A 72,089-nucleotide genomic window follows, 5' to 3' on the forward strand; every position below is an offset into this window, starting at 1 on the left:
CGCGTCATCGATTGGATGCCGTAATAAAGGCCTGATTTCAGCCTGAAGAAGAGGGACTGACTGTGTTTCATTCATGTGACGGAAAAGCAGGGAGAACTTTTAAAACAGGAGGACTTCCCACGCTCTGACTGAATGTCAAGTCATTGAGTCAAGTCACAATTATTGCCTTTTTTCTGTCACTTATTTACTCACAGACACTTCTGTGTTATCTCCGCTGGACTGCACCAACTTAAACTAACTCTCAGAGAGTTCAACTTCACTCTGAGTCAGTTCAGTCCAATGGCATCTCATTCTTCAGCACTGAATGCAAAGTGCAATGTGAAAGTTCTTTCTGATTTCAACACCTCAGTCTTTATTTGATCGATTGAACTTTATATGTGTCTAAGGCTCCTGCTGCAGTTAAAGCCTTTGGGCCTGTAACAGCACAACTGTGAAAGTCCATTACACATAGATTTCCCCAAAAGTACTGCGGCCCACTGGGAAATGTCTGGACTCACCCGATTACCCAGCATGCCTTTGGTTAATCGTAGGAATATTTGGACCTGTGGTAAAACACCGTCACGTCTCATGAACCGCAGTGTATTTGCCAAACGCCGCCACTCAACAGTAAAGACTGAAGAAACAATGTCAAAAACCAATGTGCAAAACAAATCTTATCCTTCTTCATGATAATGGGAATGTCTCATTTGTAACAGTGTTGGGCAAGTTACTTTCAATTTGTAATACATTCTATATTACTAGTGACAGCCTTGTTACACTACTGGTGACGTTTGATGCAGAGACAATAGAAGTATGTCTCTACATTCTAAAGATCTTACACAAGAGTGACAACCCGAAGAAACTGCAATTTATCCTCACTATTTTATGAACCTACAAGTCACCAGTTTATTTTTAATTTGTTGGACAGAACATGTTCTTCACTAAAGTGCTTTATCAATAACAATCAAAAGTATTAATTCATTTTTTTAGGGTAATTATATTTTTTATGAAAAGGATCAGTTTTCTTATTTATTTATGAGGAACGACACAATCAACATAGTTACAATAAAGGTTTGCATGGAGCCTCTGGTGACTCTTATTGTTTAGTCTCTGTATACATTTACTGTGGCTCGGGTTGCTAGATTATTGACACATTTGAATAGTTTGAGAAGGCACAACTTGCCAAAGTTTTCAAAGTTATAGAAGTGAATAATATTGCAGTGATGGTATGGGATTGGTGTTCAGGGGCCCAGTCCCTTGATTCCTCTCTCAGCTCCGTCCCTGCACTACTCAGATTAAGACTATGAGCCTCAGTCTGACTCCACTTTCTGAAAGATTTAACAATATTTGGAAGGTTTTTAAAAATCTATTTCCTATTTTTCCACTAATAAACAGCTTTGCACAACGTCACCAAAGGTCCAAAAGAACCATGTGCAGCTGCGTTTGTTTTGTTGCCGTAGAAACGGAAGTGAAATTCAAGATCTGTAGATTCGCAGCAGTTTAATTAATGTAGATGTGGTTAACAATAATATTCTTTTGCCAATGATCATTTTGAAATCCTTATTCTATTATGACATGAGGGTGTTTCTTGTTTTCTGTTTTCTTTTTTTAGTAGCTTGTTTGGGGGTAATACAAGTGTTAATGGGGTGATTGGAGGGTCTTTCATCTCCCTCTGGTGTCTCTGGCCAGAAAACCACAATTGCAACTTCGCTGCCACCGGGTCAGCGTCACCAAATCACGAAGAAGAAGCTAACAGGCTAACAGGCAAAGCTAACTGCGGGCTAGCTCCACTTAAACAGTGTTTACAGCCAAGTTTGAGTGAAACAAATGATCTCCATTGTGTAATTGGATGAACAACATCCCTCTGTCCCTTTGTCTTTTCTGTCAGCGGAGAATTTACTCTCACGGACAATTAATGAGTAAAAATAACCCACATGCTATGACACCTGCAGTGGCGCTTATGGCCACTAGGGGCATGAGTTACTTAGTACTGCTTTAAAACACCATGTCATACTCAACTGCTCTGACTGTTAACTTGCGCAACTGAAGCTGTATGTGGTATTATATTGGAAAAACGTCAAATATATATAAAATATATATGGGAAAAATTGACAATATTTTTCGCCTGAATAATTGTGACTCTTCTCTCAACAGATAGGACTAAACCGTGACTGAAGCAGGTTTAAGACGCAGAGCAGAGACTAAGTGCTGTCCTTAATCCCAGCGTTCCCTTTGACAGCAGCAGGTCAGGCCTCTGTCCTCTCTTCTGCTTCACTGAGGCTGAACACTGGATCCACACACTCGTTAAAGTCACAACTTAGTCTCGCTCCTACAACACGTCTGGACATTTCAGTTTAAATTCCTACTACAACTATAAATACAAAAAGTTATAATAATAATAATAATAATGAAGCACCGAGGCCCAGGTGGTAACTGTTTAGGTTTTTTTTTAGAGATATAGAGGTTTTAAACCCAAAGCACAAAGCTCTTTAATAAAACTGTAGCTCTTCTTAACGCTGATGACTTTTCTTGACCAGTGATGTAGTGTGCATGGTCCAGGAGAGCTTCTCTGTGATGTGCACACCCAGGACCTTAGTGCTGGTCACCCTCTCCACAGCAGCACCGCTGATTGTTAGAGGAGCTGGACCTCTTCCTAAGTCCACAACAATCTCTTTTGTCTTCTCCACATTTAGAGAGAGATTGTTCTGTGTGCACCACATGGCCAGACTCCTCACTCACTCCTGCAGTCTGACTCGTCTCTGTTGCTGATGAAGCCCACCACTGCTGTGTCGTCTGCAAACTTGATGAAGAGGTTTGAGTGGTACTTTGGAGCTCAGTCATGGGTCAGCAGAGTGAACAGGAGGGGGCTCAGCACACAGCCTTGGGGAGCCCCCGTGTTCAGTGTGATGGTTCTGGAGGACATACAGCCTGTGGTCTCCCCGTCAGAAGGACCAGCAGCTACAGTGATGTGTTGATCCCCAGGTGGAGCAGTTTGTGTATTCGCTGCTGTGGGATTGTAGTGTTGAATGCTGAGCTAAAGTCTAAAAACACATGCTAACGTAGGAGTCCTTTGCTTCCAGGTGAGTGAGGGCTGTATGAAGCGCAGTGGAGATGGCATCTTCAGCTGAGCCATTGGACCGATAAGCAAACTGGTCTGGGTCCAGGGTGGGAGGGAGAACTGACTTGATGTGGTCCATGGCGAGCCGCTTTTCTGTATATCAAATATAACATTTGTTCCCTACTTTAAAGGATCTGTATCCTGCTATTTTAGCCACCCCAAAGTAAAGTATAGGCATTTATATGATATATTGTACCTCTACCATTATGGAGCACTCATTTTTGTGAGAAATATAAGTATTTTCTGGGGGTATTTTTCAAACCCGGAAGACAAGACACTTCGATTAAGTTAACTCCGCCCCCTCTCTATGAGCTAATCTGACCATACATTATTTATTAAAATAAATATAAATATCACAGCAATAAGTGAAGTTACTTCACAATACAGTTATAAGGAGTTGACATCTGCAACACAGCTTCATAAATGGCTAACACACACAAGCTAACACACATGCTAACGTACAAGCGAACACACACGCTAACACAAACGCTAACACGCGTCTTGATTGACTCACCGCTCTGTCCTGGCCGCTCCATCAGGTGTTTACATTATGGGACGGGCGTTGGTTATAAAAGTGAATCCACTTTGATTCTGGTGAAGGTTCACCAAACATCCATCAGAGACAGTCACAGAAAAACAATATTTTGGTGATAATCGCCGAATCCCGGAGAGAAATTCCAACTTCTGACGAGTGGCCTCTTCTTTGGGAAGGTTGAATAAAGTCCTGTCCTCTTGTTGCCAAACGCGACATTATCGTTAGGTAAGAAAGAACAGGCGTGTCCAGAGTCGGTTAGAAAGAGCTCCATCTTCACAGCTTTCAGTGAAAACATGACGTCTGTTCCGACGCTCAGGGGTGTGTTTGTTTTGTCCGCAGGGGCAGCGCGGACCTTTTTTTGACAGAAATAATGAAAAGCTGTTTTATAAATCAAAATCAGGCCGTAAGGCATTACATTACAGATGTCCAGCTCTTCCTGTTTGACACTATGATCAGAAGTCATTGGTTCACCAGGAGAGGGCGGAGCAGCTGCTCAGAGCAGGATTCAGGAGGATTACTGAGAACTGCAGGAATTAAGCCAAAAAACACTCTGGGGGGGAGATATAGCATAACAACATGGATAAAAGCTCCAAAAAGTCGTGTTTGCATGATGTAGCTCCTTAAAAACATTATTTCGGTACTTTTTAGCGCTATGACTAATATTTATTGAACAGTGATACAGTGAATGCCAGAACCCAGGGAATGAATGGAGAAAACAAAGCTAATAGGGCTAAATGAGACTTAGAAATAATAAACCAATCACAAACAATGAGGCACAAGATGGCCGCCACATCAACGAGCGCCAGAGGAGCCGTAACAAAGTCATTTTACTACATTACTGTACTTTACTCGAGTAGTATTAGTGTTGAACTTGTTTCTTTTACTCCGCTCCATTTGAAAGATAAATTGAACTCTTTCTGCTCCGCCACATTTCGATAAAGGCTCCCAGATCAAAAGTCCATTTGTCCAAAAGTCTAATAATGCACACTTAGAACAGCAGGTGGCGCTGTGCAGATGTGCTGTCAACGCCACAGACGCACGACAAGCAAGAAGGTTTGTCCCCGTGGTGTTTCCGTACCTTGGGGGAAATGTTTTTGAAGCTGCAAGGTTATTTTCCCTGTACATTTAGTTACTTTAGGCCAACTTAATACTTTCTATAGCAAATACTTTAGTCCTTTTCACTTCCTTTGACTGAGCATCTTTTCATTTTATTGGAGCAATGTTTGAACAGTATTTTGTTCTGAAATGATAAAGCCAAGTTCACCATCGATACAAAGGCTTCTTTTTTCTCCAGTTTGGCTTTATGCAAATCTAAAGCTTCTCGACTGGAAAGTTCACAACCAAATACGCCTCATCTGAAAGCTAAGACTGCGTTGGTACCGTGTAATGTTTTGCTGTATTTCTGTCACATTTTTAGCTTTACTTTTTGCTACCATGTTTTTGTTGCTTTTATTTGTAACTTGAATTTGTTTTTTGTTAGTTTTTTGTTGCGTTTTCATCCTCGTTCACGTCTCGTTTTCTTCCAAACTGGAGAAAATGTGCTCAGCTCTGGTGGAATTTAAGAAACTTTCTTTCCCAAAACATAAGTAGTGACAGGACATTAAAAGATCGACTTTTCATAATAATATTATTATTATTATTAATAATAATAACAATATTAATATTCATAATATTAATAATAATATCATTATCAATAATAATAATAATAATTTTATTATTATTATTATTAATAATATTAATAATATTAATAATACTACTAATAATAATAATAATATTAATATTAATAATAATAATAATAATAATAATAGTAACAGTAATATTAATATTAATAGTAATAGTAATAATAATAATAGGCCTTCTTTATTTCGTAATTAGACGAAAGGTTTTCCAACATTGTTTTTGCGCCTGGAGCATTTTTGGCACGAGCTCGCTTGTTTTTTGTTCTTGTGCGTGCCATCGGTGCACGTTCCAGCGCGTGCTCGCTGCAGCATCACGCCCCGCCCCTTTCCCCGCACGTGACAGAGAGACCCCGACAGATAAGAGGAGAGAGAGAGAGGGAGAGTTCAGTCCCGGAGCCGAGCGCAGCAGAGCAGGAGGTGAACCCGCTGGAGGCGCAGCTCTGCCCGGCCGCTGCATCAGGTAAGAGCCGCTGTGCTCCGCGCGCTCACCCTCACGACCGTGTCCTCTGCCAAGTCTCTGGGAAACATTTACAACACACGAGTCATGACATCACAGAGACGCCGTTTGTTTCCGCTCGTGCGTAATCGTAACCAAACGCAGCGCCGGTCCGTCCCGTGTCCCCTCTCTCCCCCTTTCCCCCTCTCCCCCGCTCTCTCCCCCTCTCTGCGGTGCCGTTATCATCGCGAGATCAGTCCCATTCACCTCCAGCTGCGGAGCGTTTACTCCAGAGGAGAGCGGGGAGAGAGCGAGGCTGGAGAGGCACCTGCAGAGGCGGCAGAGCGGAGGAGGAGGCGGTTATGTAACGGACGGATCCAGGAGGAGAGTCCAGGAGGAGGAGGAGGAGGAGGAGGAGGAGGAGGAGGAGGAGACTGCTGCATCCAAATCCCTACATAGAAGATTGTATTTTGTGTGTCAGGATAGGGCTGGACACTATTAAATGTTACCAGCCTGGTATCTGAAAAAAGTTTAGATAATAACCACCTCGTATCAGAAAACATCTTAATTTAATAAAACAAAAGAAAAATTGGGTTAAAACTGTCCTTTGATCGTTAAAGGAAGTTTCTTGGTTGTTTTACCTCAAGTAAATGATACAAATATGAAAGACATTGACTGGAAAGTAAATGTCCCTGCCTTTCTGTTAGAGTACATATACACAGAGTACATATACACAGAGTACATATATTTGTATGTTGTGAACGCAGCAAAAACAGACCTTGTTGCATTACCTATGTTTATATTGATCGATTGAAGATAGAAGTAGATTCTAAATGAGTGCATTTTATTTTGTGGGTGTTCCCCCAGCTCCGCTCAAGTGCATGGAGTTGTTTTGTTTGAACCATTGGGACCTGCAGGAGGGATTATGAGAGCTAGAAATGAAACTAAACTGACCAGAACAAAGTCAGGTTCCCCAGCTTCAACACCATTGATCTGGCTGTACATGTATGTAACATGACACATATTTTAATCATTCAGGTATGGGTATTGAAAACCAAGTATGGGTACAGTACTGGTATCGAATAAAGTCAGGACGAAGCGTTAAAGGGACAGTCTGTAAGATCCTCCGCGCAAACACAACATGGCACACGCGTGTTCGTACAGGCGGCGCCGCTTTGGCACCATGTGACTGTGGTGCTCGTGAGAGGGCGTGGCTTATGTTCAAAAGAGGTCGACTGAGGCTCTGAAAGCACTGCTTAACCTTCACATGACTTCACATCTGACATTGCCTTGTATCTTCCTTTAGAAAACATGTGTCATGGCAAAAACTAAAGTACTACAAAAGTTTGCTTGAATGTAATGAAACAAAATCACTCCAAATGGCTTCATTTTCAATCTGATGCTTCAATATACGTGTTGAAATCACAGGGCGTGATTATCTCTATTATGGAGGAGCTTTTCTCTCTTTCACAAGTAAAGGCCCCAGAGACGAGCACTGCGTCTGTAATAACAGCACAAATAAAGTATATGATATAGCCTTGTCCCACACTCTCTCTCATCCTAGTGTACATGTTTTAAGTGGACTTATCAGGGAGAACATGTAAACTCCACACAGAAAGGCCCCGTCCAGGTGGGAATCGAACCCGGGACCTTCTAGCTGTGCGAGTGCTAACCGCTGTGCCACCGGGCCGCCCTTTTTGTCACTCTTAGTCATGTGTTTGTTGGTGGCTTTTCCAGCACGATTTTGTCGCTCTGTTTTTGCGTTTCCATCCTGGTTTTTGTTGCTGTATCAAGGTTTTTTTCAAGAAGCTTAGATTGGCTTAAAGCCGACTGAGAATGTGCTCAGTGCAGGCGGGAGTCAAGAGATTCAGAAACTTTTCAACTGAATAGAATTAGACCGAGGCCATTCACTGGATTGATCCTGGACTTCTTCTTCTCTTTGACTCATTTCAATCTGAAGGCTGTTGTAGATGTTTTTATCAACGACAGCCTCCTGGAGCCTGGAGCTTTCGGACCTCGCCCCAGGCCACGCCTCCTGGAGCCTGGAGCTTTCGGACCTTGCCCCAGGCCACGGGACGTGGTTTTTGTTACAGCCATCGCAATATCCTGTCCCAGAGAGAGGAAACCGAACAGAAGCTTTGTGATTGAAATGCACACTGCGGAACATTCTGGGTCAGTGGTTCTCAAACTGGATTATACTTCAGCCACAGCTCCGCCTTTACGTGCGGGACACACGTGTGAGCCAATCAGGGAGTTTGTGACGCTGCATCTGCTGCTCAAGTGCTTTCCATAGTGTTTACAGAGACCGCATGCAAGGGACAGTGACCAATGAAGAGAGTGTGTGTGTGTGCACGTGAGTGTGTGTGCGCGTGTGTGTGTGTGGAGGGAGTGGGGATTACGAGCCCATTCATGGAACTCTCAGAGCGACTTCCCCTGCAACATCTGCCGCGGCCTCCAGGCTCTGTCCCGTGGCCTCCAGGCTCTGTCCCGCGGCCTCCAGGCTCTGTCCCGCGGCGCTCTGTCCCACGGCCTCCGGGCTCTGTCCCGCGGCCTCCGGGCTCTGTCCCGCGGCCTCCAGGCTCTGTCCCGCTCCAGGCTCTGTCCCGCGGCCTCCAGGCTCTGTCCCGCGGCGCTCTGTCCCGCGGGCCTCCAGGCTCTGTCCCGCGGCGCTCTGTCCCGCGGCCTCCAGGCTCTGTCCCGCGGCCTCCAGTGTGCCGTGCTCTTCTTCTTCTGGCTGTAACTCTTCAGTGGCTGAAGAATCATCTTTGCTCATCTTCTGCTGAAAGTGCCTTTGTCTCCACGCTGGGACGCCTGTATGAGACAGTCATGTGACCTGAGAGAGAAGACGCTGGACTTTGGGACAGTTTTTGTTTCATGTGGATCGGTCCAGCCGTTACACAGAGATTAACCATAAACCAAGTCCCGTTACCATGGTTACCACAATAGGATTGTTGAGTGGTTGGCTTTGACCTGTTGTTCTGAGGTTAGCATTATGAGGCTAACTTCATACAAGCCTTTATAGAAGTGTAGTGCAGGAGAAAGTATTATTTATCTCAAATGTAGTAAGTTGCTACTCAACATGTACAATAGGGTCCTCTCTAGGGCCGGGACCAAACAATTGCAGTTTTTTTGCAAACCGTGGCCAATTCAATTTTTGACCCCGTTAAAAATAATCCTCCCATTTTTCAGAGCATGCTGCGTTTGTGGCTTTAATTCCCCAAATGTGGATTAATCCCATCCACAAATAGCACCGTGGCAGAGGGGTTAGTCTGCTCCTTTAGAGGGGTTAGTCTGCTCCTTTTGTTCCTTTTTGGAGGTATTTTGTATAAATTCTAATCTGTATCAGTTTGTTTCCCCTTGTTTTGTTCGAGTGGTTCCTCTGTGTCTCCTCTTGTCCCGCTCAGTGACCGCACATAAGGACCCTCCATCTTCTACATGAGAATGATGAGGCGTTAACTTTGGCTCTCTCGCCTCGTCTGACCAGAGCAGGATTGCCCGATCCAAGCACCGAAATCGTAATCTCAGTTGGCGCAATGAATGATGGGATTGCTCAGAGGGGACGTGTGATTTGACAGCGCAGAGGCGTGTTTGAAGACGAGAGAGTGCAGATAACTAGTTTAAATCATGTGTTATATGTTTGTATGTTGAGTGAGAGGCTCGGGTGGAGCAGACACACATGAGTCGCTGTGTCGGACGATGGACATTTGGCTCATTTGAAGTTATTTGTGTGGAAACGCGGCTATCGCTAACGGCTACGAAGAGGACGTGTCAGACACAAGACGCAGAGACTCTGGCAGATCCTTGATGATTCCTTCAGTGGAGCAGGTGGTGGAGATCGATGGAGTTACTGCTGCACATACGTGTGCTCGTGCCGTGACGCCGGTGAACAGACTTTACCATGAGTCTGGAAGTGTAGGCCCACGTAACTGCAGTCAGCCTGGGGCCTGGGGAGACGGAATGAGGTTTTTATTACATTTTATTCTTTATGTATGTGTAAGCCACTTTTCTGTGCCCCTTTTAAGCTTTAAAGTTTTTATAGTTTATTATTTACGTTTTATGTTTCATGTTGCTCGGAAGAAAATTCCTGCTTTGTGAACCTGGTCAATGTCAATGAAACCAATTCTGTGGGATTATTAAGCAGGAAAAGCTTTCAGTTTCTACACATGTGGATAGTGAGGGAAATGTTTTACGTCAGTGCCCAGTACGGAGCCGAGTGCATTATCAGAACAAATTACCTGAAGTATGTGACCAACAGGGCACATGGAAGGTGCTATTGTACATGTTTTGCTGTGTATGTTTATTGTTTCCTTCGCTGCATGACTTTATACAACTTCAGGCATTTGCCATTTAGCCTTTCCTTCATACACATCTTCATAATCCCTCCTCCCTCAGACAATGCTGAGAGAAACATGTAGCCAAAGCATTGTGTAGTATAACAGTAAAGATGACTTACTTTCTGCTTTTCTAGAGTACACTTTATATATAGTGTGTCATTTTCAGGAAACAATTGTCCCCCAACCCAATAAGTCGAGATGTGATTTAGCTTGTACCACCTGCGATTGGAAATGAACACTAATGTGTCTGTGGAAGCACTGATACTCACCCTGCATATGTTTTGGATGATCTGTTAATGTCCCACAGTTTAGACGCCTGTTAAACAATCTTTATTCATGCATATTTTACATAAGCTTTACTGGGAGAGAGGGCATTTATCCCGATTGACCTTTGACCGGGAGCGCTGCGCGTGCGCATTACGAGTTCACTTATTGGGCACAATCCGACTTTTCGAATCAAAGCACAAATGACTGCACATGCTGTCCCTGCCCCGGAAACAACTGCCAGGCTCCCAAATACCAGTGTGTTAGCGACTTCTAATGGGACAGCAGCTGACATCACAGGCTGGATCAGGGGTGAGACAGAGGACTCACATCAGAGCTACAGCTAATGTTAGCGCCGATACATCGCTCACATAAAGTCATTAAAGGGGGGGTATTATTCAAGCTTTCCATCATGTTATTCTGTCACTCCCTCATTAAAAACATGCCTGAAGTGTTGCCTTGGCACATTCACGTATTTCTGAGTCATCTGTAAAAACTCTGATGGCGGCCATTTTAGGGATAGGTTTGCCTGAGTCCTCCTAGGAACGCCCCCACCTCCTGGAGACGCCTCCGAGCTTTGGTCACCAGTCGAGTAACCAACCACTGCTCCTCAGCAGAACCCCCTCCCCACTGATGCCACAGACAGCGTGTGGAGGGGGCGTGTCTAAAGGCTCAGAGGTTCTTAAAGAGTCAGAGGCCTATTTCAAGACATTCACTACAGCCATTTTGAGAGAGACATTTTATACAAGGCAGTTATTCTAATTTACTGCATTGACAGACCAACAGAAGGTTTGTCATCATTGTAGTGAGATATAGACTGGTGCTGTGGGACTGACAAAAGCAGAACACCCCCTCTTTAAAATCAGCTACAGATTAAACGGCTTTTAAAGTTGTGCAAAGTAAAGAGCCGTTGCACATCGTAGCATATAAAGTTAGCTTTTAGCTGCTAGCCACTAGTGCTAATCGGTTTAAGAGTTTAGGGGTAATTGTGTGTTTAGTTAAAGATCCGTACGACATCATTCAGTCCTCACCTTGGGCTCATCGGGGCTAACTGTTGCTAACAACGACGTAGCAGCCAAAGGTGAACTGGAAGCTATTTTTCTCCCATGATGGGTAAGGCCAGTTGCTCCCTGATTGGCCAGTCTCTGACATTATCAGCCAATGATAAGTGACGCTCCAACTATGACGTCACCTCCTCAAGACAACACTTAAAGGAACAGGCCAGTGTTTCCCATACTGTGGCGTGTTCTTACCTGAGCTTAGACGAGTTGATCCGTACCTGTCTGGTCTCTGTGCTCGTGGAAGAGCGTGGTCCCTTCTAACTTAGCTACAGGAATATGCTGGGAGAGGCCAAATGCTAACAACATCTTTGGTCGTTGTGCGTGACTGAGCGCACACACAAAGACCAGACAGGAACGCATCAAGTGGCCTTTCCCATTCCAGGAGAAAAACAATAGCGAACTGGAAATAGCAAACACACTCCTGCCCCCGCTGGCCAGGAGGTGCACCGCTCCCAAAGGACACTGGGATCAGACAGCAAACAACAATTGACACAGAACAACAGCGGGATCATATTTACAGATGTGATAAAGTGATCGCAGCGGATCTAAGTGTGGACACACCACAGTGCCACCTGTTGGCTACAGCATGAAGTAAACGTGTTTCCGCTTCATTTACAGTCAAGCTGATGGCTCTGACTTATCGAGCCTTTAAGACCACTGAAAAATCACATTTTGCATGGTTGGATCTGAACAAAGTTCCAAGTAGAACTTCAATATGCAACAAGAAGAAATGGGAGTGAGACAAAAGAAAGAGCAAGACTTTTAGCAACCATTGAACTGGAATAGTCTGATCAAAGTGTAGGACCACCTGCCTTTGGGCCAAATCTGTGCAAAAATGTGGCTCAGTGTCATTTTCCGTCAGGTATTTACACTGCCATGACACCCTGATGCCAAACGCAAACAAAAATTGGGCGTTGGTTGGGTTGTTGAGTTGCTCAGTGCTGGTGACATTTTAGGGGTTTTCCAATGGCTCCTTTGTTCCATAATAATCAGAATATTTTCAGAAATTCTAAAGGACTGTGTTACTGCGTCCCACCTCAGCAGCTCCACAACCCGACCAGGTTCAAAAATGATCATCATTTTTCCTCTGCCATCAGGACGTCATGACAGTGTGCCTCCCTGACAGAATGTTTTTGCACAGATTTGTCGTAAACTTTGATCAGCTACAAAAGGCCTATTTGAGTTGTTTCATAATCAGAAAACTTTATTAATCCAGTGAAGGGCAGCGACACAGACACTCACAGAACAAACATTTACATTGACATTTACAGAACAGGTCCAGCGAGACCGGAAAATAACACAAACTCTTAGTTTGAATTTAGGAAGCTTGTGGCAGGAGGGATAAATGAGTTTGAATAGGGATTTGTTTGAATCACAGACGGGTAAAAACCTGAGGGCATTAAACTAAAACATGACGATAACAAAGGCTTCTGATTTTCTACAAAAGAGATGTTTGTCTCTCCAATGTCTTCTTGTTGCATATTGGAGTCCTGCTTGGAAACCTGTGAAGACTCAACCACACAAAAATGTGATTTTTTTATTATGGTGCCATTTTCAAGTGGTCATCGGGATCAGGACTGTACCAGGTGGACAATGGACCCGGTTACAGATGAACCAATCATCTCAAAGTGCTATACATAGTTCATCTTTAACCCAACAAATCTTCTTCATTCAGTCCAGGAGATGCCATAGTGTTCCAAAACATTTCTCTTCACAGACGTGATATAATGTGTACACAAGTGCCTATTCCACTAGTTCTACTAATCATCTATTTTGTCTTTTTTGTTCATGACGTTTCTACTACGTCAATGTTGAATCCGTTGCCATTCTCAGAAGTGGGTCCTTATCTGTGACACATGCCCCCCCAGAGCCCCCCCCAGGGCCCCCTCTGTGTCCCCCTCCGTCCTGCTGCAGCCACTGATAAGAGCCCACTGTTTACAGGAAGGTCTCTGGTTCCATTCCTCTATTTCCAAGCACTTGGAGACGAGGTGCTGCAGGTGAATAGGAATAAAAGTTTAATTTTGTGACATTAGCTCCAAAGACTGGCTCAGGGGGATTTTGGATCTAGTTTAGTTTTTAAATAGGGATGCACCAATACCGATACCAGTATCGGGTATCGGGCCGATACCACATGCTTGTGCTCATACTCGTACTCATTCATGAGGTCCCGATACCAGAAACCGATACCACTTAACGTGCGGCCAGCGCAGCTACGAGGCGCAGCTACGAGGCGCAGCTACGAGGCGCAGCTACGAGGCGCACCTACGAGGCGCAGCTACGAGGCGCAGCTCTCACTGAGGAGAGAAGAAGCAACAAACTGGAGAATAGTTTAGTGTAAACACAATAATCCACATAGAGCTGACTTTATTACAGACTGCGCTCTCTAAACCAGAGTCTGAGCTGGATTTAACCAGAGCTTAATGTTGTTAGCGCTGCAGCGTCTGCAGTGTTTACAACATACAGGCTAACGATGCTAACTCGCTGCAGTGTTTACAACATACAGGCTAACGATGCTAACTCGCGGCTAACAGTTTTGGCCATTCTGACGCCGTTTTAAGCCCAGGGGTTTATTCATCTGAAAAACTAACCCAGCGACTAAAAAGTCCTCAGAAAATCCAAATGAAAGAGATACAGCATGTTTATATTGAGGGAAAATGAGCTGCAGCAGAACAATGAAAACGCTGTAGCTACTCGCTAAGTTACTACAAACACACGAGAAAATCTACAGGAGCTGAAGTAAAGATGAAAAGAGACCATTTAAGAAACATCTCAATACAATTGTTACATAAAAACACATAAATGAATAAAGCTCAGGCATTGGGAGCTTTAGGACATGGGCTTTTCTGTCTATGATGGACAGAGACATAAAAATTAAAAAATTATATTGAATGAAAATAATAATAAATAAATAAATGGCATCAGCACAATTCTAATATAACTGCTCTTAAATGTGTCGCCTACTTTACTTAAGGAAATGTACTTGAGTAAATTAACTAATTACAAACCAATCTGCTGTGAAAAAAGTAAGAATGTTGAAGAAAATGCCTTGTACTCGTATCGGTTTTCGGTATCGGCGAGTACTTACATCAAAGTACTCGTACTCGTATCGGTTTTAGAAAAAGTGGTATCGGTGCATCACTATTTCTAAATAAATTAGTTTCTAGTGAAAACATCAGTAAAATATTCAAAATGTGTTTTTAGCTCAATAAATGTGCAGATGTGTAGAGTGTGGAGTCTTATGGAAAGGTCAGATGTTGTTAACGAGTGGAATGAAAACGTTTAGTCTCTTTGTCTGCACATGCGCCTGTGGATATTTGTCTTTAGCCGCTGTGTACTCTCGATCGTACTACCACATACCTGTCCACCGTCTCGCCAAACCACTACTGCCACCTCAGGTCATACGTGTAACTGCAGCTTCTATATTAAGCTCGTGCATGACGGCACTTCAGACCTGAAGTAACACCTTTCTGAGTGACAGTGCAGGGTTTTAGAGGCAGTTGTGGTGAACAGGTCTGAGCTCACTCTACACATCAGGACATGGCTGGAACATGTAGGGGGAGGAAAATACATAGTTTTAACATTTTTGAACTCTGTATAGTCCCTTTAAGTACTATTAAAATCCATGCTTTGAATATACTTATTTATTATTTGAGCTCTGTGTATTGTTGGAATATGATGCATATTTTCTGTACCTTTACAGAGTTCTTTATTGTAAAAGAAATGCCCAGTGGGAGGGGCTTGTGGGTCAGTGTTACAGTGGAGGTAACATGTGCTTGGAGAATGTTTTGAGTTTGTGAGCTTCTCAACCAATGACTGGAGTTACTGCAGAACTCAGTGTGGACATTTGAAAACTCTGATCATGTTTGGTCATTTTTCTCTCACTCTAAATATTCTGCACTTTGGAAAAAGGCTCAATAAACACCTCTTGAGCACTGACCCGTTTTTGCATTGTCTCGGTCACAGCCTTCCGTGCTACACGTGGATACCAAACATGTCAGTCTTAGTGAATGATTAGTGTGGGAAAGACCAGGGAGCGACACAGACATGTTGGAGTCACTTCCTGGATGAATCTCAAACATGGTAGAGAGAGAGTTTGAGTTAAGATGGACCGCTGCAGAACGAAGCGTCTGGATGTGGGAGTTCTGTTGTGGCGCCCACTCGTTTAGCTCACAGCTGATTGGACGTAGCGGAGCCGTTACTATAGCGACCTGGAGGTATCCCAGGCCTCAGAAGTGTGTTTAATACCCTTCAGTCCCTCCTCCAATGCTCCGAGGTTTCTTTGGGTGTACTGCAGGATTTATTCATAGTACAAGTAGACAGGAGTACACAGGAGTACACAGGAGTACACAGGAGTACACAGGAGTACACTGGAGTAGTAGTTCTGTAGTAGGGATGAGTGCTGGAGGATCGCTATGGAAACAACACTGCCACGTCTTAAAATAGACTCGCAACAACAACATGGACAAACCCGGACTAAAAACAGCCGTCTGTCATATGTGAGTCAGTTTATTATGTGATGAATATGAGGCAGGTTTAATCATTCATACACAAGGCAATTCAAAGTATGTATTTAAATCAATCAATCAAACTTTATTTATAAAGCGCTTTTCATACTAAAGGCATCACAAAGTGCTTTACAGATTACAACATTTAAAACAATGCGCCTGGGACAACCTCCCATATATATACATTTTTTACATTAGGACTAAATAAATAGATTAGTCAGTTAAAGGCTAAGCTAAAAAGGTGGGTCTTGAGCCTGCTCTTAAAAACATTTTCGTTCTCTGCAGCCCTGAGCTCCTCCTCAGGTCTGAGCTCCTCCTCAGGTCTGAGCTCCTCCTCAGGTGGTTCCAGAGGCGAGGGCCGTAATATTGCAAAGACGCCTCACCATGAGTCTTTTTGTTGACTTTAGGAATAACTAGGAGACCCCTGCCGGAGGAGCGAAGGGGCCGTGAAGGTTCATAAGGTAAAAGCAGTTCTGAAAGATAAGAAGGACCAAGACCATTAAGATATTTAAAAAACATTAAAAGAACTTTAAAATCGACCCTGAAACACACGGGGCCAATGCAGCGATTCTCAAACCGGTGTAATGTGGTCCCGCCTCCTGGTCTTCGTCAGGACTCGAGCTGCTGTAAACCTGAGATCCTCTTTTTGGGAAGACCAGAAAGCAGGGCCTTACAGTAGTCGATACGACTGGTGATAAAAGCATGCATTAGCGTCTCCGTGTTGGCCCGAGAGAGAATGGGGCGACTCTGGCTATGTTCTTTAGATGGTAAAAACCGGTCTTTGTGATATTCTTAATGTGTGGAATAAACGCCAGCTTAAGAGTCAAAAATTACACCCAGGTTCTTCACCTGTGAGGAAGGATTCATAGACAGTGACTGTAGTTTGGGTAAAAGTCTCTCTCTCTGGGCCGATGATTAACATTTCAGTTTTGTCCTGGTTAAGCTGGAGAAAGTTTTCTGCCATCCAGAATTTGATTCTAAAATGCAGTTAAAAAGTGCATCTATCGGCCTGGTGTCATCAGGAGACATGGAGATGTATAACTGTGTATCATCAGCATAACTGTGAAAGTTGACTCCATGTCTCCTGATGACATCACCAAGAGGGAGAATTTACAGATTAAAAAGCACTGGGCCCAGAATCGAACCCTGCGGCACACCACATGTAATTCCATGCACCTTAGAGGAGCAGGTATCCACACTCACCATGAACGTCCTGTCTGTGAGGTAGGAAGTAAACCATTTGTGTGCAGCACCGGAGAGGCCCATGTGTTTTAAACGAGTTAAAAGAATAGTGTGGTCGACTGTATCAAAGGCAGCGCTCAGATCCAGAAGAACCAACACTGTGACCTTCTGTGAGTCGTAATTTAATCTAAAGTCATTTAAAATCTTTAAAAGGGCTTAAGAACATTTTGTGCAGTAATAAAATCATTAAGTTTTCCTAAGATTTTGCTTAAAAATGGTAAGTTGGAAACTGGTCTGAAATTGTTAAAATCTTTACAGTCCAAATTGCTCTTCTTCAACAGGGGCCTCACCACCGCCCCTTTGAACGCAGCAGGGAAGACCCCCGTCTGAAGAGAGCAATTCATCATGTTTAGAAGCTCGTCTCTAAAAGATCCATAAAATGTTTTAAAAAACGGCGTTGGGACCGGGTCCAAAAGACAAGTGGTGGGCCTCACTGAGGAGAAAGCTTTATCAAACATCTCAGCTTTAACCAGGACAAAACTGTCCAGTGTTTCCTCTGGAACAAATAGACCATCAGATGTATTTAGAGCCGTGTTACTTTGGGTAGATAAAATATTACATCTGATAGTGTCTATCTTTCCTCTGAAGTGTCTGCAAACGCCTCACAGAGGGCATCTGTGGGTTAAAAGGAGTTTTGTTTAAATTAGGGTTTAAAACATTTTCTATCGTTGAGAATAAGACTTGTGGGTTATTTTTATGATCGGTGATTATTGTGGAAAATAATTTGTTTATTGCATTTCTTATTGCTGTATTGTAGGTCTTTTGTTGGGCACGAAATATTTGATAATTTATGGTTATTTTGCTTTTCCTCCATCTCCTCTCGGCCTTCCTGCAATTTCTCTTAAGTTGTTTTAGCTCCTCGTTTCTCCAAGCGGGAAGGGGTTTAGGATTAATCTTTTTAAGTTTGAATGGTGCAACTGTATCGAGGGCAGTGAGTAGTTTACTGTTAAAGTTGTCAACAATAAAATCACAGTTTGCAGTAAAGTCACTGGAGGAATTTGTTGTAAAGCATCAATACATTTTGCAGCCACTTCAGGGGTGAAATTACGTTTCCTCACAGTTTTTGCCGAGGACTTTAGCTGAATCAAACCGGTGACATTAAAAAACACGCAGTAATGGTCAGAAACAGGACACAGTAGTGGACAGGCCATACGTGATGACCAGGTCCAGACTGTGTCCTTTCTCGTGAGTTGGCTGTGTTGTGTGAAGTCCATAAAATTAAGAACATTCAGAAACTCGGTTTTCTATGTGTAGGTTAAAATCACCGGTTAGAATGATCATATTAAAAGAGCTGTGTAAAATTGATAGAAACTCTGAGAATTCATTAATAAAGAGGGGACATCTTTTGGGCGGTCTATAGATAGTGACAGTCTTCTACAATCTGCGCCAGAGCGAAGGCTGTGGACCCTCCAGAGCCGCTCATGTTTCCTACAGTCAGTACAAACTTTCAAAGATCCCACATTTATTTTGACTTTGAATCAAACACGTGTCGCTCTGTTGTTATATATATATCAAAATACTGCTTGGATTGATGTGAACAGTGAGCACTTTCCAGAACACTCTTTGACCTCTTCACCCCGCCTTCACCAAGCAGATTGGTTTTACCCAAATCTAAAAGCTTCTTTCGTTTTAAGGGTGAATTCTGTTGAAATGACTGATTGGTTTGTTTATCTTTTGGTTGTTTGTCTGTTTTCAGTCGTCCAGGATTTATTCTTCCTTCATTTATAGTCAAGACGTTAAAACCTGCTGTTCATTCTGAGAGCATATTTGAATCTTACTCTGTAGACAAAAATGTATTTTCATATTAGTCTAGATTTAGTCAACTAAATCTAAGACAAATTTAGTGGACTTAGTGCATTTATAATATTACGCATAATGATGTTTAATGGCCTCTGCTTCATGGAGCTGCTCCACATGAACAGCGCTCAGAGCTGTTCCTCTGTCAGTGACGTTTGGAGGATTTTAGTCTCTCCTTTATATTTTAGTCACACAAATATCACTTTGACTAAAATTATGGCTAAATATTTTAGTCGACAAAATGAACAGTCTGGAACATCCTTCCTTTCCGTACGCTCAGCTCCGGTTCTTTGCAACGCCACTTTATCACCAAATGAATGACAAATGGGGTTTATTTGAAGAGATGAAGTGGACACAGACTAAACCAGGTTGTTGTGAATGAGCCCTGGTCTGTTCCTCACTGATCAATCATTGGATGGGTTTATTTCTGATTTATAGATCAGCCTTTGAGTTCTGTCAGATGTTACAGATGAAGACAAACTGTGATAAATGTGTGTTTTATTTTGCAGAAGCTGAAGGCGCCGCCGCTGGACGCCATGACCGCCTTCTCTCCCCTTCGTCCCTGAGGTAAAAGTTCAATCCTAATCAACAACAGCAGTGAGAAGTATAAAAACTCAAACACAAAACAAAATGATTTTAAATGTCATTAAGAAGATTGAAATAAAGAAATAAAGTAAAATAATGACATTGGTCAACTATTTTCCCTGCATACGTTCTGGTCGGGCTGCTCAAGAGTTTGACGTTGTGTTTGATTTTCTTTTTAAATTGCCGTCATTTCTCTGTTCAAAGCAGTACGAGGGAAGTTTTCAACCTGTAAATATATCAGTTATTTTATCCTGGGTGCGTTTGTTATTTGAAAATATCAATATAATGTATATTTTAATGTGACTGTTAAATGAAGTAAATATATAAAATTGCGCAGTTACAGAAAAAGTGTATGAATTATGGAAAGAGTCAAGGGCCGGACAAAAGTGCTTGTGGGGCCGGATCCAGCCCACGGGCCGCAGTTTGTCGTCCTCTGGAGCAGAGCGAGAGGGAAAGTGAGAGAGATTCTGGATCCATCTCTTTGTGTTGACACAAACAGCTGAACGCTCTGCTCCACAGTCCACTCCTGTTTCTGGCTCCAAACCTGTGACCACTTTCAAACTCCAGCCAATCACAGGGTTGATGTCTTTGTGGTACTAAAGCTTTGCTCGGAAATGTTTCAGGAAGTGGCAGCTCCGACAGGAACATGATGATGCCGAAGGTAAGACTCATTCGCCTGATTCCCTTTTCATTTCCTGATTCTGCTGATTGTTTCTCATCATTTATTTGAACAAAGTGTAATGAATGTTCTCCTATTGCAGCCGTCCGCCCAGACCAGTCCAGGGAGTGTCCTGTCCCTGAGACCCAGCGTCCCGGGCTCGCCAGTCACCATCACGGTAAGAAGACTGAAGACTGCAGTACTGTTACTATTACTGCTACTACTACTACTCTTACCAATACTACTCTTACCACTACTACACTTACCACTACTACTACTCTTACCACTACTACTACTCTTACCACTACTACTACTCTTACCACTACTACTCTTACCACTACTACTACTCTTACCACTACTACTACTCTTACCACTACTACTCTTACCACTACTACTCTTACCACTACTACTACTCTTACCACTACTACTACTCTTACCACTACTACACTTACCACTACTACTACTCTTACCACTACTACTACTCTTACCACTACTACTACTCTTACCACTACTACTCTTACCACTACTACTACTCTTACCACTACTACTACTCTTACCACTACTACACTTACCACTACTACTACTCTTACCACTACTACTACTCTTACCACCACTACTACTACTCTTACCAATACTACTCTTACCACTACTACACTTACCACTACTACTACTCTTACCACTACTACTACTCTTACCACTACTACTACTCTTACCACTACTACTCTTACCACTACTACTACTCTTACCACTACTACTACTCTTACCACTACTACTACTCTTACCACTACTACTCTTACCACTACTACTCTTACCACTACTACTCTTACCACTACTACTCTTACCACTACTACTCTTACCACTACTACTCTTACCACTACTACTACTCTTACCACTACTATTTCTTTACAAAAAGTCCAAAAGTGCCATTTGTTTCACGGTAAAACATTTCAACGCAACCTGTTTTCATGTTTGTCCCGTGTTTCAGGCGTGTAGTGTATATATATGTCATGGCTGTCCCGTGTTTCAGGCGTGTGTAGTGTATATTTGTGTCATGGCTGTCCCGTGTTTCAGGCGTGTGTAGTGTATATATGTGTCATGGCTGTCCCGTGTTTCAGGCGTGTGTAGTGTATATTTGTGTCATGTCTGTCCCGTGTTTCAGGCGTGTCTAGTGTATATATGTGTCATGTCTGTCCCGTGTTTCAGGCGTGTAGTGTATATTTGTGTCATGGCTGTCCCGTGTTCCAGGCGTGTGTGGACGTGTATTTGTTTCATGTCTGTCCCGTGTTTCAGGCGTGTGTTGTGTATATTTGTGTCATTTCTGTCCCGTGTTTTAGGCGTGTGTGGACGTGTATTTGTTTCATGTCTGTCCCGTGTTTCAGGCGTGTAGTGTATATTTGTGTCATGGCTGTCCCGTGTTTCAGGCGTGTGTAGTGTATATTTGTGTCATGGCTGTCCCGTGTTTTAGGCGTGTGTAGTGTATATATGTGTCATGGCTGTCCCGTGTTTCAGGCGTGTGTAGTGTATATATGTGTCATGGCTGTCCCGTGTTTTAGGCGTGTGTAGTGTATATATGTGTCATGGCTGTCCCGTGTTTCAGGCGTGTGTAGTGTATATATGTGTCATGGCTGTCCCGTGTTCCAGGCATGTGTAGTGTATATTTGTGTCATGGCTGTCCCGTGTTTCAGGCGTGTGTAGTGTATATTTGTGTCATGGCTGTCCCGTGTTTCAGGCGTGTGTAGTGTATATATGTGTCATGGCTGTCCCGTGTTTCAGGCGTGTGTAGTGTATATTTGTGTCATGGCTGTCCCGTGTTTCAGGCGTGTGTAGTGTATATTTGTGTCATGGCTGTCCCGTGTTTCAGGCGTGTGTAGTGTATATTTGTGTCATGGCTGTCCCGTGTTTCAGGCGTGTGTAGTGTATATTTGTGTCATGGCTGTCCCGTGTTTCAGGCGTGTGTAGTGTATATTTGTGTCATGGCTGTCCCGTGTTTCAGGCGTGTGTAGTGTATATTTGTGTCATGGCTGTCCCGTGTTTCAGGCGTGTGTAGTGTATATTTGTGTCATGGCTGTCCCGTGTTTCAGGCGTGTGTAGTGTATATTTGTGTCATGGCTGTCCCGTGTTTCAGGCGTGTGTAGTGTATATATGTGTCATGGCTGTCCCGTGTTCCAGGCGTGTGTAGTGTATATTTGTGTCATGGCTGTCCCGTGTTTCAGGCGTGTGTAGTGTATATTTGTGTCATGGCTGTCCCGTGTTTCAGGCGTGTAGTGTATATTTGTGTCATGGCTGTCCCGTGTTTCAGGCGTGTAGTGTATATTTGTGTCATGGCTGTCCCGTGTTTCAGGCGTGTAGTGTATATTTGTGTCATGGCTGTCCCGTGTTTCAGGCGTGTAGTGTATATTTGTGTCATGTCTGTCCCGTGTTTCAGGCCCGTGTGTAGTGTATATTTGTGTCATGGCTGTCCCGTGTTTCAGGCGTGTGTAGTGTATATATGTGTCATGGCTGTCCCGTGTTTCAGGCGTGTAGTGTATATATGTGTCATGGCTGTCCCGTGTTTCAGGCTTGTGTAGTGTATATATGTGTCATGGCTGTCCCGTGTTTCAGGCGTGTAGTGTATATATATGTCATGGCTGTCCCGTGTTTCAGGCGTGTGTAGTGTATATTTGTGTCATGGCTGTCCCGTGTTTCAGGCGTGTGTAGTGTATATTTGTGTCATGGCTGTCCCGTGTTTCAGGCGTGTAGTGTATATTTGTGTCATGGCTGTCCCGTGTTTCAGGCGTGTGTAGTGTATATTTGTGTCATGGCTGTCCCGTGTTTCAGGCGTGTGTAGTGTATATTTGTGTCATGGCTGTCCCGTGTTTCAGGCGTGTGCAGTGTATATATGTGTCATGGCTGTCCCGTGTTCCAGGCGTGTGTAGTGTATATTTGTGTCATGGCTGTCCCATGTTTCAGGCGTGTAGTGTATATTTGTGTCATGGCTGTCCCGTGTTTCAGGCGTGTAGTGTATATTTGTGTCATGGCTGTCCCGTGTTTCAGGCGTGTAGTGTATATTTGTGTCATGGCTGTCCCGTGTTTCAGGCCCGTGTGGATGGGGGAGTGATCGGATACAAAGACCTGGCGGCTCTGCCCAGAGACAAGGCCATTCTGGAGATCGAGCGGCCGGACCTCATGCTGTACCAGCCGCACTACTGCTACTCTCCTGTAGAGGTCAGTGCAAAGTTATTTTAAAGCATCTGTATCCTGCTTTTTTAGCCATCACAAAGTAAAGTATAGGCATTTATATGATATATTTTACCTCTACCACTATGGAATACTATTTTTTGTGAGAAATATAAGTATTTTCTGGGGTTATTTTGCAAACCCGGAAGACAAGACACTTCGATTCAGTTAACTCCGCCCCCTCTCTACGAGCGAATCTGACCATACATTATTAGCAGTAAAATAAATATAAATATCACAGCAATAAGTGAAGTTACTTCACAATACAGTTATAAGGAGTTGACATCACATGCTAACACACAAGCTAACACACAAGCTAACACACACGCTAACAGACCTGCTAACACACGCTAACACACCTGCTAACACACCCGCTAACACACAAGCTAACACACCTGCTAACACACACGCTAACACACCTGCTAACACACACGCTAACACACAAGCTAACACACCTGCTAACACACCCGCTAACACACCTGCTAACACACAAGCTAACACACCTGCTAACACACACGCTAACACACCTGCTAACACACAAGCTAACACACCTGCTAACACACACGCTAACATACCTGCTAACACACACGCTAACACACAAGCTAACACACCTGCTAACACACACGCTAACACACAAGCTAACACACATGCTAACACACACGCTAACACACATGCTAACACACATGCTAACGTACAAGCTAACACACACGCTAACACACACGCTAACACACATGCTAACACACTCGCTAACACACAAGCTAACACAACTGCTAACACACATGCTAACACACATGCTAACACACTTGCTAACACACAAGCTAACACACACGCTAACACACACGCTAACACACACGCTAACACACACGCTAACACACAAGCTAACACACACGCTAACACACAAGCTAACACACAAGCTAACACACCTGCTAACACACAAGCTAACACACAAGCTAACACACAAGCTAACACACATGCTAACACACACGCTAACACACATGCTAACACACTCGCTAACACAAAAGCTAACACACACGCTAACACACATGCTAACACACAAGCTAACACACCTGCTAACACACACGCTAACACACATGCTAACACACTCGCTAACACACTCGCTAGCACACACGCTAACACACATGCTAACACACAAGCTAACACACACGCTAACAAACACGCTAACACACACGCTAACACACATGCTAACACACTCGCTAGCACACAAGCTAGCACACAAGCTAACACACATGCTAACACACAAGCTAACACACACTCTAACAAACACGCTAACACACACGCTAACACACATGCTAACGTACAAGCTAACACACACGCTAACACGCGTCTTGATTGACTCACCGCTCTGTCCTGGCCGCTCCATCAGGTGTTTACATTATGGGACGGGCGTTGGTTATAAAAGTTGATACACTTTGATGGATGTTTGGTGAATCTTCACCAGAATCAGAGACAGTCACAGAAAAACACTATTTTGGTGAAAGTCGCTGAATCCCGAAATTCCAACTTCTGGCGAGTGTCCTCTTCTTTAGTAAGGTTGAAAAAAGTCCTGCGCACCTCTCGTAGCCAAACGCACTTTTCTCTGCGACATTATCGTTAGGTAAGAAAAAAGAACAGGTGGATCCAGAGTAGTTTAGAAAGAAGAAACATGACATAATCTTTTTTTTTTCTTTTTTTTTAGGCTGTTTTATAAATTTAAAAAAATGCTGGGTTTACACATAGACACGATGCGTTACGAATGGCATTTTTCGTCATTCGTGACGTTCGTAACATGACTTAACGCGTCTTAATGGGATTCTTAACAGAGCGCATCAGTTCGTGACATTCGTGATGTTCGTGGAGAAAGTTTTTGTCTGTCAAAAAATCTTCCACGAATGTCACGAATCACCCTCTGTTCGTGGAGTTCGCAACGGAGCGTGTCCTTTCGTGATGCGTCGTGGCGCTTCGTAATTCAGCGTGAGAGCATTCGTAGAGCAGAATCACTGTTTTAATGCACAAAATTGATGGAAACACACGCTATGCCGAAAAGTACATGTTCGTACCTGCAGTAGCAAAAGAAAAGTCACATAGACTCGGCCAGTCCGCGCTCCAGGCCCGGGACAGCACCTGCCGCCGCCGCTCCTCAGGTGCTGAAGTTGTTCCGCCGGCTTTTCCTCCTCCTGCGGTCGTTCCTCCTGATGTTTGGGAGCCAGTCCCTGCCACCCCTATTGCCCCCCCGCTGGAGAACCCCACTGTTATATATTTGTCCAGATTTTCCCTGCGTTTGTGGGGAAAAAGGGACAGTAAGAACTGCGCTTTTCCCGCGGTCCCTGAATGCATCACCCACGCTGCCTCGCACCAAAACAACAGCGCGTGGTTCCAGCAGCTACACCATGGAGAAGTTAAGGCTTATTTACAACCTTAGACACGTAAAGCAAGCGGCGATGGGCGCGGGGCAGGTGAAGACAGGCCTGTTTTTGTGGATTATAAAGTTTTTGTAATGTTTTGTAATATGTAAGAGGAAGGCGGGGCAGCAATTGTCAACACAAAAGGATGATTTATTTCTTTGTTCTGAGCCAAAACCGTCACAACAGCAAAGGATTGAACTGAGCCAGGCTGATCATTCTGGTTTAGATTCTGTTTGTCATTTAAGTATTAATTTTAAATGTTGTTTATGTATTTAATTTCACATTAACATTGTTTAATTAACCAGTTAAAGTAATATAATTTTAATTGACCAATTAATTATATAAAACAACCAGTTTTAGAAATGTATATTGATTGAAATACATTTACCCATATGAAATGACCAGTATCGGTATCGGTATCAACAAAAAAGACCCCAAAAGTATCGGTATCGTATCGATTCCAAAAAATGTGGTATCGCCCATCCCTAGTGAGAATCATGAATAAAGAGGTTTAAGAGCAGCAAGTTCTAAGATGGATCCTCAGAAGATCGAGTGCACAGTGAGTGTAGTGTTTTTATGTTTATTCTGTGGAGTAAAGTCAGCCCTTAATGTGCGGCTGTTGCACTGACTTATCTGACATGAAGCGCGTGCGTTTGTTGATGTGTTTGTCCTGATAGATTCAGTCTGTGTTTGCCCGTGTTACGCATTGACAGGAGTGGGGTTGAAATGGTGTCACTGTCCCATAGACTGAAAAACTATTGCTATTCTTCAGTAAATGGACAGGTCTGAGCTGGTCTATTTGCTTTTTGTTTAACCCGATTTGGGGAGAGCCCAACGAGTCAGAGGAGAGCACGGCGGAGCGAGACGTCCCTGCTCCGCCTCCACCCCGGTGTGCGCGGCAGCGATCTTGTCCACATTCGCCCAATTCTTGACAGATTTTTGACAGAACGCGACAATTCCCAATAACTCGCAGCAGCTCGCAGCAGAACGCAACAGCGCGCAATAACTCGCAACAGCACGCAACAGCGCGCAGCTGTGCGGGACGCATATTCGTGACCGTGCGTAATAATTCGTGCATTAATCGTAACACGCAGTAACAGGTCGCAACAGTTCGCGGCGGCGCGTGAAACCTCTGCCCCGAATCACTCACATTCGTGATCCTCGGCCACGAATGTGGATTCGTGGCATTCGTGACTTGTCGTCGTTATGTGTAAACCCAGCATAAAAAACGTCGAGTCACAACTCAGTGGTTTTCCAGCAGAGGGAGGAGCCTCAGAGAGCAGGATTCAGGAGGATTACTGAGAGCTGCGTGAATGAAGCCACAAACCACTCTGGGGTGTTTTTGATAAAGACATAGAATAACAACATGGCTAAAAGCTCCAAAAAGTCGATTTTGCATGATATAGGACCTTTAATAAAAGTCTAGATAAGACATGGCCGTAGGTCATCCGGTGCCTGGCCCTTTTTGTAAAAACACTGCATTATGTAATAACTGATGTTCCAGCTCCATCTCTTTCAATGGTTGTGCTCAGTGGCGCATGACTCCAGTTGAGCCAAACCTGTCTCTAACCTGCAGTGCTCTTGTTCTCCTGCAGAGGTCACTGTCTCCCTTCTCCGTCTCTCCTCCACCTTCTCCTGACGTAAGTACCTTTAGATAAAGCTCCTGGGGGGCACTAGGGGGCAGTGCAGCACTGAGGGGTATACTGTGTTTCTGCAGCACCTGCTGAAGGAGACGCGTGATTGGCTGGACAGACGCTCGGGGGGCGGGTCCTCTCCCAGCTCCACCAACCAGAGCCGGCCTCACAGCAGCCTATCCACGCCTACCACACCACAGACCACGCCCACTTCTACCCAGCCGAGCAAGACCCTCCCACTGCACTTCCACCGACCAGGTCCCTGAATGTTTGGTCAAAGTTTATTCACTAATCAAAACTATACTCTTTGTAATTATTGTATAAACACATTTCAACACGTTTTTTAGTATTATTATTATTTTTCCTATTCACCGGCCTGTCCTTGACACTTACTGAAACCTGGAAGATATAAACTAAAAAGACAGGAAAATAACAAAAATCTGACTTTCTGTAATCTACAGAGCCTCTCGAAAGTATTCATACACCTTGAACTTTTGCACATTTTGTCATGTTTACAACCCTAAACATAAAGATTTTTTTTTTTTTTTTTACTGAACGTTCACACACAAGTAACAGACAACTGTGAAGTGAAAGCAAAATGATACATGATTCTGTTATTTTTCAAAAAATAGAAAAGTGAAAAGTGGGGCTTGCATAAGTATTCATACAGCATGAATGAATACTTTGTGGAACCCCCTTTTGCTGCAATAACAGCAGAAAGTCTTCTGGGGTTTGACTCTACAAGATTAGCACATGTAGAGACTGACATTTTAGCCCATTCCTCTTTACAAAACAACTCCAGCTCTGTCACATTAGAAGGAGAGCGTTTGTGAACAGCAGTTTTCAGATCTTTCCACAGATTTTCAATAGGATTTAGGTCAGGACTTTGACTGGGCCATTCTAACACATTAATATGTTTTTATTGAACCATTCCATTGTAGATTTATCTTTGTGTTTTGGGTCATTGTCCTGCTGAAGGTGAATCTCCGCCCCAGCCTCAGTTCTCTTGCGACTCCTGCAGGTTTTCCTCCAAAATGTCTCTGTATTTGGCTCCATTCATCTTCCCAACTATTCTTACAGTCTCCCCAGTCCCCACTGAGGAAAAGCAGCCCCACAGCATGATGCTCCCCCCCCGTATATTTGACACTGGGGATGGTGCACTCAGGACGATGAGCAGTGTCAGGTTTGCTCCATACATAACGTTTGTCTCATCTGACCAAAGCTCCTTCTTCCACATGGAGCTGTGTCCTCCATATGACTTCTAGCAAACTTCAAACAGGATTTCTTATGGCCTCCTTTCAATAATGTCTTTCTTCTTCCACTCGTCCATGAAGGCCAGATTTGTGTAGATACGACTTATAGTTGTCCCATGTACAGATTCCCCCAGCTCAGCGGCAGGACTTCACAGCTCCTCCAGAGTTATCTTGGGGCACTTGGTTGTATTTCTTATAGGGATGTCCCGCCTTCTTCACCACTGCCTCCTTCACTTATCCCCGCGCTACGTTCAGGAGGTGAATTGAAGTACTTGTTGTCACTCCTGGTTGTCTTACGCCTTTAGTAAAACACACGCACCCTGGACACGCCCACAGTAGGTGACCCGCGCTCAAGCCACGGTGAATGGCGCGCGTGCACAGCTCGGTGGACGGTGCACGTGCACAGCTCGGTGGACGGTGCACTGCGCGCGGACCTCGACCCTTTTGGCCAAATATATTCTGTTACACAGTTTTTTACATTGCAGTGCATACAAAATGTATTGCCCAAGTTTTGTTTTCATTGCCAATCAACAAACACATTTAATAACGAATGGGATTTTCGATCAGCCTCTCTGTGTAAAACTATATTACACTGTAAAGACTAGTCTTGCTAACTTACTGAGAAAAAACGGACAAAGCAGAGTCACTCTCTATATCCAAAACCATGAATGTAAACAAGTTGAATAATATAGTTTTTTTTCTTAATTTTGAAAATAATGTATTAAGTATCGGGCAATTCCCTAATTTCTTACCAGTGTCCTCCTTGTTTGATCTAATATTTTAGATGGGCGACCGTGTCTTGGTAAATCTGCAGTGGTGCTTTACTCTTTCCATTTCTGAATGATGGATTGAACAATTGCTCCGGGGGATGTTTAAATCTTGGGAAATCTTTGTATAACTTAACGCTGCTTTAAACTTCTCCACAGCTTTATCCCTGACCTCTCTGGTGCTCCTTGGCCTTCATGATGTTGTTTAGTGACCAACACACTCTGAGGCCCTCACACAACAGCTGAAATTATACTGAGAGTAGATTACACACAGGTGGCCTCTATTTAACCGTTAGGCCAAGGTGTGAACATTCTGGAGTCATGAGGAATGTTATAAAGGCAATTTAATGCACTCAGAAAATGCTGTATGAATAATTATGCAAGCCCCACTTTTCACTTTTCTTTTTTTTGAAAAATAACAGAATCATGTATCATTTTGCTTTCACTTCACAGTCGTCTGTTACTTGTGTGTGAACGTTCAGTAAAAAAATCAAAATAAAATCTTTATGTTTAGGGTTGTAAACATGACAAAATGTGCAAAAGTTCAAGGTGTATAAATACTCACGAGAGGCACTGTAAATGCAAATGATATTATGGGAAATGTTACTGTTTGTGATAAATAAATGTGTTCAATAAAGATCCTTAATTAATGATTTTTATTCCAGAGAACGGAAGCAACATCTACAAGAAACCTCCCATTTACAAACAAGGTACGTCCTCACACTGCCACAGCCCCACCCCTTTTGTCTCTGTCCCCGCCCCCAGTACCTCTGTCCCCCATAATCGATCTAAGATGTCCTGGTCTACTCTCTCTCCTCACCTCCTCTCTCCTCCTCTCCTCCTCTCCTCCTCACCTCCTCTTCTCACCTCTTCCTCACCTCCTCTCCTCCTCGTCTCCTCACCTCCTCACCTCCTCACCTCCTCTCCTCCTCTCTCCTCCTCTCCTCCTCCTCTCTCCTCTTCTCCTCCTCACCTCCTCTCTCCTCTCTCCTCCACAGTGGTCTCCGCGGCTCCTCAGGGTAAACACATTGAGGACTTGATTATTGAATCGTCCAAGTTTCCTGCGGCTCAGGCTCCGGATCCAAACCGACCGTCAGCCATCGAGACCGAGTCCTGGCCCTGCCCCCCGTCCACTGCCATCATCGGTACAAGACCTGGACTCAACCCGGACTCAACCCAGACTCAACCTGGACTAAACCCAGACTCAACCTGGACTCAACCCGGACTCAACCTGGACTAAACCTGGTGCTCTTGTGTGCAGAGCAGGAGAGCAGACGGAAAGGACCGGTCACTGATGAAGAGGAGGAGGAGGAGACAGACGACTTCTTCAACCTCAGAGTTCTGCAGAAACAGCAGCTCCACAAGGTCCAAATACTGACAATGTTCTTCATCAACTCAATGTTCTCAAGGAGGAGGAGAGAGAGAGAGGAGGAGAGAGGAGAGAGAGGAGGAGAGAGAGGAGGAGAGAGAGGAGGAGAGAGGAGGAGAGAGAGGAGGAGAGAGAGGGAGAGGAGGAGAGAGAGGGAGAGGAGGAGAGAGGAGGAGAGAGGAGGAGAGAGAGGAGAGAGAGGAGAGAGGAGGAGAGAGAGAAGAGAGAAGAGAGAGAGAGAGGAGAGAGGAGGAGAGAGGAGGAGAGAGAGGAGGAGAGAGAGGAGGAGAGAGAGGAGGAGAGAGAGGAGGAGAGAGAGGAGGAGAGAGGAGGAGAGAGAGGAGGAGAGAGAGGGAGAGGAGGAGAGAGAGGAGGAGAGAGGAGGAGAGAGAGGAGAGAGAGGAGGAGAGAGGAGAGAGGAGGAGAGAGAGGAGAGAGGAGGAGAGAGAGGAGGAGAGGAGGAGAGAGAGGAGGAGAGAGGAGGAGAGAGAGGAGAAAGGAGGAGAGAGAGGAGAGAGGAGGAGAGAGAGGAGGAGAGAGAGGAGGAGAGAGGAGGAGAGAGAGAGGAGGAGAGAGAGGAGGAGAGAGGAGAGAGGAGGAGAGAGAGGAGAAAGGAGGAGAGAGGAGGAGAGAGAGGGGGAGAGAGAGGAGAAAGGAGGAGAGAGGAGAGAGGAGGAGAGAGAGGAGGAGAGAGAGGAGGAGAGAGGAGGAGAGAGAGAGAGGAGGAGAGAGGAGGAGAGAGAGAGAGGAGGAGAGAGGAGGAGAGAGAGGAGGAGGAGAGAGAGGAGAGAGAGGAGAGAGAGGAGGAGAGAGAGGAGAGAGAGGAGGAGAGAGGAGGAGAGAGAGGAGAGAGAGGAGAGAGAGGAGGAGAGAGAGGGAGAGAGAGAGGAGGAGAGAGAGGAGGAGAGAGGAGAGAGGAGGAGAGAGAGGAGAAAGGAGGAGAGAGGAGGAGAGAGAGGGGGAGAGAGAGGAGAAAGGAGGAGAGAGGAGGAGAGAGAGGAGGAGAGAGAGGAGGAGAGAGGAGGAGAGAGAGGAGGAGAGAGAGAGAGGAGGAGAGAGAGAGGAGGAGAGAGGAGGAGAGAGAGAGAGGAGGAGAGAGGAGGAGAGAGAGGAGGAGGAGAGAGAGGAGGAGAGAGAGGAGGAGAGAGAGGAGAGAGAGGAGAGAGAGGAGGAGAGAGGAGGAGAGAGAGGAGGAGAGAGAGGAGAGAGAGGAGAGAGAGGAGGAGAGAGAGGAGGAGAGAGAGGAGAGAGGAGGAGAGAGGAGAGAGAGGAGGAGAGAGGAGAGAGAGGAGAGAGAGGAGGAGAGAGGAGAGAGAGGAGGAGAGAGGAGAGAGAGGAGAGAGAGGAGAGAGAGGAGAGAGAGGAGGAGAGAGAGGAGAGAGAGGAGAGAGAGGAGGAGAGAGGAGGAGAGAGGAGAGAGAGGAGGAGAGAGAGGAGGAGACTATCTCTGTTTCTGGGAAAAAAATCAATGATTTTGATCCAAACTAGCCTCTGTTTAGTTTAAGATTTCTCAGGAACCGAGGCACGTGGAATGAAACTGTTTTCACCTACGGAGAGCTTAGAGTGTCGTCTTTCAAACGAACCACAGCATGTGTCCATAGCTATAACACAGAATAGGCTGTGGTGCTACAAATATCATAAACACTGGTCTGGATTGTTGGCACTCTACAGCTAAATCCCCAAAACAGCGCGGCCTCAATGTGTTAACCACTCTGTTTTTCGTAAAGTTTTAGTTTTGGAGAAACCACTTCTGTCGGAGGACACTGAGCCGCCATCTTGGATTCTCTCTGGACTCGCGGTCAATAATGTAAATGGGGAGGAGTGAGAAATAGCCATCCATGAGTGACGGGAACTTGTGCTATTGTTCACAGCCTTCAATCTAACGTTATTTTACTTGTTATGAATTATATATATAATATATAGTAATGTTCATTTAATAAGCAGCTGTTCTAGCATTAGCCGCGTTGTTCACCTTTACTCAGCTGGAACACTCTGAGGTCAGAAAAATCCTGGAGAGTTTCCTGCAGAGTTTTCATTAGTTGAAACTGTAACGTTGTGTTTCAGATCCAGTCAAACATCGGGAAGATCCTGCTGAAGGAGGAGCTGCACAAGAGCTCTGCTCCGATGAGACGCAAGAAAACACGCTCGCTCCCTGAACGCAACACCGGTCTGTGGCTTTACAGTCTGTTTGTTTATGAATGTGATTGGACCCGTGACTCCTGGTTATGCCGTGTTCAATCTGTCCCTCAAGCAAAGCTCCCATTGTCACGTTTTAGAACAATGATCATGGTTTTGCTTCTTCAGGGTCAAAATGGTCTAAAGTGGCTCCGTCAGACACAACAGAACTGTCCCGGGTGAGCCCACCAAACACACTTGATTTTCACACTTCATGAGCACTTTGTGGAAGACCTTTAAACTCTAAAAGTAATAAGTTGTTGTTGGCTTTAATCTCCAGTCCACAGAGTTGGGCCAAACAGACGCGGCAGAAACAGGTTTGAACATTATTCCTAAAGCAAATACCTCATTGTTTTCTTGTTTCTTGGTTAATATTTCTCTGGTCTCTTCACGCCGCCGCTCTCTCAGGACTCCAGGTCAGTCAGAGTCAGGGCGGGGTCAACTTGGGGATTTAGGCGGCACAACAGTCACTCTGACATCCACAAACTACCGGACATCTCTCCTGCTTCACACAGAGGAGCAAGTGTCGAGTCATGTTTACCATTATTTAGCATCAAAATACTTTTTCTCATGTTTTGGTGACAACGTCTGCAGCTCCTTCAAACTTTGCAATATTTCGACGCTTTCTTTTAGTTATTTAATGTTCACGAACATCTCTATGGAGCACAACCACAAGAACCTTTTTAAAAAGTTGACACATTTTTTGGTTTTTCATTTCACATCAGTGATGGTGGTTCTCAGCTGACCCACCGTCACCGTGGGATGAGATGCTTCATTTGTTATACATGATACAAAATACGGTAATGGAAGCTTTTAAAGATGGTCAAAGAAGAGTTTTAGCAGACTCAGGAAGGGTTTCTATATTTTTTCAGAAGGAAGATGTTTAATGAAATGAAACCCACTGATAATGGTTCTGTGACCCATTTTCAACGGCAAATGAAACATGAATGAAATGTTGTAAACACGTCCTTGTATGGGAGTACTGTTATTACAATCAATACTTTTCTAGTTTAAACTCAGTCCTCCACATAACGTCACGTAGTTGGACTTTGCTTTGGCCTTTTCTGCACAAACTGGTCCTTCAGGGTTCCTTTCACTGTGATGGGGAAGAGTCGTTTCAGATCTAATACCTGCCTCCTCTGTGCAAATATATATCAATACAAAACATAACAGCACACATTTAAACCTGGATCTGTCCATTATTCAGGTTTTGTTGCTAAAAAATATTCAGCCACTAATTTTTATACTTTTAAATTTGCAGTACATATTTTCCTTTATGTCATTAATTCATAGCAGAAGTTTCAAATTGATTGTTTCAAATCTCTAAATGTCCAAAGTGTGGCTCTTCTCCTTATGTAGCATAGCTGTAGTTGTGGCTCTTCTCCTTATGTAGCATAGCTGTAGTTGTGGCTCTTCTTATGTAGCATAGCTGTAGTTGTGGCTCTTCTTATGTAGCATAGCTGTAGTTGTGGCTCTTGTCCTTATGTAGCATAGCTGTAGTTGGGGCTCTTCTCCTTATGTAGCATAGCTGTAGTTGTGGCTCTTCTCCTTATGTAGCATAGCTGTAGTTGTGGCTCTTCTCCTTATGTAGCATAGCTGTAGTTGTGGCTCTTCTCCTTATGTAGCATAGCTGTAGTTGTGGCTCTTCTCCTTATGTAGCATAGCTGTAGTTGTGGCTCTTCTCCTTATGTAGCATAGCTGTAGTTGTGGCTCTTCTCCTTATGTAGCATAGCTGTAGTTGTGGCTCTTCTTATGTAGCATAGCTGTAGTTGTGGCTCTTCTCCTTATGTAGCATAGCTGTAGTTGTGGCTCTTCTCCTTATGTAGCATAGCTGTAGTTGTGGCTCTTCTCCTTATGTAGCATAGCTGTAGTTGTGGCTCTTGTCCTTATGTAGCATAGCTGTAGTTGTGGCTCTTCTCCTTATGTAGCATAGCTGTAGTTGTGGCTCTTGTCCTTATGTAGCATAGCTGTAGTTGTGGCTCTTCTTATGTAGCATAGCTGTAGTTGTGGCTCTTCTCCTTATGTAGCATAGCTGTAGTTGTGGCTCTTCTCCTTATGTAGCATAGCTGTAGTTGTGGCTCTTCTCCTTATGTAGCATAGCTGTAGTTGTGGCTCTTGTCCTTATGTAGCATAGCTGTAGTTGTGGCTCTTCTTATGTTGCATAGCTGTAGTTGTGGCTCTTCTCCTTATGTAGCATAGCTGTAGTTGTGGCTCTTCTCCTTATGTAGCATAGCTGTAGTTGTGGCTCTTCTTATGTAGCATAGCTGTAGTTGTGGCTCTTGTCCTTATGTAGCATAGCTGTAGTTGTGGCTCTTCTCCTTATGTAGCATAGCTGTAGTTGTGGCTCTTCTTATGTAGCATAGCTGTAGTTGTGGCTCTTCTCCTTATGTAGCATAGCTGTAGTTGTGGCTCTTCTCCTTATGTAGCATAGCTGTAGTTGTGGCTCTTCTTCTTATGTAGCATAGCTGTAGTTGTGGCTCTTCTTCTTATGTAGCATAGCTGTAGTTGTGGCTCTTCTTCTCATGTAGCATAGCTGTAGTTGTGGCTCTTGTCCTTATGTAGCATAGCTGTAGTTGTGGCTCTTCTCCTTATGTAGCATAGCTGTAGTTGTGGCTCTTCTTATGTAGCATAGCTGTAGTTGTGGCTCTTCTCCTTATGTAGCATAGCTGTAGTTGTGGCTCTTCTCCTTATGTAGCATAGCTGTAGTTGTGGCTCTTGTCCTTATGTAGCATAGCTGTAGTTGTGGCTCTTCTTATGTAGCATAGCTGTAGTTGTGGCTCTTCTTCTTATGTAGCATAGCTGTAGTTGTGGCTCTTCTTATGTAGCATAGCTGTAGTTGTGGCTCTTCTCCTTATGTAGCATAGCTGTAGTTGTGGCTCTTGTCCTTATGTAGCATAGCTGTAGTTGTGGCTCTTCTTCTTATGTAGCATAGCTGTAGTTGTGGCTCTTGTCCTTATGTAGCATAGCTGTAGTTGTGGCTCTTCTTCTTATGTAGCATAGCTGTAGTTGTGGCTCTTCTCCTTATGTAGCATAGCTGTAGTTGTGGCTCTTGTCCTTATGTAGCATAGCTGTAGTTGTGGCTCTTGTCCTTATGTAGCATAGCTGTAGTTGTGGCTCTTCTCCTTATGTAGCATAGCTGTAGTTGTGGCTCTTGTCCTTATGTAGCATAGCTGTAGTTGTGGCTCTTCTCCTTATGTAGCATAGCTGTAGTTGTGGCTCTTCTCCTCATGTAGCATGGCTCTTGTCCTTATGTAGCATAGCTGTAGTTGTGGCTCTCCTTATGTAGCATAGCTGTAGTTGTGGCTCTTGTCCTTATGTAGCATAGCTGTAGTTGTGGCTCTTCTCCTTATGTAGCATAGCTGTAGTTGTGGCTCTTCTCCTTATGTAGCATAGCTGTAGTTGTGGCTCTTGTCCTTATGTAGCATAGCTGTAGTGGTGGCTCTTCTCCTTATGTAGCATAGCTGTAGTTGTGGCTCTTCTCCTTATGTAGCATAGCTGTAGTTGTGGCTCTTCTCCTTATGTAGCATAGCTGTAGTTGTGGCTCTTGTCCTTATGTAGCATAGTTTTAGTTGTGGCTCTTCTCCTTATGTAGCATAGCTGTAGTTGTGGCTCTTCTCCTTATGTAGCATAGCTGTAGTTGTGGCTCTTCTTCTCATGTAGCATAGCTGTAGTTGTGGCTCTTCTCCTTATGTAGCATAGTTGTAGTTGTGGCTCTTCTCCTCATGTAGCATAGCTGTAGTTGTGGCTCTCCTCCTTATGTAGCATAGCTGTAGTTGTGGCTCTTCTTATGTAGCATAGCTGTAGTTGTGGCTCTTCTCCTTATGTAGCATAGCTGTAGTTGTTGCTCTTCTCCTTATGTAGCATAGCTGTAGTTGTGGCTCTTGTCCTTATGTAGCATAGCTGTAGTTGTGGCTCTTCTCCTCATGTAGCATAGCTGTAGTTGTGGCTCTTCTTATGTAGCATAGCTGTAGTTGTGGCTCTCCTTATGTAGCATAGCTGTAGTTGTGGCTCTTGTCCTTATGTAGCATAGCTGTAGTTGTGGCTCTCCTTATGTAGCATAGCTGTAGTTGTGGCTCTTCTTCTCATGTAGCATAGCTGTAGTTGTGGCTCTTCTCCTTATGTAGCATAGCTGTAGTTGTGGCTCTTCTTCTCATGTAGCATAGCTGTAGTTGTGGCTCTTGTCCTTATGTAGCATAGCTGTAGTTGTGGCTCTTCTCCTCATGTAGCATAGCTGTAGTTGTGGCTCTTCTCCTTATGTAGCATAGCTGTAGTTGTGGCTCTTCTTCTCATGTAGCATAGCTGTAGTTGTGGCTCTTCTTCTTATGTAGCATAGCTGTAGTTGTGGCTCTTCTCCTTATGTAGCATAGCTGTAGTTGTGGCTCTTCTCCTTATGTAGCATAGCTGTAGTTGTGGCTCTTCTTCTCATGTAGCATAGCTGTAGTTGTGGCTCTTCTTCTTATGTAGCATAGCTGTAGTTGTGGCTCTTCTCCTTATGTAGCATAGCTGTAGTTGTGGCTCTTGTCCTTATGTAGCATAGCTGTAGTTGTGGCTCTTCTCCTTATGTAGCATAGCTGTAGTTGTGGCTCTTCTCCTTATGTAGCATAGCTGTAGTTGAGGCTCTTCTCCTTATGTAGCATAGCTGTAGTTGAGGCTCTTGTCCTTATGTAGCATAGCTGTAGTTGTGGCTCTTCTCCTTATGTAGCATAGCTGTAGTTGTGGCTCTTCTTCTTATGTAGCATAGCTGTAGTTGTGGCTCTTCTTCTTATGTAGCATAGCTGTAGTTGTGGCTCTTCTTCTCATGTAGCATAGCTGTAGTTGTGGCTCTTGTCCTTATGTAGCATAGCTGTAGTTGTGGCTCTTCTCCTTATGTAGCATAGCTGTAGTTGTGGCTCTTCTTATGTAGCATAGCTGTAGTTGTGGCTCTTCTCCTTATGTAGCATAGCTGTAGTTGTGGCTCTTCTCCTTATGTAGCATAGCTGTAGTTGTGGCTCTTGTCCTTATGTAGCATAGCTGTAGTTGTGGCTCTTCTTATGTAGCATAGCTGTAGTTGTGGCTCTTCTTCTTATGTAGCATAGCTGTAGTTGTGGCTCTTCTTATGTAGCATAGCTGTAGTTGTGGCTCTTCTCCTTATGTAGCATAGCTGTAGTTGTGGCTCTTGTCCTTATGTAGCATAGCTGTAGTTGTGGCTCTTCTTCTTATGTAGCATAGCTGTAGTTGTGGCTCTTGTCCTTATGTAGCATAGCTGTAGTTGTGGCTCTTCTTCTTATGTAGCATAGCTGTAGTTGTGGCTCTTCTCCTTATGTAGCATAGCTGTAGTTGTGGCTCTTGTCCTTATGTAGCATAGCTGTAGTTGTGGCTCTTGTCCTTATGTAGCATAGCTGTAGTTGTGGCTCTTCTCCTTATGTAGCATAGCTGTAGTTGTGGCTCTTGTCCTTATGTAGCATAGCTGTAGTTGTGGCTCTTCTCCTTATGTAGCATAGCTGTAGTTGTGGCTCTTCTCCTCATGTAGCATAGCTGTAGTTGTGGCTCTTGTCCTTATGTAGCATAGCTGTAGTTGTGGCTCTCCTTATGTAGCATAGCTGTAGTTGTGGCTCTTGTCCTTATGTAGCATAGCTGTAGTTGTGGCTCTTCTCCTTATGTAGCATAGCTGTAGTTGTGGCTCTTCTCCTTATGTAGCATAGCTGTAGTTGTGGCTCTTGTCCTTATGTAGCATAGCTGTAGTGGTGGCTCTTCTCCTTATGTAGCATAGCTGTAGTTGTGGCTCTTCTCCTTATGTAGCATAGCTGTAGTTGTGGCTCTTCTCCTTATGTAGCATAGCTCTAGTTGTGGCTCTTGTCCTTATGTAGCATAGTTTTAGTTGTGGCTCTTCTCCTTATGTAGCATAGCTGTAGTTGTGGCTCTTCTCCTTATGTAGCATAGCTGTAGTTGTGGCTCTTCTTCTCATGTAGCATAGCTGTAGTTGTGGCTCTTCTCCTTATGTAGCATAGTTGTAGTTGTGGCTCTTCTCCTCATGTAGCATAGCTGTAGTTGTGGCTCTCCTCCTTATGTAGCATAGCTGTAGTTGTGGCTCTTCTTCTTATGTAGCATAGCTGTAGTTGTGGCTCTTCTCCTTATGTAGCATAGCTGTAGTTGTTGCTCTTCTCCTTATGTAGCATAGCTGTAGTTGTGGCTCTTGTCCTTATGTAGCATAGCTGTAGTTGTGGCTCTTCTCCTCATGTAGCATAGCTGTAGTTGTGGCTCTTCTTATGTAGCATAGCTGTAGTTGTGGCTCTCCTTATGTAGCATAGCTGTAGTTGTGGCTCTTGTCCTTATGTAGCATAGCTGTAGTTGTGGCTCTCCTTATGTAGCATAGCTGTAGTTGTGGCTCTTCTTCTCATGTAGCATAGCTGTAGTTGTGGCTCTTCTCCTTATGTAGCATAGCTGTAGTTGTGGCTCTTCTTCTCATGTAGCATAGCTGTAGTTGTGGCTCTTGTCCTTATGTAGCATAGCTGTAGTTGTGGCTCTTCTCCTCATGTAGCATAGCTGTAGTTGTGGCTCTTCTCCTTATGTAGCATAGCTGTAGTTGTGGCTCTTCTTCTCATGTAGCATAGCTGTAGTTGTGGCTCTTCTTCTTATGTAGCATAGCTGTAGTTGTGGCTCTTCTCCTTATGTAGCATAGCTGTAGTTGTGGCTCTTCTCCTTATGTAGCATAGCTGTAGTTGTGGCTCTTCTTCTCATGTAGCATAGCTGTAGTTGTGGCTCTTCTTCTTATGTAGCATAGCTGTAGTTGTGGCTCTTCTCCTTATGTAGCATAGCTGTAGTTGTGGCTCTTGTCCTTATGTAGCATAGCTGTAGTTGTGGCTCTCCTTATGTAGCATAGCTGTAGTTGTGGCTCTTCTTATGTAGCATAGCTGTAGTTGTGGCTCTTCTCCTTATGTAGCATAGCTGTAGTTGTGGCTCTTCTCCTTATGTAGCATAGCTGTAGTTGTGGCTCTTCTCCTTATGTAGCATAGCTGTAGTTGTGGCTCTTGTCCTTATGTAGCATAGCTGTAGTTGTGGCTCTTCTTCTTATGTAGCATAGCTGTAGTTGTGGCTCTTCTTATGTAGCATAGCTGTAGTTGTGGCTCTTCTCCTTATGTAGCATAGCTGTAGTTGTGGCTCTTCTCCTTATGTAGCATAGCTGTAGTTGTGGCTCTTCTCCTTATGTAGCATAGCTGTAGTTGTGGCTCTTCTTCTCATGTAGCATAGCTGTAGTTGTGGCTCATCTCCTTATGTAGCATAGCTGTAGTTGTGGCTCTTCTTCTCATGTAGCATAGCTGTAGTTGTGGCTCTTCTCCTTATGTAGCATAGCTGTAGTTGTGGCTCTTCTCCTTATGTAGCATAGCTGTAGTTGTGGCTCTTCTCCTTATGTAGCATAGCTGTAGTTGTGGCTCTTGTCCTTATGTAGCATAGCTGTAGTTGTGGCTCTTCTTCTTATGTAGCATAGCTGTAGTTGTGGCTCTTCTTATGTAGCATAGCTGTAGTTGTGGCTCTTCTCCTTATGTAGCATAGCTGTAGTTGTGGCTCTTCTCCTTATGTAGCATAGCTGTAGTTGTGGCTCTTCTCCTTATGTAGCATAGCTGTAGTTGTGGCTCTTCTTCTCATGTAGCATAGCTGTAGTTGTGGCTCTTCTCCTTATGTAGCATAGCTGTAGTTGTGGCTCTTCTCCTTATGTAGCATAGCTGTAGTTGTGGCTCTTCTTCTCATGTAGCATAGCTGTAGTTGTGGCTCTTCTCCTTATGTAGCATAGCTGTAGTTGTGGCTCTTCTTCTCATGTAGCATAGCTGTAGTTGTGGCTCTTCTCCTTATGTAGCATAGCTGTAGTTGTGGCTCTTCTCCTTATGTAGCATAGCTGTAGTTGTGGCTCTCCTTATGTAGCATAGCTGTAGTTGTGGCTCTTCTTATGTAGCATAGCTGTAGTTGTGGCTCTTGTCCTTATGTAGCATAGCTGTAGTTGTGGCTCTTCTCCTTATGTAGCATAGCTGTAGTTGTGGCTCTTCTCCTTATGTAGCATAGCTGTAGTTGTGGCTCTTGTCCTTATGTAGCATAGCTGTAGTTGGTGACGTTGCTCAGATGTTTTTGTGTCTTCAGAACGGAGACTCTCGGAGAGACGGAGGGACGTCTCCGCCGGAGCAGCTCCAGCACAAGGTCCTGGTCCTTCCTCAGAACAATGGTCTGCTCTGGTTTGGTCAAAGTGGTTTGATGTGCCGTGTTTGTTTGCTGTGGTCAGGTGTTTCCATACACGGCGCTGGTGGTGACGCAGCGTGGGCGGAGCCGGCTGCCCCCGGAGGTGGACCGCACGCAGCTGGAGGTGAAACCGCAGCGTCCATACAAACAACACAGAGAGAAAACTAACACCCGCAAAACAGACAGCAGCAGAGACAGGGCTTTGAACTCAACACAAAAGGATGAGTGGAAACAGCTGTTTAAACTAGGGATGCACTGATGTCGGAGCCCAACATCTGTTTTAAAAGCACTTTCACCGACTAAACCTCAGTGAATCTGAACATGTTCAGTCTGAAGTTCAATCAGTGAGTTAGTTTAAAAACTGATAACCTCCGCAAATGCATGCACAGCAGTATGCTAATGCTAACGGCAGTATGCTAATGCTAACGGCAGCATGCTAATGCTAACGGCAGCATGCTAATGCTAACGGCAGGATGCTAATGCTAACGGCAGTATGCTAATGCTAACGGCAGTGTCACTGCCCTGGGCGTCCCGGAGCACGATCTGTCCATAAGTTCTTTATATTCTTTACATCGGGTCTGTAGCCAGAAACACATTATTTTTAATAATAACGTTGATTATGGTGATTTCAATTGAAATGTATGTATTTATATGCCAAAATTGGACAAAAACAAAATGTCGATAAGAAAACTTTTTTATATTGCTCGCACTAGCATTAGCATCAGCGTTGTGATATAACTCTGCTCACCACAATGTGAGAACAATGCATTTTGAACTTACAATTTCTCATAGGAGAAACAAATGATGTAATATTTACAATAAGGAGTGTATATTCACTGATTCATTATTTGTTTCCAGGTCAGAGCAAACTGACCCAAAACATTAGAATGGAATATATATATATATGTATGTATATTTTAGTTTAAAAGTAACTTTATTTTAGTTTTTTTTATTATTATAAATGTATTTATAATTATTATATATGTATCCGCCAACGTCCGATACCAAGCGAGACCAGAGACTTTCTTAAAGGAATAAGCCACCGTTTTTACATACTGAGATATATTAGACGAGTTGATGCGTACCTGTTGTTAGCGTTTAGCCTCTCCCAGCAAAGGTACATCTCCAAACTGAGGTGAAGTTAGAAGCGACCAAGCTGTTCCATGTTCCTTTTTTTTCTAAGCCTTTTTATTGGCTTAGAACATTTATTTTTATTTTTATTAATTTTGTGAAACTAGACTTGGACCGTTTAACGTTAACTGTATTTAAATAAGGGAAACAAGGAACAGCTTGGTAGCTTCTAACTTCACCCCCGTTTGGAGCTATGCCTTCGCTGGGAGAGGCTAAACGCTAACATTTGCGTGACTGAGCGCACGCACAAAGACCAGACAGGTACGCATCAACTCGTCTAAGTTAAGGTAAGAACATATCTCAGTATGGAGAAACCTGTTCCTTTAAGAAAGTCTCTGGTCTCGCTTGGTCTCGGACTTTGGCAGATACTCAAAGCCCCAGGATGGGTCTCAGTGTAAATCACATGCTCTGAACTGACCTTTAGCTGGAAGTGTTCCCCTCAGGCGCCAAGGCGCTCATCCAAGCCGTATGTCCAACATGTTGCCATGGCAATGTTACACTCAGTTTTGTCACAGATCCGTGTGTCAGTCTTGTCCTGTGCTCCGCAGCGCCACCTGTCTGAAGACGAGTTCTTCAGCGTGTTCCGGATGCCGCTGCAGGACTTCGAGCGCCTGTCGCTATGGAAACGCAACGAGCTGAAGAAGAGAGTCTGCCTCTTCTGAACCGTGTCACTCAGCACCCACAATGCCCTGCTCCACACGCCGGGACTGCAGCACCCACAATGCCAAACAAAAAAACACAATGCTCTGGCCCACCTGATGATGTCATGAGGTGGGCGAGACGCTGCAGGTGCAAACATCTTATTTGAACTGTCAGAGTAAAAACATGGCCAAACTCTGAGGTTTGGGAAGTAGGCCTGACTCCAACAGGGTTTGGTATCCACGTGTAGCACAAAAGGCTGGGACCGAGATGACGCTGTAATCCAAATATGGTCATTTCCTTTGTGGGAGACAGCAGCGGCTAAAGAGAAGGACACATACACACAGGTGTGCAGACAAAGGGACTAAACTTTAGGGCCGTTTTCATTCCGCTCTTTAATCTGCACTTTAGTGGCTCCATCAGACTCCACACTGTTCCGGCTCCACTCAGCCAACATCTCAATCCTGACAGATTTATCGAGCTTTGACCCAAAAAACAAGGGGAACTTTTAAAGGGACCAGATGTAAGTTGGTCATTTTATACTCACTACTGCCACCTCAGGTCTTACGCGTAACTGCACCTTCTATATTAAGCTCGTGCATGACGGGACACCTTTGTGAGTGACAGTGCAGGGTTTCAGAGGCAGCTGTGGTGAACAGGTCTGAGCTCATTCTACACATGAGGACATGGAGGAACATGGAGGGGGAGGAAAAGACATCATTTTAACTTTTTTAAGCTCTGTATAGTCCCTTTAAGTGGATATGGTGACATGATCATCTTAACCCTAGAACACTATGGCTCCGTTTAACACCATCACTAACGCGGTGAGACAATACACCTGATAAAAAGGACTTGTCGCCTAAATCTATCGCTGACACATGTGAGTCGTGTTTTTTTATATTTAACTGTGTCATGTCTAATAAAATGAAAGAAAAGCATCATGAGAGGACCAGATAAAAAAGATGAATTTGGGAACAAAACATTCCTAAAAAAATGAAGATGTAAAGTTGTTTTTTGGTCCACACATTCCCGGACATTTGAGACGTCTCTGGTGAAGCTCAGTGTCCTCGGCACAAACAAGAGAGAAACTAAATATGTCTGATTTGTCTCTGTGTTTCTCACTTACTGAGGCCAGAGACACCCAAGTCTGCGACCGGAGCAAAGAAATAAATGTGTCAGTCCTGAATGCAAACCTTGAAAGGGGAAAGAGCCTGATTAAATACACTAACCCCCCCCTACATCACTGTTGCAAACATGAGCCTGTAGGAACAAGTGTGTTTTGGAGGAAAACACCCAGGCCATCAAAGACGTCAAAGCTGAAGCTCAGAGACCCAGGACACTGATAAACACAGCATCATGAAAATCACATTCATGTATTTGCTCGGGTGAAAAACACCCGGCAATAATGCAAATGTGGGGAAAAAATGGGGGGAAAAATAAAGAAAATTATGCAATAAATTAGGAAAACATAGGAGAATATTTGGGAAAACGCAACAAAAACACAAGGAGAAACTTTTTTACAGATTCTTTTCACTAATAACAGGCTTATTCAAAATCCAAAATCCCTCTGAGCCAATCTGGTGCTGTCAGATCGTCAACAAAAACACCTCATTTTTATATGAAAACATAAAACATGTAATACATATACATCATATGTTTATGTCATGAATCTACAGCAGAAAGTTCAATTTGATATCTTTCCATTTATTTATTGTTCACCTGCAGCGTCTCGCTCTCGTTCCTGCTCCTTTATCAATTCACTCTGTCCCACCCGATGATGTCACAAGGTGGGGCTCCTCGTCCTTCAGCGAAAGCCACTGCCTCCGAAACACGAGCAGCTCTTTTATCCAAACGACTCTTTCCAAACGTGAGCGAGGCATGATGGGAAACAGTGTTTTATATGAATATTTATTATACGAGCCACCAGCATTCACCGACCAATGGGAATCCAGGACCGAGCGTGTTCCAGGAAGTGTCCGGAGGTTTCCACATCACACCTTTTTTACACAGTGATTGGAGTTTTTTGCGAGTTGCACATTTGAACGTTTGGATGAAGTGCGTCTGAAATAGAAAGTTATTTGTCCCGACGTGTTTTGAGGGTGTTTTGTTTTGGGAAGGAGAAGTTAAAGTGGAGTCCGCTTTCGAGATTTGGCTTTTTAGAATGAAAAGTGAGGTCCTACACAGTCAGGAGAGGCGTGTGAGGGACGTTTAAGACCACATGAAAGGTAATGCAGAGAAATGTGAAATGTGACCTGGCTTTTGAGGTGGATTTGAACTAGGGCCCGACCCTGCCCCGGCCACGGACCTGAAGGAGAGTGGGCTGTGCCGAACCTTAATCAATAGTAGTATGGGAACATAGGTACCGGGGAACATAGGAACCGGGGAACATAGGAACCGGGGAACATAGGGACCGGGGAACATAGGAACCGGGGAACATAGGAACCGGGGAACATAGGAACCGGGGAACATAGGTACCGGGGAACATAGGTACCGGGGAACATAGGGACCGGGGAACATAGGGACCGGGGAACATAGGGACCGGGGAACATAGGAACCGGGGAACATAGGTACCGGGGAACATAGGTACCGGGGAACATAGGGACCGGGGAACATAGGAACCGGGGAACATAGGAACCGGGGAACATAGGGACCGGGGAACATAGGGACCGGGGAACATAGGAACCGGGGAACATAGGTACCGGGGAACATAGGGACCGGGGAACATAGGGACCGGGGAACATAGGGACCGGGGAACATAGGGCCCCGTCCCTGCTCCGTTGTTGGGCTGATTGGAGAGTCCGTTCAGGGCAGTTCTGGTATGAAAAACGGACTGGAAAAAAAAGATCCGTTCACCTTAAAGTGATAGTCTGTAAGTTTGCAATGTGAGAGTAAAGAGAGAGAGAGAGTGAAATTTGAAAGTAAACAATCAAATTCCTCCCCTCTTTAACCAGAAAGCCCTTCTTTTTTGCAAAAATGAGGAAAACAGAAGCAGAATATTCAAAAGTAAACAATCAAGCTCCTCCCCCTCCCTCCTGATTGAACAGGCCGGTTCACAGGGAAAGCTCATCTCATTGGTCAAAGCGGGAGGATACTACACTCTGATTAGTTGCTGAGATCCGGGAAGGAGGGACTTTACAAAAAATACTATGTATATACCATGTCCTATTGGGACAAGGCCTCATGGAAGGCCTCGGGGTGTCGCCTTGGGGCCCCCCCCAGAAAAGCTGGAGGAGGTGTGCGTCTGGGCATCTCTCCTGAGACTGCTGCCTCTGTGACCCGGCCCCGGATAAAGCGGAAGGAAATGGATGGAATATGTATATATTATTAGTAACATTTGCAACACATTTAGACTTCCAGACTGTCACTTTAAAGAGCCAGAGTCACGAAGCATCACTGTTAGTGTTTCATGTCCTGTTGCCACTTCTTTAGCTTTGGACCAACATGCTTTCAGCTCAAAGCATTTAGGCTTTTGCTAAATATTTGCTGCATGTTTGACCCCCCCCCCCCCCCCCCCCCGTCTATGGAGGAGTTCACCTGGAGATTCAGTGGCAAAGATGAGCGTGTTTTCCTTATACTTTACGATATTAACCTAACTGTGTTCAGCATGTTTTAGAACCCAAACTAAATGGGACTCATCAAGCGACTCGGTCTCAGCTCCTGGCGCCGCTCTGCCGTGTCACACGCTGTGTTGGTTCTGCAGCTCTAACCACTAGGCCATTGTGTTTCATTTCTAACACTTGGTTTTGCCTTTACTTTTTTTTTTTTCACAAATGATTCCCAAACCTCTGGACACTTCTGTAAACCTCTGACGCAGCAATAGGACAAACATAAAGTCCCCTTTAAAAGCTGAACCGTGTGACGCTTCCTGTGTGCGCCGCCAAAATAAAGCTGCAGCGAGCGAGCATTAGTCACTTTACTTTTACTTTGAAAGGCTGATTTACTCTGAACTTATTTTTTACAATTCCTCTTCTTTGTTCTGATTGGCCGATTTGAAACTGGAGGCGGGAAGTGGTCAGGCACAAAGATTGTTTTTGCTTTTTGTACATGTTGGAGTGTTTTATTGTGAAAGAGCATTTCCTGTGAGCCGTGTTATTGTGACGAAACGGGATTGTAATAAAACGCATTTGGAAAAGTCAAAACTCGGCTTCAGACGCATTTGTTCCTCCAACCCTCCAGCCTCCAAACACTTTCACTCCACCTCCATGTCTTCGGTTTATTGGGTCCAAAAGGCCCTAAATGAGTCATTTGCCTCATTAGATTTGGTGCCGATATTCAGCTTTTGGCTCTAAACATGAAACAAACCCTCAAATCATGGTGGAAAGGATATATGTATATCAAAACTATATAGACACGTTTAAAAAAAACATTGTATGCTTTTGAAGCTAAGGGAAACTAATATGTCATTTCCCAATTTGGGAAATAATTGCTAACACTGAATTGAATTTTAGAGTTGACCAGGAGATGATGTTTTCTAAATCCTTATACTTCACGATATTGATCCAACTGTTCACAAAATGTGTTATTCTTTGGGGAGCCACTGGAGATCCCTGAACTATATAATGTGAAGCGTGTTTAAATTAAGGAATGAATGATTTGAAGAAATTTCACAAAAGTAGCCTGAGGTTAAAGTTTTATTTGATTTTTAGAACAAATACATTTGATATAAAAGTTTATTCACAAATACAATATGGTAGAAAACAAGAGAAAACAGAATGATGGTGAAGTCCCAGAGGTGAGTACTCAGTTGAAGTACATGTACTTAAGAAACACTAAATGAACAACAACAAACAGCATGTGGTGACCTTGAATAACGAGGAACATACTGACTACTTAAATCAGTTGTTCTCGGGGCATGAGGCTGACAGTGAATGCTGATGTTTGTGCTTTCATTGACCAGCAGGAGGTCCAGGCCAGTTTTAGGAAGGTCTCCTACTGAAGCCTGTGCACAGGAGCTAACTGAGGCCCGGGTCCCTGTCGTTCAGTCTCGAGCTGTTCTGGGAAAAGTCAATGATTATACCATGACCTGAGACTTCTTGACCATTGTTATGAAATGTTTTGAGAAAATGGTGGTGAACTTGTTCAAATCAGAAGTTTCAGATTTTTTAGATCCATTGTAATTTGTTTACAAGCCAGTCTTGGCACCACTGATGCTGTTGTTGGAACGTCTCATTTGATTTGTCTGTTCAAAGCAGAGCTATGAGGCACTTCTGTTCACCCCTAAGGCAGCCATAGAGGGACACATGGAACAGCTGAGGAGAGACTCACTAGGAAAGTCTTCAACTGGGACAAAACTCATCAATGCCTTGGTCTCAGGAGGTCCTTCAAACATAGTATTTACAAAAACAAATTCACAATCATTGTTTTGGAATCATTGACAGTGTAAAAGAACAAATCAGATCAGGCAGATATTATTTGATCATTACAAGGGCGTTACGTTCAGAATGTTTTTCTACAGAGATTTCAGTTAAATGTATTTAAAAAGAGGACAGAGGTCAGAGCAGGAGTGCTGCCTCTAGAGGTGGAGGTGGGTCATTACAGAGGGGTCTCTGAGGAGAACAGACCCTGTGGTGACTGTTTGTTCTATTGTTCATTACATAGTGATTTAAGAACTGCTTTGTTTGGAAAAGTTGATCTATTTTTCTTGTATAAACTTTGAAAAGCGTAACGGGGGACGGGGGCTGCACATTAGCCTGTGGTCAGACACCTTATGTACATAACATCGGCCACCGAGTTGGCAATGTTTTCTTGTACCTTCCCTGTAAAATAAACAAGTAAATAAAATAATAAAACATTTTGGCTGGCAGAAGGTGAGTTTGTTATTTAGAAATGAATTCTTTCACATGGTAAGATATGGAGAGAAAGCCCGGACAATGAGACTGATTTTACAGTGAAATGTATGTTGTATGTCAAAGATATTGTTAAGACGGCCATCTTCTAAATGATGTTTGTAGTGTGCTATAAGCCCATGTGGGTGTGTGTGCATGACACTTATGTACAGGTCCTCTCACATCGACCTTTGACCCTGTCCGCCCTCTCTGACTTGGACTAAAACTGTTAGACCCACAGGTTTGTAACAAACAGGTCACAGCGAGAGAGGGTAAATAATAAACAAGCAGCACTGGAGTGCCCCAAGGAGCTGTACGTTCTCCTGTCCTTTTTACTTTATATACAAATGAAAGCAGAAACAAAAAGCCAAACAATAACCACACAGTCATTCTGAGCCTGTGCACTTCCATTAAATCCACTCTTTTGCACCACCTCGGCCTCAGATGGTCTTTGACCCCAAAGGACTTATGTCACATGACCCAACCCTTACTGGTGGCAGTGACATAGAAGAGGTCGAGTCCTTCAAATATGTAGTATGTATAAGTATAAGTATAAGTATAAGTATAAGTATGTGTTTATGTTGACGACCTACTCAAGTGGAAAGTGCCGGAGAGTTTCTGTCTCACAAATTGTCTCAGAGGCTTCATTTTTTGAGAAGACTGAGATTGTTTGGTGTGAGCACAAAAATAATGTCTTGGTTTTATAATGCTGCTCTGGAAAGCCTAATCAGATTTGGCACGGCCTGGTTCGGCTCTTACTGTCCTGTGTAAAACCAAAATGGACAAACTGGTCCGACCTGCCATGGAGATTACTGGTCTTTACAAACACTCTGAACCCTCGGCCCTGGCACAGGCAGAAAACATCCTACGACTATGAGCCTCTACCGTCGGGGAAACCAAACGGAGCCACGAGCAGCCGACACAAACACAGAGCGCTCTGTGGGCGGGTCTTTTAACGCTCTCTTCATGGCCCTGATGAAACTGTAAAAACACATTGTGTTCTGTGACTGTTCCCCTGTTGGACTTTGTATGAACCCAGACAAACAATAAAGTTTATCCTCATCCTTCATTGTACTGAAGCAAGTACTTTCTATACTGTACTTTTTTATTACTTGAGCAACATCACAATACAGTATCTGTTTCTTACTTGAGGAAAAAAAATCAAATAAAAATAATAACTCATGCAAAAGTCTACGTAAAATAGATGTATTTCATGTTTTGTTGCTTAATTCTTCGTAATCATTTATCATGTTTTTAAAATATTACAATTATTTCATGTTTTGTTTCTCATCATTTATGTCACAACGGAAACATGAATTAAACTTTTACTCAAACAGTTTTTTATTCTTTACTTTGACTTGAGTAATATTATATTAAAGGGGGGTATTCTGCAAAATCGACTTTTTCAAGCTTTCCATCATGTTATTCTGTCACTCCCTCATTAAAAACATGGCTGAAGTGTTGCCTTGGCACATTCACGTATTTCTGAGTAATCTGTAAAAACTCTGATGGCGGCCATTTTAGGGATAGGTTTGCCTGAGTCCTCCTAGGAACGCCCCCACCTCCTGGAGACGCCTCCGAGCTTTCAAGTAACCAACCACTGCTCCTCAGCAGAACCCCCTCCCCACTGATGCCACAGACAGCGTGTGGAGGGGGCGTGTCTAAAGGCTCAGAGGTTCTTAAAGAGACAGAGGCCTATTTCAAGACATTCACTACAGCCATTTTGAGAGAGACATTTTATACAAGGCAGTTATTCTAATTTACTGCATTTACAGACCAACAGAAGGTTTGTCATCATTGCAGTGTGATATAGACTGGTGCTATGGGGCTGACAAAAGCAGAACACCCACTCTTTAAAGTAACGTTACTGCCAGGTCAGAGCTTAAAGCCTCATGTTATTTTTGGTGTCATCGCAGTCCTACAAACCAGCACCACACTGTTTGACTAATGCCCGGATGTGAACCTGAGGCAGGTTGCCAGATAACTGAGCAGGTTTAGGTCGTGTGGTTTTCCATGAAAACCTTTTGATGAATATCACTGTTCTGAATTTCAAAATCTCAAATCCAAACTGCTTTTTCATAGACAGAGAGAGGAGCATCGGAGATTCCAGTCTGCAGGTTTTTATCGGCTCAGACCTGGCAACCCTGACGCTCCGGAAAGACGACAAACTCAAATAAACAACAGAGCAAAGTGCAGAAGGTGAAGATGGGTTTACGTGAAGAGTTCCAGACGGGGCAGAACTGACGAGGAGACAGTTCAGGACGAAGCCTTGGTTTCCCACTCCTGATAAAAACAACATTCATGAAGACATTGTAAAGGTTTATCCATGAAAACCATCAGTGTGTGCGGAACAGGGGAGTCACAGGCTGGAGCTGCAAAGGACCTGGAGCTGCAGATGAAGTAGCCATGTGCTCCTTCAAAGCCACAGAACTGAAATATCATGAGTTATAATTCTGCTGCTGTGGAAGGTCCCGGGTTTGATTCCCACCTGGACGGGCCTTTCTGTGTGGAGTTTGCCTGTTCTCCCCGTGTCTGTGTAGGTTTCCTCCGGGTACTCCGGTTTCCCCTCCCACTAAAAACATGTACAATAACATGTACACAAAGCGTGCTGGTCCAGGTTAAAGGTCAGGACTACCCAGATCGTATCCCAAACTATAAACACGACAGTATGTGACACAGATACTGAATATTCTGGGCGAAAGTCGATGTTTTAAAAGAATTGTGTAAGAAACGGGGACACAGTGTTGCTGGGGAGAGAAAAAGAAGTTGTGGCCCTTGATAAAGCAATAAATAAATAAAACAGTTGTTGTATAATGAGTAAATAGACATATTGGTTACAAATAGCATTAGCAGTTAGCGATGTGTCAAATTTACTAATTTAATCCATTAGTCACGGGTCACGGCGTTGGGGATCTTTTCTTTCAGATCATCGGATATGTACGTCTGGTGGCTCGCACATACAACACTGTGAGGTTCCTTTATTTAAACTTTATTGCACTCTTCTTAAACATTCTTCCATAGACTGATTAAGCCCACGTGGACAGTCACGCTGCTATGGAGAATGAATGAGAACCTGCATATCACTGACAAACCACTTGAAGCCACGTAGCTCCACTGTGGTAGTCTGATTTTCATGGGCCTTGTTGGCACCGTGGGGAGGTGTGACCCATAATGCCCCTTTGGCTTAGAGGCCAGGATGATTTACAGCAGGGGGGGTCAATTCATTTTCATAAGGGGCCACATGAGAAGCCTGAATTGAGTAGGAGCCGCACCAACAATAACTCAAACTTACATCGGGATATAAGTGTAATAAATGGGGAGTGCATCGCCGGGTCCATAAAGAAAAGCTCCAAAATAAAAAAATGTTTTGATTGGGAAAATACATTGAGGAGTTTTTTTTTCTTCAATAAATGAATAATAATGAGCCTGACAGGACTGTAGCCTCATAAAAACGGCTTACACTTATTGACTTGTGTGAAGTTAGCCCCCCATAGTGTCCGATTCGCTTCAAAATGGTGTCATTCGTTTGTGCCACTTCGTTTTTGAGGTATTGATCGTTGATTGGTAATTGGCTCGGGTCTTGGTCCTGGTCTGATCTTTGTTCAGGTCTTGGTCTGGTCTTGGTTTGGTTCTTAGTCTTGATCTTTGTTCGGGTCTTGGTTCGATCTTGTTTCGGGTCTTGGTCTTTGCTTAGTTTTAGTCTGGGTCTTGGTTCGATCTTGTTTCGGGTTTTGGTCTTTGCTTCGTTTTAGTCTGGGTCTTGGTTCGATCTTGTTTCGGGTCTTGGAAAAGTTGAAAACTGCTGAAAATCAGGAAAAAGACGGAAGTTTAATAAAGATAAAGAACATGAAAACCAATGATTGATGCTGAAGGATCCACAGTCAATCACTAGTTGTGTTTAAGATGCCGTTGTGTCTCGCCTGGATGATCGAGAGTAGCCGGCGCAACGGGGGTGGAGAAAAAAGTCTGAAGCCAATCCGACCCGTGATCCGACCCGTGATCCGACCCATGATCCGACCCTCCACATGCAAAACAACGAGAGCCTCAGATCAGCAGCGTCTCGTTCAGATATCGCGTTCATTTAAAGTTTCTCCTAAATAAAAGTCCTTCACCTCCTGCTCTGTTTCCTTTACTCCAGAGACATCATTCTTCATCAGAGGAAACTTTCCCATTTGTTTGTTTGTTCAAGTTTGTGATAAAACACGTCCTTTTAAATAAAGAGTTTGTTCTGTAAGAGCATCAAACATGAGCTCTGTTTTAGGGGCGATGCAGAACTTTAATAGTTTCAGTCATAGTTTATTTGTTCAGATCTAAAGAGGAGAGAGGAGGGGGAGGAGCACGTTTCTGATCACGCAGACTCGTATCCAATCACCTGAGCGTGAGGACAGGTGGGTGTTTTCCCATCATGCACTGGGCCGTGGAGCCGCTGCAGTTCCTCTGGAGAGATGCAGCGGCTGATCCAGTCGGCTGCTGTCGTTGGGGTCTCAGATCTTTCCGTGACATCAGAGCCTCTGGAGCAAGAACAGAAATGTAACCGGCACCGAGAGTCTGCAGTCGCTGTAAAACTGCTCCGTCTGGCTCATCTCAAACACACCTACCATCTCAAAAACGAAGTGCGCACAAACGAAGCACAAACGAAGAGCTGAACAATGACACTAGTTTGGAGTGAATCGAACACTATGGGGGGGCTGATCAATTACCAATCAATGATCAATATCTCAAAAACGAAGTGCGCACAAACGCTCATGTTATGCGCACAAACGAAGCACAAACGAAGCACAAACGAAGCACAAACGAATGACACCATTTTGAAGCAAATCGGACACTATGGGGGGGCTAACTTCACTTTACAAGCCTGTCACAAGTCTCTGCTACATTGTAGTCAATATTCATTCACTCCACACTCTGTGGTAGTAAGCTACTATTGTAGCCACATCTGCCCAGGGGCAGACTGTCCATTTCCCACTTGCAAGTCACACAATGTGTTTATATCCTGATTTCTTATTATGTCAGTGCCCTCTGCTGGACACATGTGGAATTCTTTCCCTTTATTCTTATTTAATCTGCCCCCTAGTGGCTGGAATGAGCATTCTGGTCATTTAAAAAACTCCGCACAGGAATGGGCTGAGACTTACTTTTTTTTTGACATACTTATGAATTTATGCTCTACAAGTTGTGGGCCGGACTGAATCATCTCGCGGGCCGGATTTTGCCCGCGGGCCGGATTTAGAGTGTGTTTGCGAGTGTGGGACCACGGAGTAGTTACATGCATGTATCCATGTATGTTCATAAACATGCACTGTCCTGAACAAATAAATAAATGGCATTCCTTATTTCATGTTTTGCTTTAGCAGTCCTATTAGACACACTCTGGAAAAGCCTGCTTTTATTTCATGATGATTATGATCATTATTATCATCTGTCTATTACGAGGCCTTTGCTCTGCCTGATCCCGTCAGACCTGGGAAGCTCAGCAGGAAGGGCCTGGCAGGACTTGGAAGGGAGACCGTTTGGGAAACACCAGGAACCCTAACGAATGTGGAGCGTGAGTGAGTCAGTCTACCCCAGGGCAGCTGTGGCTACAATAGTAGCTTACCACCACCAAGTATGGAGTGAACGAATAGTGCAATGTAACGCGTCTTTATAAAACCAATGCATTATTATTATTTTTTGTTATTCATAATCCACACATGACTCATGAAGTCAAGGCAGACAAATGAAGTTATGATGTAAATTTAAAATGTTCAGATCAGAAGGACCACATTCCAAAGTTCTGTCCAAAACTCTGCCATGTTGGAGAATAAATGATACTGTAATTGGGCGTCTCCTCCAGCTGATGGCGCTGTAGGGTAAAATGCTTGTGACTCTCTCTGTGTTTGTGTAACTCGACTGTGGGAATCAATCTTTACCTTTTTCTGATGGGACACTCGTCCGCTCTGGATGGAGGGAACAGACGGGGCACGTTTCAAGGACAGTTTGGCCGAGGCCGTTCTCCGGAGCAGCGGGGTCAGGAAACTGGCCTGAAGGACACCAGACCAAACAGACCCGTGAGAGCGTTCCACATCCTGCTCACTGTCTACACTGGGTTTGGCAGGACGTGTCCCGTTGCTCAGTTGATGAGGGAACAACATTACAATGTGAGAGAAAGATCTTCAAAAATCTATATTTGCATAAAAAATCCCCTTTAAATGTTGTGTACTGTCAGAATGTACCGCCCAATGAAATGAATAAAACACATACTTTATTCTGACATAGACCCATAATTCACACACGGGCTCATGGGGCTCTGAGAGAGTCTCACCTGCGCTCGCTCGCTGCAGACGGCCAGCGACTGCCTGAAGGAGCTGCGCTTGTGTTTGGTGGTCAGGTCGCGCTCGGACGCCGCTCGCAGCTGGACGCCGTTGGAACCGTGTGTTTTTCCCGCCAGCTCCAGCCTCTGAACGCCACGGGCCTCAGCGCCGCGCTCTGCCACAGAACAGTCTGTTTTACATTATGATTCAAATGACTTTTTGTTGAATATTGCTTATTTAAACTTGGGCTTCTTCAGTGAGATCAAGGCTAACAGTTCTATGGTTTTCCACAGTCCTCGTCTGGTCACAGCGTGTTGTGTTGGTTATAATAAAGTTCTTAAAGGAGGGACTGACTGTGGTTGAAGCTGCTGTCGGCTCCGGAGTCTGAGCTCCGCTCGTTCGGTCGGTGAAGCTAAAAATATAAGCGTCATGAGCCGCGTTAGTCTAATGTCTGAGCATGTGCCACAGCCGCCCCGGGGCAGACGGACATGTGACTGATATACAGCAGTAATGTTGTGACTGACCGTGTGCTGCAGGACGGAGCTGTTGCTGTAAAGTGGCTGTGGCTCATACGTGTTCAGAGCCGGGAACCTCCGAGTCTGCAGACCACTGAGGAGAGAACATACAAAGAGATGGTAGTACAACAGTAGTACCATAGTAGTACAACAGTAGTACTATCTGCAGACCACTGAGGAGAGAACATACAAGGAGATGGTAGTACAACAGTAGTACTATAGTAGTACTATAGTAGTACTATCTGCAGACCACTGAGGAGAGAACATACAAGTACTATAGTAGTACTATAGTAGTACTATCTGCAGACCACTGAGGAGAGAACATACAAGTACTATAGTAGTACTATAGTAGTACTATAGTAGTACTATCTGCAGACCACTGAGGAGAGAACATACAAGTACTATAGTAGTACTATAGTAGTACTATAGTAGTACTATCTGCAGACCACTGAGGAGAGAACATACAAGGAGATGGTAGTACAATAGTAGTACAATAGTAGTACAATAGTAGTACAATAGTAGTACAATAGTAGTACTATAGTAGTACTATACCTATACCTACCTATACTATACTATAGTAGTTAAGCAGTTAAAGCGCGTGCTAGCCGGTGTTTCCCAAAACTCACGCACCATCAGCTTCATCACTCACTTTGCAAAACCATCCAAACATCTGTGTCTTCACATGAAGCTGCTGGTTCAGACTTTCCCACATAGTCCTCAGACTTTCCCACATAGTCCTCAGTATTTCCCACACAGTCCTCAGTATTTGTCACATAGTCCTCAGTATTTCCCACACAGTCCTCAGTATTTCCCACATAGTCCTCAGTATTTCCCACACAGTCCTCAGTATTTCCCACATAGTCCTCAGTATTTCCCACACAGTCCTCAGTATTTCCCACACAGTCCTCAGTATTTCCCACATAGTCCTCAGTATTTCCCACATAGTCCTCAGTATTTCCCACACAGTCCTCAGTATTTCCCACATAGTCCTCAGTATTTCCCACACAGTCCTCAGTATTTCCCACACAGTCCTCAGTATTTCTCACATAGTCCTCAGTATTTCCCACACAGTCCTCAGTATTTCCCACATAGTCCTCAGTATTTCCCACACAGTCCTCAGTATTTCCCACATAGTCCTCAGTATTTCCCACACAGTCCTCAGTATTTCCCACATAGTCCTCAGTATTTCCCACATAGTCCTCAGTATTTCCCACACAGTCCTCAGTATTTCCCACACAGTCCTCAGTATTTCCCATATAGTCCTCAGTATTTCTCACACAGTCCTCAGTATTTCCCACATAGTCCTCAGTATTTCTCACATAGTCCTCAGTATTTCCCACACAGTCCTCAGTATTTCCCACATAGTCCTCAGTATTTCCCACATAGTCCTCAGTATTTCCCACACAGTCCTCAGTATTTGCGATTGACTGCGGAATTGCGGGAAGCGAATGCAGAAATTGCGAATGCAGAAATTGCATAAACTGTTCAAATTGCATAAATTGCTTAATTTGCATAATCTATTTTGCATAAACTGGTAAAATGCATAAAATGTCATGTTGCATAAACTGCATAAAGTGGTAAAATGCATGAATGGATTAATTTGCATAAATTATGTAAATTGCACAAACTCTTTAAAATTCATAAATCCTAAATGGCATAAACTCTTAAGTTGCATAAACGGTTTAAAATGCATTAACTGTTTAAATCCCATAAAGTGGTTAATTTGCATAAATTATTAATGTTGCATAAACTTTTATATTCCATAAACTGGTCAAACTGTTGAAATGGCCTCAGTGCTTGATTGGCAGAAGCTGCACAAATGGCTGAAAGGCCTGGAGTCTCCCCATTGGCTGGATTCCCACATACACCAATGCAAAAATGTCAAACTCTCATAGAAAAAAACTGGGAAACTGCAGAAGGCAATTTTTTTCTCAAAACCCACAAGTTGCATAAGCTGAACCTGCACAAAGTGCAGAAATTGCATAAAATGCAGAAGAAAGTGCAGAAAAGCATGGATTTGCGGCAGCCCCATTATAAGTCAATGGGAAAAATCTCCGACATTTTGGCCGATTGCGGAAAAACCGTAAGTTGCAGAAGTCCCAAAAGTAATAGCACCTTCTCCTCAACATGCGGAACATTTTGATGCATAACTTGCATAAATTGCACAAAGCATGAAGGTGCTGAAAGCTCTAGAAAATCGGGAAAAAGATGGAAGAGGAATAATAATAAAGAACATGAAAACCAATAATTGACTGCGGAAGAATTCCGCAGTCAATCAATAAGTGAAAACACAATCAGTAGCCATAGGCAGCAGTAACGAAGTGTGTTTTCAGCCTGGACTTAAACACAGTCAGGTTTGAGGCCTGTCTCACGTTCTCACGGAGGCAGTTCCAGACCTTTGCTGCATGAAACTGAAACCTCACCGTGTTCAGTTGTGACTCAGGGAACCACCAGGAGACCCCTCCCTGAGGACCTCAAGGCCCGAGGTGGTTCATATGGCTTTAACATATCAGAGCTTCTAACTGTGAAGCACGAGCACTAACTACTGTGCAGTGGCTAACGACCGTGCAGTGGCTAACGACCGTGCAGTGGCTAGCTACCGTGCAGTGGCTAACGACCGTGCAGTGGCTAACGACCGTGCAGTGGCTAACGACCGTGCAGTGGCTAACGACCGTGCAGTGGCTAACGACCGTGCAGTGGCTAACTACCGTGCAGTGGCTAACGACCGTGCAGTGGCTAACTACCGTGCAGTGGCTAACTACCGTGCAGTGGCTAACTACTGTGCAGTGGCTAACGACCGTGTAGTGGCTAACTACCGTGCAGTGGCTAACTACCGTGCAGTGGCTAACTACCGTGCAGTGGCTAACTACCGTGCAGTGGCTAACGACTGTGCAGTGGCTAACTACTGTGCAGTGGCTAACTACCGTGCAGTGGCTAACTACTGTGCAGTGGCTAACTACTGTGCAGTGGCTAACGACCGTGCAGTGGCTAACTACTGTGCAGTGGCTAACGACCGTGCAGTGGCTAACGACTGTGCAGTGGCTAACTACTGTGCAGTGGCTAACTACCGTGCAGTGGCTAACTACTGTGCAGTGGCTAACTACTGTGCAGTGGCTAACGACCGTGCAGTGGCTAACTACTGTGCAGTGGCTAACGACCGTGCAGTGGCTAACTACCGTGCAGTGGCTAACTACCGTGCAGTGGCTAACTACCGTGCAGTGGCTAACGACCGTGCAGTGGCTAACTACCGTGCAGTGGCTAACGACCGTGCAGTGGCTAACTACCGTGCAGTGGCTAACTACCGTGCAGTGGCTAACTACTGTGCAGTGGCTAGCGACTGTGCAGTGGCTAACTACCGTGCAGTGGCTAACTACTGTGCAGTGGCTAACGACCGTGCAGTGGCTAACGACCGTGCAGTGGCTAACGACCATGCAGTGGCTAACTACCGTGCAGTGGCTAACTACTGTACAGTGGCTAACGACCGTGCAGTGGCTAACTACTGTGCAGTGGCTAACTACTGTGCAGTGGCTAACGACCGTGCAGTGGCTAACTACTGTGCAGTGGCTAACGACCGTGCAGTGGCTAACTACCGTGCAGTGGCTAACTACCGTGCAGTGGCTAACTACCGTGCAGTGGCTAACTACCGTGCAGTGGCTAACGACTGTGCAGTGGCTAACTACTGTGCAGTGGCTAACTACCGTGCAGTGGCTAACTACTGTGCAGTGGCTAACTACTGTGCAGTGGCTAACGACCGTGCAGTGGCTAACTACTGTGCAGTGGCTAACTACTGTGCAGTGGCTAACGACCGTGCAGTGGCTAACTACTGTGCAGTGGCTAACGACCGTGCAGTGGCTAACGACCGTGCAGTGGCTAACGACCGTGCAGTGGCTAACTACCGTGCAGTGGCTAACTACCGTGCAGTGGCTAACTACTGTGCAGTGGCTAACGACCGTGCAGTGGCTAACTACCGTGCAGTGGCTAACTACTGTGCAGTGGCTAACGACCGTGCAGTGGCTAACTACCGTGCAGTGGCTAACGACCGTGCAGTGGCTAACTACCGTGCAGTGGCTAACTACTGTGCAGTGGCTAACGACCGTGCAGTGGCTAACTACTGTGCAGTGGCTAACTACTGTGCAGTGGCTAACGACCGTGCAGTGGCTAACTACTGTGCAGTGGCTAACGACCGTGCAGTGGCTAACTACCGTGCAGTGGCTAACTACCGTGCAGTGGCTAACTACCGTGCAGTGGCTAACTACCGTGCAGTGGCTAACGACTGTGCAGTGGCTAACTACTGTGCAGTGGCTAACTACCGTGCAGTGGCTAACTACTGTGCAGTGGCTAACTACTGTGCAGTGGCTAACGACCGTGCAGTGGCTAACTACTGTGCAGTGGCTAACGACCGTGCAGTGGCTAACTACCGTGCAGTGGCTAACTACCGTGCAGTGGCTAACTACCGTGCAGTGGCTAACTACCGTGTAGTGGCTAACGACCGTGCAGTGGCTAACTACCGTGCAGTGGCTAACGACCGTGCAGTGGCTAACTACCGTGCAGTGGCTAACAACCGTGCAGTGGCTAACTACTGTGCAGTGGCTAACGACCGTGCAGTGGCTAACTACCGTGCAGTGGCTAACTACTGTGCAGTGGCTAACTACCGTGCAGTGGCTAACTACTGTGCAGTGGCTAACTACTGTGCAGTGGCTAACGACCGTGCAGTGGCTAACTACTGTGCAGTGGCTAACTACCGTGCAGTGGCTAACTACCGTGCAGTGGCTAACTACCGTGCAGTGGCTAACAACCGTGCAGTGGCTAACTACCGTGCAGTGGCTAACTACCGTGCAGTGGCTAACTACCATGCAGTGGCTAACTACCGTGCAGTGGCTAACTACCGTGCAGTGGCTAACGACCGTGCAGTGGCTAACTACCGTGCAGTGGCTAACGACCGTGCAGTGGATAACTACCGTGCAGTGGCTAACTACCGTGCAGTGGCTAACTACTGTGCAGTGGCTAACGACCGTGCAGTGGCTAACTACCGTGCAGTGGCTAACAACTGTGCAGTGGCTAACGACCGTGCAGTGGCTAACGACCGTGCAGTGGCTAACGACCGTGCAGTGGCTAACAACCGTACAGTGGCTAACGACCGTGCAGTGGCTAACGACCGTGCAGTGGCTAACTACCGTGCAGTGGCTAACAACCGTGCAGTGGCTAACTACTGTGCAGTGGCTAACGACCGTGCAGTGGCTAACTACCGTGCAGTGGCTAACTACTGTGCAGTGGCTAACTACCGTGCAGTGGCTAACTACTGTGCAGTGGCTAACTACTGTGCAGTGGCTAACGACCGTGCAGTGGCTAACTACCGTGCAGTGGCTAACAACCGTGCAGTGGCTAACTACCGTGCAGTGGCTAACTACCGTGCAGTGGCTAACTACCATGCAGTGGCTAACTACCGTGCAGTGGCTAACTACCGTGCAGTGGCTAACGACCGTGCAGTGGCTAACTACCGTGCAGTGGCTAACGACCGTGCAGTGGATAACTACCGTGCAGTGGCTAACTACCGTGCAGTGGCTAACTACTGTGCAGTGGCTAACGACCGTGCAGTGGCTAACTACCGTGCAGTGGCTAACAACTGTGCAGTGGCTAACGACCGTGCAGTGGCTAACGACCGTGCAGTGGCTAACGACCGTGCAGTGGCTAACAACCGTACAGTGGCTAACGACCGTGCAGTGGCTAACGACCGTGCAGTGGCTAACGACCGTGCAGTGGCTAACAACCGTGCAGTGGCTAACGACCGTGCAGTGGCTAACGACCGTGCAGTGGCTAACGACCGTGCAGTGGCTAACGACCGTGCAGTGGCTAACGACCGTGCAGTGGCTAACGACCGTGCAGTGGCTAACGACCGTGCAGTGGCTAACTACCGTGCAGTGGCTAACTACTGTGCAGTGGCTAACGACCGTGCAGTGGCTAACTACCGTGCAGTGGCTAACGACCGTGCAGTGGCTAACGACCGTGCAGTGGCTAACGACCGTGCAGTGGCTAACTACTGTGCAGTGGCTAACGACCGTGCAGTGGCTAACGACCGTGCAGTGGCTAACTACTGTGCAGTGGCTAACTACTGTGCAGTGGCTAACGACCGTGCAGTGGCTAACTACCGTGCAGTGGCTAACGACCGTGCAGTGGCTAACTACCGTGCAGTGGCTAACTACTGTGCAGTGGCTAACGACCGTGCAGTGGCTAACTACTGTGCAGTGGCTAACTACTGTGCAGTGGCTAACTACTGTGCAGTGGCTAACGACCGTGCAGTGGCTAACTACTGTGCAGTGGCTAACGACCGTGCAGTGGCTAACTACCGTGCAGTGGCTAACTACCGTGCAGTGGCTAACTACCGTGCAGTGGCTAACTACCGTGCAGTGGCTAACGACTGTGCAGTGGCTAACTACTGTGCAGTGGCTAACTACCGTGCAGTGGCTAACTACTGTGCAGTGGCTAACTACTGTGCAGTGGCTAACGACCGTGCAGTGGCTAACTACTGTGCAGTGGCTAACGACCGTGCAGTGGCTAACTACCGTGCAGTGGCTAACTACCGTGCAGTGGCTAACGACCGTGCAGTGGCTAACTACCGTGCAGTGGCTAACGACCGTGCAGTGGCTAACTACCGTGCAGTGGCTAACTACCGTGCAGTGGCTAACTACTGTGCAGTGGCTAACGACCGTGCAGTGGCTAACTACCGTGCAGTGGCTAACTACTGTGCAGTGGCTAACTACCGTGCAGTGGCTAACTACTGTGCAGTGGCTAACTACTGTGCAGTGGCTAACGACCGTGCAGTGGCTAACTACTGTGCAGTGGCTAACGACCGTACAGTGGCTAACTACCGTGCAGTGGCTAACTACCGTGCAGTGGCTAACTACCGTGCAGTGGCTAACTACCGTGCAGTGGCTAACGACCGTGCAGTGGCTAACTACCGTGCAGTGGCTAACGACCGTGCAGTGGCTAACTACCGTGCAGTGGCTAACTACCGTGCAGTGGCTAACTACCGTGCAGTGGCTAACGACCGTGCAGTGGCTAACTACCGTGCAGTGGCTAACGACCGTGCAGTGGCTAACTACCGTGCAGTGGCTAACTACCGTGCAGTGGCTAACTACTGTGCAGTGGCTAACGACCGTGCAGAGGCTAACTACCGTGCAGTGGCTAACTACTGTGCAGTGGCTAACGACCGTGCAGTGGCTAACGACCGTGCAGTGGCTAACGACCGTGCAGTGGCTAACAACCGTGCAGTGGCTAACGACCGTGCAGTGGCTAACGACCGTGCAGTGGCTAACGACCGTGCAGTGGCTAACGACCGTGCAGTGGCTAACGACCGTGCAGTGGCTAACTACCGTGCAGTGGCTAACTACTGTGCAGTGGCTAACTACCGTGCAGTGGCTAACTACCGTGCAGTGGCTAACGACCGTGCCGCCACTGCTAAACTCTGTCATTTTATAAAACCTTCTGGGCCTTGTATTGTATTTTTTAATGTGTGTTTTATACAGGCTTTTCATGCTGTCTGTAAGGTGACCTTGGGAATTTTGAAAGGCGCCCACAAATAAAATGGATGATCATTATTATTATTATTATTATTATTATTATTATTATTATTATCGATGGCATCGATACAAACTTATCAATTCCCATCCCTGCCTGAGATGGGTGTGGCCTCACCTGAGATGGGGCTCGGTCTCACCTGAGTGGGGGCGTGGTCTCACCTGAGAGGGGGTGTGGTCTCACCTGAGAGGGGCGTGGCCTCACCTGAGTGGGGGCGTGGCCTCTGGGGGGGCGCTCTCTTGTCTCTGATTAGCCGAGTCCTGCAGCAGTTTGATCCAGCGCTGCTTCTCCTCTGCACTGTTCACCTGCACAAACACAAACCGACCTCACTATAGCATTTTCATTTAGTTTCAGTCTTTGTGTGGCATTGCAACAGGTGGTGGTATTTTGTAAAAAAAATAATAAAAAAACAGTATAACTAGGAAGATAAATGTGCATTAAGGCACACGGGCTGGAACAACAGGAAAAGAATTACGTCACATTTATTTCCATGTTTCACTTTTAGCTTTTACTTCTTATTTTGTACTTTAGTTGGACATTAAATATTCCAGTTCACAGCTTTTGTTGGTAACATCCGTCCGTTCACATGATGCTGTAGGTTTAATGCATTTCAAATTCCTTCAGTTGCTACATAAGTTTGTTACTCTTATGGCTTTCAGTTGAGTCTGTTAGCTAGTATTACAGTGTCCATTTATATTTGACCATATATTTGACCATTTGACCATTTATAAAATCAGCGAGAAGCAAAAATAAAGATGCAAGACAAAACAGCAGCACAAAGTTCACCTAGATGTAAATAAAAACAGTTAGATTAAGGAGTATTTCCCCCGAGTTAGTAGCCAAACCAAATCTAATAAGGAGTGGATGAGTGAGCGATATTTATCTGGACCCATCGAACACACGCCCTGGGCACAGCCCTCCAGGCCGGAGACGCCAGTGAGGAGGAGAAATGAGGTACAGTAACCAGGGTGGGTATTCATACTGTTTGGGTGCTGGCGCCATCTGCTGTTGTAATGTATTCACACATATGTAATGATATGGACCTGTTCCTTTAACATGAGGCTCTTTCAAACTGAAGTTCATGTTTAGAGTCCCTTCCTTGACTATTCTCTTTGTGGTCACAGAAACATGACTTTAATGATGAGTTATTATTTTAAATCTGTGAAGTAACGTCAGCTTTAGCAACGGCGCTCACCTCCAGCACGGCGAGCTGGTCTGTGAGCGCGCTCAGAGTGATCCTGTAGGAGCGGGCCGTGTCCGGGCCAGACGACACCTGGCAGCCGCTCAGAGGGACGGTGTACTGGGGGCTCAGGTCCTGGTCCGGGTCTCTGTGGGCGAACATGTTCAGGACTCCACCCTCTACCGCGCAGCGTAGACTCTGCCACTGACAGTTCATCAGCACGTTCAGAAAACCTGCAAGAAAAGAGGAAACAACCACGACTGAAATGTTTTCTCATTATTTAAGTCAAGTTTCTGTGACTGAAATGAGACAAAAACTTAAGTAAATGTGGTTAATGAGACTAATACTTCATTTTTACTTTTACATTATCGTGTGATATGTGGCTCTTTCAAACTGTGTCACTGAAGTTCACATGTTTTTCATTTCATTTATTTACTTGTTTAATATGGACATAGCAATAACATTGGATGAACCAGATGCATTGTTTAAAGTGTTACAGCACATGTGCTCATTTTCAACACCTGTCCAAAGGGGGCTTTTATGTTACAATAGATAAAACACAATATTAAATTAATTAAATATTTAATACATTTAATATATTAATTAAATAATAAATTATATATTAAATATTAAGACAAGGCACATTTTACACAACTTTGGCCCGATTTGAGCCACTGTTTGAGGCAGCAAATGAGCAGAGATGCCCAGACTTCCCGATCCACACACACCTCCTTAAGCAACAGGCCAGCTCAGAGACATAGTCCCTCCAGCGTGTCCTAGGTCTTTCACAAGGCCTCCTCCCAATAGGACATGCCTGGAACACCTCCCGAGGGAAACGACCAGGAGGCATCCAGAACAGATGCCCCAGCCACCTCAGCTGGCTCCATTCAGCGACTCTACTCTGAGCTCCTCCCGGGTAACTGAGCTCCTCACCCGATCAAACCCGATAAAAAGAAACCCCATCTGACATACAGCCGGAGCAGGGGATTTTGTATCTCTCACCTTTGTCCAGATGAGGGTGCTGTGGAGCTGAGGACCTCTCGTCATCGGAGTCTGTCTGCACTGCACTGGACTGAGCAACAGCAACAAACACTAAAGTCACATCAACTCTTTTTTACAAAGTTCTAATTTGTGTTTGTGTAAAATACTATTTAAAGGCTCTATACCGGCTTTTTGATTACAAAGGTCACAAAGTTTTTTTTCCCACAATGTCTGAATTTTCAATATACTAAAGGAGGGCAAAACTAACTTTGTTACATTATTAGGAAAAAAAATCAGGTATAGTTTGAAGAAGTTTGAAGAAGGCAAAAAAAAAAACTTTCTTTTACATGAAAAACAGCAAGACCAAAACCAGGACATGGTTAAGAAGTCATCCAGTTCCACATTTTTACTGCAGACCTAGCAAACCCCTGGATAGGTCCTTGGTCTTTCTCAAGTTTAAACCAGAACTAAACCAGAACTAAACCAGGTCTAAACCAGGACTAAAACCAGGACTAAAACCAGGACTAAAACCAGGACTAAAACCAGGACTAAAACCAGGACTAAAACCAGGACTAAAACCAACACTAAACCAAGGCTAAACCAGGACTAAACCAGGTTGAAACCAGGACTAAATCAGATCTAAACCAGGACTGAACCAGGACTGAGCTGGTCTTACCCTGCAGGACAGTGGCTCCGTCCTGATCAGTGAGGGGCTGTGAGCCTCTGAGTCTCCAGAGCTCAGCTCCTCCATCACCTGCAGCACAAACGGATCATGCTTATTTCTATACATATATTCACACTAAAGGAACTGAATTAAGGCGCGAGAAGTAAGGCAGACAGAGATAGATGGAAGTGTCTGACCGTCCTCCACTCCAGGGCCTGCTGGTGGTCGCTGAAGCCCAGAACCAGGCTCTCGGACCCGGGAAGCACCAGTCTGAGCGTGTGGGGGATCCTCCTCTGGGGCTTGGACTTAGACACCAGGAGACACCCGCGAAGGTCCAGCTCCAACTGAGGCACCGGGTCCCGCGAGCATTTATAACACTGCAGACAATCACAAAATATTTATAACACTGCAGACAATCACAAAATATTTATAACACTGCAGACAATCACAAAATATTTACAACACTGCAGACAATCACAAAACATTTATAACACTGCAGACAATCACAAAATATTTATAACACTGCAGACAATCATAAAACATTTACAACACTGCAGACAATCACAAAACATTTACAACACTGCAGACAATCACAAAACATTTACAACACTGCAGACAATCACAAAATATTTACAACACTGCAGACAATCACAAAACATTTATAACACTGCAGACAATCACAAAATATTTATAACACTGCAGACAATCACAAAACATTTATAACACTGCAGACAATCACAAAACATTTACAACACTGCAGACAATCACAAAACATTTACAACACTGCAGACAATCACAAAACATTTATAACACTGCAGACAATCACAAAACATTTATAACACTGCAGACAATCACAAACATTTACAACACTGCAGACAATCACAAAACATTTATAACACTGCAGACAATCACAAAACATTTATAACACTGCAGACAATCACAAAATATTTACAACACTGCAGACAATCACAAAACATTTACAACACTGCAGACAATCACAAAACATTTATAACACTGCAGACAATCACAAACATTTACAACACTGCAGACAATCACAAACATTTACAACACTGCAGACAATCACAAACATTTACAACACTGCAGACAATCACAAAACATTTATAACACTGCAGACAATCACAAACATTTACAACACTGCAGACAATCACAAACATTTACAACACTGCAGACAATCACAAACATTTACAACACTGCAGACAATCACAAAATATTTATAACACTGCAGACAATCACAAAACATTTATAACACTGCAGACAATCACAAACATTTACAACACTGCAGACAATCACAAAACATTTATAACACTGCAGACAATCACAAAATATTTACGACACTGCAGACAATCACAAAATATTTATAACACTGCAGACAATCACAAAATATTTATAACACTGCAGACAATCACAAAACATTTACAACACTGCAGACAATCACAAAACATTTATAACACTGCAGACAATCACAACACATTTAAAACACTGCAGACAATCACAAAATATTTATAACACTGCAGACAATCACAAAACATTTACAACACTGCAGACAATCACAAAATATTTATAACACTGCAGCCAATCACAAAATATTTATAACACTGCAGCCAATCACAAAATATTTATAACACTGCAGACAATCACAACACATTTACAACACTGCAGACAATCACAAAACATTTATAACACTGCAGACAATCACAAAACATTTATAACACTGCAGACAATCACAAACATTTATAACACTGCAGACAATCACAAAACATTTATAACACTGCAGACAATCACAAAACATTTATAACACTGCAGACAATCACAAACATTTATAACACTGCAGACAATCACAAAATATTTATAACACTGCAGACAATCACAAACATTTATAACACTGCAGACAATCACAAAACATCTAGAACACTGGGGACGGATAGATAAGGTCACAAGACAGCAGTTGTAACATTTATAACACAGTCACACTTTGGCTTCATGACATCCTCTGCTGTGTGCTGAGGGGGAGGAGCAGGAGCAGGAGCTGGTGCTTGATCTTTTGTGGTTATTGTGTGTGTCATACCAGGAGCAGGTGGTTAATATTTTGTGTGTGTCATACCAGGAACAGGTGGTTGATCTTTTGTTTGTGTCGTACCAGGAACAGGTGGTTGATCTTTTGTTTGTGTCGTACCAGGAGTGAGTGGTTGATCTTTTGTGGTTATTGTTTGTGTCGTACTAGGAGCGGGTGGTTGATCTTTTGTGGTTATTGTACGTGTCATACCAGGAGCGAGTGGTTGATCTTTTGTGGTTATTGTGTGTGTCATACCAGGAGTGAGTGGTTGATCTTTTGTGGTTATTGTTTGTGTCATACCAGGAGTGAGTGGTTGATCTTTTGTGGTTATTGTACGTGTCATACCAGGAGCGGGTGGTTGATCTTTTGAGGTTATTGTTTGTGTCATACCAGGAGTGAGTGGTTGATCTTTTGAGGTTATTGTTTGTGTCGTACCAGGAGTGAGTGGTTGATCTTTTGAGGTTATTGTACGTGTCATACCAGGAGCGAGTGGTTGATCTTTTGTGGTTATTGTACGTGTCATACCAGGAGGGAGTGGTTGATCTTTTGTGGTTATATTGTGTGTGTCATACCAGGAGAGAGTGGTTGATCTTTTGTGGTTATTGTGTGTGTCATACCAGGAGCGGGTGGTTGATTTTTTGTGGTTATATTGTGTGTGTCATACCAGGAGAGAGTGGTTGATCTTTTGTGGTTATTATGTGTGTCATACCAGGAGTGAGTGGTTGATCTTTTGTGGTTATATTGTGTGTGTCATACCAGGAGAGAGTGGTTGATCTTTTGTGGTTATTGTGTGTGTCATACCAGGAGCGGGTGGTTGATCTTTTGTGGTTATTGTACGTGTCATACCAGGAGCGAGTGGTTGATCTTCTGTGGTTATTGTTTGTGTCGTACCAGGAGCGAGTGGTTGATCTTTTGTGGTTATTGTGTGTGTCATACCAGGAGTGAGTGGTTGATCTTTTGTGGTTATTGTTTGTGTCGTACCAGGAGCGAGTGGTTGATCCTTTGTGGTTATTGTTTGTGTCGTACCAGGAGCGAGTGGTTGATCTTTTGTGGTTATTGTTTGTGTCGTACCAGGAGCGAGTGGTTGATCTTTTGTGGTTATTGTTTGTGTCGTACCAGGAGCGAGTGGTTGATCTTTTGTGGTTATTGTGCTTGTCAAACCAGGAACAGATGGTTGATCTTTTGTTTGTGTCATACCAGGAGCGGGTGGTTGATCTTTTGTTTGTGTCATACCAGGAGCGAGTGGTTGATCTTTTGTGGTTATTGTGCGTGTCATACCAGGAGCAGGTGGTTGATCTTTTGTGTTTTTATTACGTGTCGTACCAGGAACGAGTGGTTAATCTTTTGTTTGTGTCATACCAGGAGTGAGTGGTTGATCTTTTGTGGTTATTGAACGTGTCATACCAGGAGCGAGTGGTTGATCTTTTGTTTGTGTCATACCAGGAGTGAGTGGTTGATCTTTTGTGGTTATTGTTTGTGTCGTACCAGGAGCGGGTGGTTGATCTTTTGTGTTTTTATTACGTGTCATACCAGGAACGAGTGGTTGATCTTTTGTTTGTGTCATACCAGGAGTGAGTGGTTGATCTTTTGTGGTTATTGTTTGTGTCGTACCAGGAGCAGGTGGTTGATCTTTTGTGGTTATTGTACGTGTCATACCAGGAGCAGGTGGTTGATCTTTTGTTTGTGTCATACCAGGAGCGAGTGGTTGATCTTTTGTGGTTATTGTGCGTGTCATACCAGGAGCAGGTGGTTGATCTTTTGTGTTTTTATTACGTGTCGTACCAGGAACGAGTGGTTGATCTTTTGTTTGTGTCATACCAGGAGTGAGTGGTTGATCTTTTGTGGTTATTGAACGTGTCATACCAGGAGCGAGTGGTTGATCTTTTGTTTGTGTCATACCAGGAGTGAGTGGTTGATCTTTTGTGGTTATTGTTTGTGTCGTACCAGGAGCGGGTGGTTGATCTTTTGTGTTTTTATTACGTGTCATACCAGGAACGAGTGGTTGATCTTTTGTTTGTGTCATACCAGGAGTGAGTGGTTGATCTTTTGTGGTTATTGTTTGTGTCGTACCAGGAGCAGGTGGTTGATCTTTTGTGGTTATTGTACGTGTCATACCAGGAGCAGGTGGTTGATCTTTTGTTTGTGTCATACCAGGAGCAGGTGGTTGATCTTTTGTGTTTTTATTACGTGTCATACCAGGAACGAGTGGTTGATCTTTTGTTTGTGTCATACCAGGAGCAGGTGGTTGATCTTTTGTGTTTTTATTACGTGTTGTACCAGGAACGAGTGGTTGATCTTTTGTTTGTGTCATACCAGGAGTGAGTGGTTGATCTTTTGTGGGTATTGTTTGTGTCGTACCAGGAGCGGGTGGTTTATATTTTGTGGTTATTGTACGTGTCATACCAGGAGCGAGTGGTTGATCTTTTGTGGGTATTGTTTGTGTCGTACCAGGAGCGGGTGGTTTATATTTTGTGGTTATTGTACGTGTCATACCAGGAGCGGGTGGTTGATCTTTTGTGGTTATTGTGCGTGTCATACCAGGAGCAGGTGGTTGATCTTTTGTGGTTATTGTACGTGTCATACCAGGAGCAGGTGGTTGATCTTTTGTAGTTATTGTGCGTGTCATACCAGGAGCAGGTGGTTGATCTTTTGTTTGTGTCGTACCAGGAGCAAGTGGTTGATCTTTTGTGGTTATTGTACGTGTCGTACCAGGAGCGGGTGGTTGATCTTTTGTTTGTGTCATACCAGGAGCAGGTGGTTGATCTTTTGTTTGTGTCGTACCAGGAGCAAGTGGTTGATCTTTTGTGGTTATTGTACGTGTCGTACCAGGAGCGGGTGGTTGATCTTTTGTTTGTGTCATACCAGGAGCAGGTGGTTGATCTTTTGTTTGTGTCGTACCAGGAGCAAGTGGTTGATCTTTTGTGGTTATTGTGTGTGTCATACCAGGAGCAGGTGGTTGATCTTTTGTGTTTTTATTACGTGTTGTACCAGGAACGAGTGGTTGATCTTTTGTTTGTGTCATACCAGGAGTGAGTGGTTGATCTTTTGTGGGTATTGTTTGTGTCGTACCAGGAGCGGGTGGTTTATATTTTGTGGTTATTGTACGTGTCATACCAGGAGCAAGTGGTTGATCTTTTGTGGGTATTGTTTGTGTCGTACCAGGAGCGGGTGGTTTATATTTTGTGGTTATTGTACGTGTCATACCAGGAGCGGGTGGTTGATCTTTTGTGGTTATTGTGCGTGTCATACCAGGAGCAGGTGGTTGATCTTTTGTGGTTATTGTACGTGTCATACCAGGAGCGGGTGGTTGATCTTTTGTAGTTATTGTGCGTGTCATACCAGGAGCAGGTGGTTGATCTTTTGTTTGTGTCGTACCAGGAGCAAGTGGTTGATCTTTTGTGGTTATTGTACGTGTCGTACCAGGAGCGGGTGGTTGATCTTTTGTTTGTGTCATACCAGGAGCAGGTGGTTGATCTTTCGTTTGTGTCGTACCAGGAGTGAGTGGTTGATCTTTTGTGGTTATTGAACGTGTCGTACCAGGAGCGAATGGTTGATCTTTTGTGGTTATTGAATGTGTCGTACCAGGAACAGGTGGTTGATCTTTTGTGGTTATTGTCTGTGTTGTACGAGGAGCGGGTGGTTGATCTTTTGTGGTTATTGTCTGTGTTGTACGAGGAACAGGTGGTTGATCTTTTGTGGTTAGTGTGCGTGTCGTACCAAGAGCGAGTGGTTGCGGATGGTAAACAGCTGTTTGGTCCACTGTCCGAGCCACTTCCTCCTCCACAGGTATCCGCAGAGCCGCGACTCTGGGGCGGGCCTCAGACACGGCTGCGAGGCGCTCCATTGGACGAAGCGCCTTTCCATCGCCAGCCTGGCCCCACCCTGAAACCCCGCCTCCTCCTCGTTGTCGTCTTCGTCGCCATAGGATTCGTAATGGCTGCTGTCGGACTCCGCCTTCTCTGCGGAGGAGATGATTTTCGGCAGAGAAGTTAGTCATTTGC

General features: G+C 44.6%; 2 protein-coding genes across 4 annotated transcripts in view; both read left to right on the forward strand.

Annotated features, from left to right (window-relative positions):
- Nucleotides 1-101, forward strand: part of LOC306968436 (uncharacterized protein) — a 13,615-nt gene extending 13,514 nt beyond the window's left edge. Inside the window, exon 8 of the mRNA XM_079563785.1 lies at nucleotides 1-101. This exon is cut by the window's left edge and continues 272 nt beyond it. Within this exon, the coding sequence (XP_079419911.1) occupies nucleotides 1-24 (24 nt within the window). The 3' untranslated portion in view covers nucleotides 25-101.
- Nucleotides 102-5,688: 5,587 nt separating this feature from the next.
- LOC306968376 (dematin-like) lies at nucleotides 5,689-43,106 on the forward strand. 3 transcript variants are annotated; one of them, XM_079563721.1, is made up of 16 exons: nucleotides 5,689-5,771; nucleotides 19,460-19,517; nucleotides 20,159-20,196; nucleotides 20,297-20,371; nucleotides 23,269-23,397; nucleotides 27,407-27,451; nucleotides 27,529-27,703; nucleotides 30,131-30,175; nucleotides 30,464-30,610; nucleotides 30,727-30,830; nucleotides 32,899-33,001; nucleotides 33,139-33,188; nucleotides 33,290-33,326; nucleotides 41,119-41,175; nucleotides 41,258-41,338; nucleotides 42,894-43,017. In XM_079563721.1, exons 3-16 carry the CDS (start codon nucleotides 20,182-20,184, stop codon nucleotides 42,905-42,907), a joined length of 1,077 nt encoding a protein of 358 aa, XP_079419847.1. In that variant the 5' UTR covers nucleotides 5,689-5,771; nucleotides 19,460-19,517; nucleotides 20,159-20,181; the 3' UTR covers nucleotides 42,908-43,017. The 3 variants fall into 3 exon arrangements, with proteins under 3 accessions (XP_079419847.1, XP_079419846.1, XP_079419848.1); XM_079563720.1 differs by lacking the exon at nucleotides 33,290-33,326 and having other exon boundaries at nucleotides 42,894-43,106; XM_079563722.1 differs by lacking the exons at nucleotides 41,119-41,175; nucleotides 41,258-41,338; nucleotides 42,894-43,017 and adding an exon at nucleotides 33,418-33,491.
- The last annotated feature ends 28,983 nt before the right edge of the window (nucleotides 43,107-72,089 follow it).

Source organism: Gobius niger (genome assembly GCF_951799975.1).
Source record: "Gobius niger genome assembly, chromosome: 1".
NCBI lineage: Eukaryota > Metazoa > Chordata > Actinopteri > Gobiiformes > Gobiidae > Gobius > Gobius niger.

What these genes read in the sequence shown, in the direction of transcription:
- LOC306968376 (XM_079563720.1), top strand. An exon ending in ACTGCACTTCCACCGACCAG is followed by an intron (nt 27,704 to 30,130) that starts GTCCCTGAATGT and finishes TTTTTATTCCAG; the next exon opens with AGAACGGAAGCAACATCTAC. An exon ending in ACCTCCCATTTACAAACAAG is followed by an intron (nt 30,176 to 30,463) that starts GTACGTCCTCAC and finishes TCTCCTCCACAG; the next exon opens with TGGTCTCCGCGGCTCCTCAG.